This window comes from Betta splendens, chromosome 1, assembly GCF_900634795.4.
Source record: "Betta splendens chromosome 1, fBetSpl5.4, whole genome shotgun sequence".
Taxonomy (NCBI): Eukaryota; Metazoa; Chordata; class Actinopteri; order Anabantiformes; family Osphronemidae; genus Betta; species Betta splendens.
This window is the reverse complement of record NC_040881.3, coordinates 12,542,481-12,606,841: the sequence shown is the minus strand read 5'-3', so window position 1 is coordinate 12,606,841 and position 64,361 is coordinate 12,542,481. Positions and strand designations below refer to the sequence as shown.

Genomic DNA, 64,361 nt, shown 5'->3' with positions numbered 1-64,361 from the left:
AGGTGACGTGACCACAAACTAAGACCGGAACAAATTGTTCATCATTCTTTCAGACGTGACGGTTTTTCATTTTTACCAGTAAATCACGTCAATGGAGCCGAGCCTGTTTATTACAGGTGGTCCAGTTCCACTAACATCTTCAGTTATGATGAAAAATGCCAAAAGTATAAACATTTTATAAGAATAAAACCAGATCAACTGCACAATGTCTGTCTGTCTGTCTGTCTGTCTGTCTGTCTGTCTGTCTGTCTGTCTGTCTGTCTGTCTGTCTGTGGGTCTAATCCGTCCTATTTTCACCGATGCTTCATAAAAGGCACGTGGAGGGAGGGCTGTTGTTGTGAAGTGATGTTTTGTTCGGAGACTCTGGCAGCTCCTCAGCCTGACCGCTGTCTACACCTCTCCCAGCTGAGAACACAGTGACACAGGCGCATCCACCCAGGGCCTTTGAGAAAAGGTGCAATAAAACTTCCCTGTCAGTCTTTCATGTGTTCGGCTTAAGAGCTGTCAGACTAACAGGAGGAAACCACCATGCTTTGATAGGCCCTCCATTTGCACGCAGCATGCATGGGCGTGTGTGTGTGTGTGTGTGTGTGTGTGTGTGTGTGTGTGTGTGTGTGTGTGTGTGTGTGTGTGTGTGTGTGTGTGTGTGTGAGAGAGACAGTGACTGGGTGCCAGATTTACTCTAATTTCACTGCTCAATAAGGCCACTATTTAATATGTATCAAATAAAGGTAAAACTAAACAGCACTATCTGCATCAGCCCTTTTCATTTTACACTTTCATCTTATAGTTATAATAGATGGATGAAGTTATGGGTTTAAGAATGCATGAATGCAAACTCCCCGTGGATCACAAAATCAGATATCAGAAAATGTTTCCCAGAGCTGGAGCATTCATTTTGGTAAGATTTAGTCACATCATTTACCTTTTGACATATATAAATAAAACAACAGTACATTGATGTGCGACTACAGCAAGCACAAGGAGTGGAGGAGGAGAAGGTTCAGACAAGCAGAAGCTTAGGCACGTTGTGACTGCACCAGTGACGAACCTACTTAGAATTGATCACTTATACGAGATAATCAATTCAACTCCAGCTGAATTCATATTAAGCAAAGAGGAAAAGGACTTTCAGCAGAGCAGCAGAAGTATCCTGTACTCCAGATTGTGCTCGACACATACTGGTCATGTTCCTCACTGTTTATGGAAAATGCCCCGCTATGATTTTATTTTCTTCTCATTTAATACTTGTGAGGTTTTGTCCTGTGTGAAGTCACGGGGGTACTAGCTATTTATGATGACTGTACAGTCCTTGTGGACAGAGCACATACACACACACACGCACGCACGCACGCACGCACGCACGCACGCACGCACGCACGCACGCACGCACACACACACACACACACACACACACACACACAATGCGTGCTGCTTCATTGATCCAATAATCTAGTGGGGAGGGGAAGTGCAAGACTCTCATTTAGTTAAAATCATTAGCCCTTCTGCAAGATAGATAGAGATAAAAAGATTTAGAGGTGAAACCAGGGAGGAGGAGGGAGGGGGACACACCAGGTGACAGGGAAGTGAGAATCAGACAATAATGGAGGAAAAACTGGAAGTTGGGGGAAAATCCCTGTCGCGTGAAAGGTGTATCTAACGTGTTCTTTCAAACTTTTTCTGTCCGTGCGTCTCTGTCCCTTCTGCCGATCCACGTCACCGCTGAGACGCACCGACTCTGCAGAGAGATGTTTTCTGGAAGGGAGAAGTCTTTGCAGCGCGGCGGTCGATAGCGCCTGGCGAGTGATCTATCGACAGATCGGCAGCGAGTGAGAGATGAGTTCAATATACTTCAATTTAGCTCCACTTGCTTTAATTACTTTGTGCGTGTGTTTGTGTGTTTGTGTGTTTGTTCCCCCCGGAGGCCGAGTGGTGTTAGACTACACGTGAAATACACGTTTGGTCATTACTGAATTCAGGGTCTGCTGAGTATTTAGCAGGGTCCTGAGGCTCGTGCCCCTGTAATGTGTGAATTTAGCATAACAGTCAATTATTTAAACAAACTATATTTGCAGAAATACTTTGCTCTGGCTCTTATTATTAGAGCTCCAGCCAACCCAGGTGAACCCAGATGTTTATGAGGGCGCAGTGCTGCTTATGACTTATTTGAGGACCTTTCATGCCATTGGTTTCTGTTGGGGACCTGTTTTTTAGCTTCTTTCTTTCATGCGTGGTGCTCATACACAGTTTAACCGTGCAACTGTAGGTTTAATTCACAACCTCTTTTCTTTCTCACCTTCTGTGTCGTCCACATTATTATTCCCTCTCTCTGTCTGTCGCCCTCCCTCTCCTCATTCTCCCTCTATGTCTCCTGTTAATGGATGTTTCCTCTCCTATTAAGAATTTAGGACTGAATTAGTTTGGGATCTATAGCATTGAGCAGACGTGTCCGTTGTATGAATGATTTGAGACCAGCAGGGGAATACGTGTCTGTCCTCTGATCCCTCCTTCCCTCGTCAGCGTAGTTCCTGCATATAAACACCCTCATTTTGCCACACTTATGTAAAGTTGCCTCTTGACTTCTGTTAATGGCACATTTTGCTGGTTTAGTGGCATATTGTACTTCAGTCACCTACAAAGATCTTATTTCATAAATAACTCCATCTCATTAATGTGGGAAAATGAATGGCCTGTGTTTCATTCTGTATTTTTCCGTGTCTGACCTCACCACCTCTTCTGATGCTCTCAGCTCTGAGCCATGAGCTCATGCAAAACATGAAAAGAAGCTTTAGCAGCTTAGCAGATATTTACGACGACAGCTAATTTGTGACTGGCCTCGCGCCCGACAGGTCAAGTCCATTGATCTTCTTTATGATATTGTCCACATTGTCCAGTCTACATAAAGTTACATACCACACTGGACACTGGGCAAATGTTTAGGCTGCAGTTTGTTTAATTTGATTGGATGTTTGCATGATAACACGCACAGCATAGTGTGCATGGTGGGAGAACGGCACCGCGAGCACCATCAGTCAGCTACATTAATTAAAGTGAGAAGGTGGAAACAGCTCGCAGTTACAGACAACATGCTGCTCCGCCAGTTACGGCCTGTTTATATGTTTACATTACTTAAGAGGGAATCATTTTTATGTGCTGTCACTGTTTTGTGATTTCACAGCCAATGAAAACCGTAATGACAGCACCCACTGTAAACTAAGTGCGCCGTGATTGTCATCATCATCTAAGAAGCGGTGTTAGACAGTTAGATCTGACAGATACAGTTTTCATTTGCTTTCTGTAATTTGTGGTTTTAAGGTTTGTGGATATGAGCTGAAAACAGTGGTTAGATGGGTATTTGACATGGAATCTGCTCTCTGCCCAACAACATGTTCAACGGCTGCTTCAGAGCTGTCGGTGATAACAGGGTTGAAAGTATGCGCACCGGCGCGGATCTTTCATCTGCAATACGTCAGGTAACACTCTTTCATTGAAACCGACCGAGGGAAAACAGCAGCGGGGTGTGGAGGTGCGATTGGTTCACTTCAGACTTGTGATGTGGTTTGACTCTGTGTTGTTTTGTCTTCTAGGATCCTGCTCAAATACATTTATGTTAAAGTGAGACTGTGCAGGATTTTGATGTAATGCCCTTTGGCCACTTGGGGGCAGCGCAAGAAACGTATCATGGATTTATTTTGACCTGTGTTTGCATTTGTTTTTTTGTTAATATAATAATAATTTGTTATCTTTAGCTCTGTTATCTCTGGGTCATGTCTAACTTCATTAATACTAAGCTATCTATTAATACAAATAATTCTCTTTGGCTGAGAGCTTCCTGGTGCATGAGATCCATGTAAGTTGTTGGCTGTATAATCAAACCAATGAGCTGAAAGTGTCATATTACATATTTTTAATGTACAGTAATGAAGTTTGTGTTAGGTGCAGCTTTCATTTTTTTGTGTAGCAGAGGTGTGAGAGGAGCCGGAGTGGTTAGACGTATAAAACTATTAACACCAGACCAGTTGCTTCATGTCCTGCCAACAGTCAACAACAGTTTCTTTTAAGGTGATCTCCTCCTTCAGCCTCTTGTCTTCAATCATAACTATGAGCTTTCCTAAAACGTGGGACCATTTGAGGATCACTCCATTCACATGCCTTCTTTGGAACAAACACGTTTTAAACACATTTTCAGTTTAAATTGTTTGTATTTGCGTCTGTTTGTTAAATGATGCCCTCACTAGGTCGTTAGGTCGTATAAAGCTGGATGACTTCATGATTGTCTAATATGTCTAAGAATTTGGGAAGGACACATTTTTTTGTCTGAATTCACCTCAGCTGAGTCACTCTCTTAGCAACATTAATCTCATGCACAGAGAAGCGGTGACAAACTGCACACACGTCTTCAGCGTGTGTTGACAACTGCAGGAAGAACATCTGTGTGGACTCCAGATCAGTAGCAGAGATCACTGACGCCTGCACCTGCCTGTGTGGAAAACCACACACACACACACACACACACACACACACACACACACACACACACACACACACACACACACACACACAGCAACCTAATCAAATGGCTGAATAAGTAGCCTAGAGGCCTAAAGGTTATTAATGAAACTGCTGAGAAAAAACACAAAATACGGTGCAAATACGGTACGGGTTCTTTAGCATCAGTGCTTCTTTATTTTCCTCTGGTTCTCTGCATGGACCATTACCTGCTGGAGCTCTCACTGCTCAGTGGAAACCCCCACAGAGGACAGACAGGGATTGAAGAGAGTAGGTGGAGGCAGGGCACTGCATGCGCACAAACACACAAATACACCCATGGGCCTTCACACATCAGTCAGACAGCCCTCTAGTCAGGAGAACCCCTGGCTCACCTTCACACAGATTCACAGATCACACACACAAACACACACACAGAGGTTGTGCTGACATGAATCTATGCAGTTACTTTGACTCACATAAACATGCCTCCTCCTCCCTGCAAACACACACACACACACACACACACACACACACACACACACACACACACACACACACACACACACACACACACACACACACACACACACTTCAAAGGGAGATTGTAACCTGACAGGCCGGCTACACTGAGAACCCACATACATTTTTTTTCTAATTCTTCTAACCAGACACCCACCTGTTTCTTACAAACTCATACTTCTCTTTTTCTCTCCAGTGGTTTCAAGCCGCTGCTCTCTCCGTGTCTGTGCTACGCTCAGAGTCTGTGTAGGTATGCTGGTACTCAGCTTCTCGCTATCAGATGTTTCCTCTGTCTCATCCGACACTGTATACCCCTATCAGAGAATCGGGACCCATGTCTTCACCAGACACAATGTATCCATGTTCTGTACAAATGAGCAGGGCTCTGTAACCTTATCTGAAACATGCAATGAGCCTGTATGCTGGCATCGACCTGTACATATATCACTTTAAGGTGGACTGCAGCTGGTGACAGAAAATTATTGTAGAAAAAAAAAACAGATGTGTTTTCCCAGTCTTGGAGAAACGTACGCCAGATGTTGCTACGTATACGCAGAAGCATGTTCAGCTGCAGTCAGTCAGTCCTTTTACTTATTCCCATCCACAGAGTGCTGGAATCAAAAGTCAAGGATCCAACCCTTTTTTAAATTAGTGTATATACACTCTATAGAGCATTAATATACGCTCTACAACACAGACCGATCTAGATCAAGATCTTATATTAGACCCATCCTCAGCAACATTTTCTTCTGCTTGTCCACCTACAGACAGCAAAGAGTCCTGCACATCAGTTACAGTTTGAATGATGACCAAAGTGTCTGTTCTTCTATCATAATGTAGCACATTTGTCTGATGTAATTTTTTGTAGATGTATAAAGTATAATTCTGAGCCCTTGGTCTGGCTGCATGGCGGTGTAGTGGTTAGAAGCAGGTCCGGACTAGAACCTGATAACATGAACTGTCTGAGGGGTTTTGTCCAGGTTCTGTGTATGTGATGGACTGTTAATCTGTACAACTATACTTTCCTGCTAACTATAACATTAGAGAGAAATATTGTCAGGGTTACTGTGTCATTTTCTAATCCCAGCATTCCTTGACCTTCTCACAGCTGCTGTACCTTAGTGAGCCAGTTCATACTGTACTGTGTAGGAACCAGCATGACTCACTCTAAGATAGAGGCAGGATGAAAGAGTGCAGCGATCACTTGTCCTGCCAGTCACCGTTATAATTACAGTGTCTGTCAGAGGACGCATGTGTTGTCATCACAGAGATGACTTCAAGCATAATGTCATGATTTATCTTACGTACATGCGAAGCTCAGTGTGGATGTTTTCAAAAGAGAAATACTTAGTAACACTGAAGTTTTACAAACATCAGGCCTCTCACTGAAAGACAAGTGTGAGTGTTTAATAGTTTATGAGATTTTAGAGACTATAGTCACACTTTCAGTTTTGTATTTACATTATGAATGTTGTATTACACATTATTTTCAATGGTATAAAATCAGGCCTTGATCCATGGTGACTCACACTTTGCAACAAGAATCAAGTCAAGGTCTCGTGAGAGATAACAGATATTGGTGCTTCTCTTAAATACGGGAACCATGACGTGTGTTGTTGAAACATCTAATGTCTACGTAGCATTAGCGCTGTCCCTGTCAGCTTACTGTTTTAGCATTAGCAATTGCTTTATTGCAACACTATCCTCACAGTATTGGGAAATCAAACAGATGCTCTCCAGCATTTGCTACGGCAGCTTAAACCCTGTCCAGTCCCTCTGCATGATGCCCTCTGTGGATGCATGAGCGCAATAACGCGAGGTTGCCTAAGGTTGTCTAAGCGCTGCATGATGTCAATCAGCAACTCCTGGGATGTGTAGCAGCCAGTGATACCACACAGCATGTCCTTGATTGTTTGCACTGTGTAAGGAAATTTCATAACGTGCATTTTAAATACACAAGATACACGAGCGCATGGTGATTTGTGCTGACTGTGCTCTTTTTGTTTTCACTGGTCCAGGCGATTTATTTGGCTTTTTGAAGGTATTACTTTGAAGGTATGAAGGCCAAAATGATATGAATGTCCAGCTGCACCATACGACTGGAAACCATGATCATGCAAGCTGAGGAGAACACAGTAAGAAGAATCTCTCATTGCTCTGAATATTCTTTTTTATTTTATCTCATACCTGTAAAAATAGATTCTCAAAATAAATTAATATATGAAATAAATATACTGTATGTCCCAGGAAATAAAAGCTCATAAATAGAAATAAAATCTGTCAGCATGTTTGTATAGGTGTCTCTGCCAGGTTCCGCATTCACGGTTGTCAGTGGGAGAACAACTGAATTCCTTCACAGGGTTCTAAAACGGGTCCCACCAGAACACACAGCGGGCGGCAAAGAAGGAGTCCTCATACACCTCTATTGGACTGTTTTTCATAATCCACATGCACTTTGTAGAAAAGTAACATCATTGGAGCAGCATCTGTCTTTAGAGCAGAGTCCAAAAGAATCCGTCCGTGCCGTCGGTCCGACGCAGGGGGCTCCGGTGGCTCTTGTTTCCAGAACAAACATGGCTGCTTTCCAGTGCACGACACTACCGTTTCGTGTAAACCAGCCACTGCGCAGTAGATGATGCATTTTGATCAAACGCTTACTTAGCAGCCACAGCAGTGTTTAGAATTAAATAAATCGCTCTACTGAAAACAGCGGATTTCTTAGGACTCACCCACAACAACAGGAAAATGCTATTAGCAGCCAGTTGTTAATCACAACTATTACTTCCCCACTCCTGTCCTCGTGAACATGCAGTTTGGACTAGTAGTTGGATTAAATGTATGGGAACTCAGTGAAAAATCCATGAATCATGTGTTTGGCCACCGAGGCCGCGGCACAAGCCAGTATGTGGGCAATATTCAGCTCCAATGTAGTCTTTGTTGGGGGGCTTTCACCTCCTCCAGAGGTTCCCTGGTGCTGTTCAGTCAAACTCCCTGTTCTACATGGCCTCTCTGCTCGTTCTCCATTCCAGCACAGGAGCATATGATTGGGTTCACTTCTTTCTCCCTCGGAAACAGGGCTGAAATTAGGCGCGCTTGGTTTGCGTTCCGGCTCAGAACCTCTGGTCTCAGCTCTGGGCCAGTATATCCCGGTACAGCTCTGGCACTCGGTCCGGGTCTACGGGCCTCGGTAGGAAGTGGGTGAACCTCTGATGCCGCCTTGACCTCGTTCCATCTCGAGACGTTCCATCTTTGTTCAAGGCGACGAAGTAGAACGCACCTTTTTCCCCGTGCCGGTAGATGTTGGAGGAATACGTGTTGTACCAGTTTTCCTCAAACTGCTCTCTGAAAACACATTCTGCCGACAGTTTCTCCTGCAGAAAGAGGAACAGAGAGTAAGAGGAAATATACAGGTTGTGCTGCAAAATGTGCCACCTGCTGGCAGGTGGATGCACATCAAACATTTGTAAGTATTTTTGACTCATTCAGTGTGTGTGTACTCACCGATCCATACAGCTCTCCCTTGCTGTTCATAGCCAGGTAGAGTCCACTGTCCACCCCCCTGATACTGACCAGTCCTACAGCCAGACTGATAAACTCCAGAATACCTGCACACACAACAAGATACATAAATTTGGAAAATGCTTTTATCCAATACAACATACAATATTTGCCTTAGATCACATTTTAAACAGCAGCTGGGTACAATAGTAGTTTGGTTAGTTCATTGCTAATACATTTTTTTATCTGAACCCAGTACAAACAAGTGCAGCCAAGCTCTGTACTGAGCGTCCCTGCTCCACCAACTCCGCCAGGCGAGGCTGAGTGTGTGGAATGGCCTCTGGTGTGAACTTACATCCAAGTCTCAAATGGAACGAATCAAGTGCCAGACGTGCTACAGCCTCGCGACACTAAAAGCGCTCTCTAAAAGGTCTACTCGATCTGCCTCAGCTGCAGCCGCTCGCGTTGATAACCGGAGATAAGCGAGCGAGAGAGTCAAGAAAAGGCATTCAGGCTAATCTCCAAAAGGAAGCGTGGCATGAATGTGCAAACATAAAATAGCTCCAACTCTTCCACCTGGAAAACTTATTTATCTTCAAATGGGTGATGGATCACTTGGAGGCACTGGACCGTCCCCTGGGAGCACCACACATTGAAGATTTAGTGTAAAGGCAGCAGCTGGTTACTACTGGATTAGAGTTACCTGTGTGAGGGCTATTATCATGTGATATTGACAGTTTTCATGGTTATATAAAGTGGACGATCCAGTGGGTGGGAGTGGTGCAGCTATGTTTCCGTAACGGGTTGTGACTTAGAAACACTACCACATAGTCAAATCAGATTTGATCATTTTTTGCTATATAATAAAGATAAAAAAAACAAAAACATATATAGTGAAACCTCACAATAAATGCTCTCCTGTGATTAATGTGTGCGCGCGCATGGACGCCCGTGAGCTGCACGAGCACCCAGGAGAAATTTCGCAATAAACCGCTGCTACAGTAAGAGTGATGTTTGTACCGAATCTGCTGTGGTCCTTCCTGGTGCCCTGCACCGTGCCATCGGGATGGATCTCCAGGTGGAAGCCGGTCCTGCAGTAGAGCTGCCGCCGCCTCAGGATCCCCTTCAGGTGGCTGAAGTCCGCCAGGCTCCGGGACAGCCGCTCCGCGGACACGAGGTGCTCCTGCTGCTGCCCCTGTCCCCCCATCACGAGTCCGCTCACCGAGCTGTAGTCCACCGCCCCGGCGGGCGTGAGAACCAAATGAGAACCAATGGGGGCCGGAGCGGCGCCCGCGGGACCGAAGCTCTCCAGGAATACGTTGGTGAAGCTCCCAACGTCAGCCGCTGCCCCCATCACAGATGAACCACCCGATCCGGTTTGCGGCACGGCAGCAGAGTCCCGGTAGGAGCGGAAAGCGGCCCGGAGGAAGAAAAGTTGGATGGGGAATATCCTCAATGGGTGCGCTGTCACCGGCAGCACTCAGACTGTCATCTAAATGAGATTAAAGTCCCGCTGTGTCTTAGCGCGCGCGCGTGCAGGTATCCCCGGCGGCAGCTGCCCGTGTCCCTTCTCCTCCTCTCCTCTGCTATTTATCCCTTTCGCCTCCTCACAGTACTCTCCCCTCTCTCTCCTCTTCACCCCAGGATACTCCCCTTTGCTCCGGTGCGCACCAGGGTTTTCTCTCTCTCTCTTTCTCTCTCTCTCTCGCTCGAACATAGGATAATAAGCAGCTACTCTCGATATAAGACGATCAGAGATAGGATAAGATGTAGCGAAGAAGATGAGAGAGAGAGAGAAAGAGACTAAGATAGCGAGAGAGATAAGAGAAGATGAGGAGGACGCTAGAAGAGGAGAGAGTAGATAGAGAGAGATGATTCTTAGAGCGAGAGCGAGCTGTCGCGAGACGCGGACTCGAGAGGAGATCTATGAGACTCCCGACTCGCGCGCGCTTCGATTCTCTCTCTCTCTCTCTCTCTCTCTCTCTCTCTCTCTCTCTCTCCTCTCTCTCTCTCTCTCTCTCTCTCTCTCTCTCTCTCTCTCTCTCTCCGTGTCTTACCCTCTATAATTAAATCACCCCATGCAGCCTTTTATTTCTGCAGTACCCTCTGGTTCCCCAGCTCCTCCAAGCTGCAGACTGGAGCGCGGTGGCCAACTACACCAGTGCGTTTCTCCGGATAGATAATCACCCGAGTTGCCTTTTTTTTATTATAAAAATGAGCCCATCTTTCCAGGGGTCATTTGAAACGGAGTTCCTCCCTCCATTTGCTTAACGCTGCCTCACCTTTGATGTTCACTTTAAATGCAGCCTCTACAGGGACCTGCCGAAGAAAAATGCTGATAAAACTGAGTCTGTTTGAGGGCTTATTTTACCTATCCTCCCCTCCAGCTACGCAACTGCTAGACACATTGTCACGGGCACTTCGCCAGTGCTGTTCAAACTGTGGGAGCGTTAGTGAGGGTCGCAGGAAAGTGCGTAACGACACCAAGTTGTGTGTGAAATAAACATAGAGAGAAGGAGCGAATGTCTGTCAAACATGAAAGTGGTGTTGCCATTAGCGTAAACGTTTAACAGCCCCGCTGCACGCCCCCCTATTCAGTGACTCAGGTGCGGATGGAGAGAGGGAGGAAAGCCCCCGTTTGCGTAATTTTCGCACTCGCGTGTTGATTTATAGCCCCCTGTTTTATGTAACCCAGCCGCAGCTTTACAGCGCCCGCACAGGCACAAACACACACAGCCTATAGACAGTCGCACCACACGCACCCACACACACCTGTGCAAACGACATCACTTGACTGTCCCTTCATTGATCTTTCCACGACGCTTTGAACAGCACAAGAGCCCATATAGCCTATCCTTAATTGTGGTCTTAAAAGACGAATCAAAGACAGATGCTTCAAAGTGCAGGGATCTTGTAAGAGGATCAGGCAATAACAACCAGAAGAGTGGAGTATACCTGTTTGAACTGCAGCTTAGAAAATACCCCGACACTCGACACTTGGAGGACTTCAGAAATATATCGGGGCAGCAAATACATGGATTTCGTTACGCATGCACGTTGTTATTGATCCTAACTTTGAACACATCCCACTGACTCAATATTTCTGTAAGAATAATGTAATCTATCGATCTCACTGCGGAGCAATGATTTTCTATTAAAGGGACATTTTTCGCGTTGATCCCCATTTGAAAGAGATCAGAATGTGAAATGTCAAAGCCATTATGTCTGATCGTTATCGTGACGTGATCTCACGCATTTGAAAGGATTTAGTTAATGTAGTTTATGGCTATTTGTTGATACAGCATTTATTTCAATGCATGGGTTTCCCTTTTAAACTGGCGATGCCAGGGCCCGTGCTCCCGTCTATATTGCATTGATTTTAAACGCGCTCACGCACATACCCGCAAACCCACAGCTGCCCCCTCTCCTGGGACCGGCGTTGATAAATGAGTTGATGGCGCAAAGCTGTTTGTTTTTGTGTGGACGCTAAAGGCAGATGATGTGTCAGCAGCACCAGGACAGTGATTTTCCTCTCGTCTCTTTCGGCTACGTATTTGCTCTGACGTAGTGCGCGCACTGGATGTGTGCGTGTGTGAAAGGCAGATTGAGAGGCGTGCGTAGCCTCTGTCCCTCGGTTCATTAGTATTTATGGCCAGCGAAAAAGGAGGATTTTTTTACAAAGCAGTTGGATCGATCAGAATCGCCTTCAGGCTGATCACATGTTGAAGTATTGAATATTGATCTGGCCAAGATGAGGACGTCAACGACAATGCCACATTTCCAGCACACTTGGTGCAAGTGATCAGTTCCCAGGGTCACATGGTTTGCTTTTAACTCCTTTTTTCATAGTGTTTATGGTAGAAGACTGAAGCCAGCTTCTAGGTTGAAGGAAAGTGAAGTGAGGCCCCCAGGGTTCCACCCACGCACCCACAGACACACATTACAACTTAATCGAATGGCTGCATAAAGGAATAACTGAATAAATAGCCTAGAGGTTATTATGCAAATTGAGATCTGGGGAATTCCAAGGGTCCTTTAAAGTAGGTTTCAGAAGACCCCCTTATGTGAAAATGTAGACTTAACCTAATCTGATTTATGCCAGTTAAACAAAGCAAAATTATCTGATGTTTCATTATCACCACGTTCATATGGAGCTATAATCATATAACGACCTTGTCAATGTTTCAATGAAGGTAAAAATATAGACATTCAATATTAAAATTTCTTTTTCATGTAATTTGTGATTTTGCATTGATTCTTTGTCCAAAAGTCAATCGAGAAACAGTAATCTATTGCTTTGATCGTCATAAATAAATAAGATCAATAAGATAATGTAATGTGGGTCAAATTAACAGATTAAAACTCAAAGGAATTGAAAAAGGGTTTGATAGCTGTACTCAAAATTTTGAAGTGGTGATTTCTAGGGTTTTGATCTGGTTTCGACTTTGGGCTAAATGAAGCTATACCTATACGTTGAGTCACCATGTTTCAAGTGTGAACGAATGGCAGCTTCATCTATTAGACTCCTGCCCTTTATTCTCCTAGCATCAAAGTCATAAGAAAAGCCCCATCAGTCCTACAAGTAAAAACTTAAATCAAGAGCTCATCTTTGATATTTTCCCTTTGTTGACTGCTTTGATCTGTCACTTTCCACTGGAAATTTGATACCACACTGACCCTCCATAAGTAAGTGAAAACTGACAAGTCTTGATACTGTTGGTCACTTATGATTGTCACTATGTGCTTCCGGTTTAGGATTCGCTTATTGTCAGCTATTCAGTGCAAAACACTTACACCTGTGGCCGTGGTGTGGTTTTCTGTGTAGCTTGCTGGATGTTACAGGTGTTGCATAACATCATATAGTAAATGTGTGCATTTAATACACATCCGTACAGTTGCATTTGAAAATATTCAAGCCCCACTACTTAGATTTTGTCAAATATACACTTAGTGTGTTAAAGCAATAAACTAATCAAAAAACAAAAGTCATTTAAATAACTAATGCTATTACAGAATTATATACACTGAGAGACTTTAATAGACCTGAAACAAAACTTGATACAGTAGATACAGGACAGATAGTGAGTTTTCACAGTAAGGCGCCTACTTGTTCAACTTATAATAGTTTTAGATAAAGGTAAAGGTGTGACGTCTACTCCACTGCTTAAGCTAATATCAGCGGGGTGACTTTTATAAACTACGTTGCTGCCTGAATAAATGTGCCTGTTATGTCATCATAGGTATTTTTATGTAACATATTAACTGATCTTATCTCCTTGTCTTATTGCAGCCCGTTCATGTCAGCCCGCTGCTGTGTTTTAACACTCGACCGGCCTCTGCCTCAGCGCCTTACGCACATCTCGCGATGAGAGCGGGGACACGCGATAGTTTTGTGCCGCGAGCCAACTTCCAGCCACAGCAGCACAGCGGCAACAGAAGAAGCAGCCACAGCAGCAATGGCCGCCCTCCGCAGACTGGCAGCGATGGCCGGCAGGCTAAACCTCTGGCCGGCGGCTGGAAGCGAGCTCGTCGGCGGCCGCGCGGCTGGTGGAGGCGGAACGGGACGCCGGAAGGCTGCGGTCGGCGTGTGTCTCGCTGCGGGAGGCGCGGTGGCGTTTTACGTGTGCGGCGGCGCGGCGGCGAGCGGCGGGAAGAGGATGGAGAGACGCAGCATCAGCGGCTGGCTGCCCTCCATCCCGGCGGTGGAGGCCAAGGAGAAGGTAGGAGGCTGACTGGAAGCGACGCGGCCCTTTAGTGACACGTAGCGGCTCGGTGGGTCCGTGGGAACATGTTGCTACCGAGTGTTGACATAGGGGCCTCAGTCACTGCGGACAGGAACTGGCAGAACAAACAGAAGCCACGGATAGCGCGGAGAAAGTCGACATTTCCTCCCTGTAGAATCGGGCCCGGTCAGACGAGCCTGCTAGTGTTCTGGCAGCTCAGACTACATTTCTTCCTCCCTGACGCATAGTCTGTGGCTGTGTCATCCATTCCCCGCACGCCCAGTGGAAACATTTGGTTCCCTGCTTGGCCGCAGGACGAGGTGCGCGCGCAGACGCGTAGACGGCGCTCTCCGCTCGAGCTGGTGCTGAAACGACAAGACGTCACTCATCCGGCGCAGCTGTGCGAACAGCGACAGCTGACGAGCAGTGACGGCGAGGAGGATCCGCGTGAGGCCTGCGTTCAAAATGCTACTACTGTCAAACTGTCATCATCACAATGCATTTAATAAAGTAACCACGTTGAGAGTACTCCTAATGTACAGGGGTCTGTACAGTACTTTGTGAAGGTTTGAGTCACTGAAAGTAAAAGTAAAGTTGTTTTAGGTTGTTTATTTATTGTATTATTGTTTATTACAACGTGCCAAAAATATGTCTTATGGGGTACAAAAAAGTACCTCATAAGGTACAGAAATGGCCCGTAGTGGACCTATTTGTACAAAATGCCTGCTGACAGTCAGCAAAGGTACAGTAGTTGGACCCTGCTAGGCTACTCCTGTGGGGGCGACAGGTTTGCATACCTTTTTAAGTACATTCCTGTACTTTGATTTCCTAGGGTGTTATACTGAGACCAGCTCTGTGTTACATTTTAGAGTGCACTTATTGATTTACTTGTGTTGCTTATATACAGTAGTCCAAAGTGGCTTAATAAAATATAATCTAAGCATCATTAATATTTGATTGCATTTTGAATTAACAGTCTCAAGTACACTGATCTATTACATGATTTAAGCTGCAGTAGCTCATAAGAAACCACTTTTACTTAATCTTCTGACTGAAAAACTCCTACATTTCATAGTCTATTGCAAAAAATAATCAGCAAGTGCATTAGTGAGTACAAATTTCCATATAGGCACACTAACTGTATGTATGCAGCTGCATTACCATATTGTTTGTACTTTGTACTGTTTTGTACTATATAAACATTAGGTTGCATTTGTTGATTGGTCAACTCAATTATAGTTTTTAGAATTTTCTAGCGGAGTAGAGCTACAGTAGACATATGAAGTGTAACAGTAATTTCCAGCTGAACCTGAAACAGGGATGTTGCATGTGCACATATGACTATAAGAGTATGCTTCAGAAGCCAGTGGTTATGTTTTGTAGGCCTACAGAAATGAACTGACTGTTCCCTGGAAGATACTAAGTTATTGCTTTCCAATAAAACGTGCGAGTTGTAGATTTCAAAGCAGTAAACTGGTGTCTCTTGGGCCACGGACCAGTTCTGAAACACAAGACCTTGCCTGTATCAAAACAGACTATGAGAGACTACTGTATGTGGTTAGGCAGCACATTTGACAGATTTTCACCTTTCTAGGGCACCTCATCAGGGAGAGAGAGAAACAGGCTGTTACTCAGTAATGGTAGCCTATAGGGATTCTAAAGAATACCAGGGAGGAACACAAAGCTGCAAAGAAACATACTGTATGCTTCAACAGAAAGAAACAGCAGAGACTCTAGAAATTTGTATTTGTGAGACTAGTTTGCAACAACCAGGGTGAAACAGGCCTAAACAGACAAATAGCAGACAGTTGACAGTGACACTTGTATCAGATGCCTTTATTGGCTCTTAACGCCAATTAATTTGACCTTCAGCCTCACACTGAAGGGAGTTGACTGTCTGTCCTCAGATTACAGAGCTGGTTTATATCTGCGTCTGTGCTGGATTCTTGCGCGAACCTGTAATTTAAGTGAACGGGAACAAGTGAAGTTGATGTCAGGATGAACACAGTGAGGGTCGGGACAGTTTAGCTATGAGCACACTCTGGAGATGGACTAAAGAGCCACAGCTGTGAACGCTGGACTGCCTGAGGGGAAAACACCTGGAGCATCTGCATTGCAGGCTGAACAACAAGACCAGGCAACAGGAACAGGTTTAGTTGTGGTTACATGACATTATAAGTCTGCAGGAACACAGTGTACTGCACTATAATTTCAAATCACTGCCTTTTATTTATTTTTTCCCTGTAGCTAACTGACTTTTACCTTATGTCATGTTGTGTGCTATTGCGACATTCCACGTGGACCTTCTTTGCACACCTTCGCAAGCTTCATTGATTTGTCGTCTATGCTTTTGCACATGATTATAACGGATCACTATGAAGCTCGGCACACATTTGTTCATGCCTTCAAAAGCTCCTTAATGAAAGCGTCATCAAAGCTTTATGAATGAATGTGCGCCTTCGTTAGCACGTTATCTGAACCTGGTGGGCTAGATAGGCCCCGCATCCAAAAGGATTTAAATTTGGAAACCTCTCTGTTGATTACACAGCTTCTCACGGCACAGTCTGTTGGTGTAGCAGCTCATCTGCACTGGAGCTAATCAACTTTAAGCCCCGACTCCTCACAGAGAGAGGGATGCTAATCAAGAAGAAAGCAGTGACGAAGTGTTTATGTGTATTCCTGTGGGTCCCTGTTATTGCACTGCGCCATAGGTGCCTGATCTATTTATAATCTCAGAGAGCTATTGCCAAGACTAGTTGGATCTTCTCATTAAGAAGGTTGAAAAGCAGTGAAGAGGCGAATGAAGTTGACATTCGGCTGTTTGCCTGAAAGTTTCTGTCTACGCAGGAAACTACAAAACCTGGAAATGTTACTTTGCAGCACTGGAGCAGTGAACTCTGTGTGAGCTTATAAACTCACTGGCCACTTTAATAAGCACACCTGTGCACACCAACAGAAACCAATTCAGCAACTCTGTCATTAATTCTGCTTGTGTAATTTTTAAAAGTATTTTTTTAATTTAAAATGGCCGGGGGAGCCAGGAATCAACCCACTGATTCTACGCTTGGTGGATGACTGTTCTACTGTACCTCTTGAGTCACTGCCTCCCTTCTCAGTGTTCCTTGTTTTTATATTTGCAGGCACGCCCATTTGACTTTGAAGATGGAGACGTGTACATGTCGTCCCATGAGTACCGCTTCCGCATGTTCAGCTCCGTGGAGTATGAAGGGCAGCTGTACATGACTCCACAAAACTTCATCGAGTCCGTCACCATGAGTGAACCACGAAGTATGTATCACAAGCGCCCAGTCAGTTTTCTTTTAAGACAGTATAAAACATATTTTTTATTATTTGTACATTGATATTTTAGTTTAAATGTAGCTTTTGAAAACAAAGTGCATTATGCTTTTGTTAACCAACAGCATTTGTTTTGTTTTTAGTACAATGGTACCTCGATCTCCGACCCAAATTTAATTCCTCAAAGTGAATTTTAGAGCAGTTTGTAAAATACATTTTTTTTAACTGAAAACACAGTTTCAGTTAAAAATGTAGTCCTGCATTTAAACACATTTTTGCCGTTACTGTCGGCCTGTTCCCAGTTTAGACAGGGCCAAGCAGCCTCAAAGCAGATGGCTTTACAGCTTTTGTTTAGTCTGAGGTTAATGCCAGTCAGACGCACACAGACACACAGACACACACACAGACACAGACACACACACACACACACACACACACACACACACACACACACACACACACACACACACACACACACACACACACACACACACACACACACACTCCTCAGTTTGACTGTATTCCACCTATGCACAGAAACCTTGTGAATATATTAGGTGGCCAATCAGCTTGATTTTCCCCTTCACAACATCTGGTTTAAAATTGGTCTTGAAAGTTGAGATTAGAACAAACATACATCTAAAAAAAAGCGTCCGTTCCTTTCTTTAGTCGTCATGCGATTGTGTTGCGTGCAAACCGTGCACCTGTATGTGTGTGTTTACATCGAGCCTGGCTCACTGACATACGATATGAGCGCTCATACCCTCTCAGCTGCCGGCATCCTCTAATGCCCCCTTTGAAGTTGAATTAGATGAATCTTGTTGTATAAAACAGAACAAAAGTAGTATGTGATTTTACGGGGACATTCCACGTACTACAAAGACGAGTGCGGGGCACTTTAGACAGTACAAATGGGCCTGTGATGATGACAGTGTATATACAGCCAGCATGTGTGCGTGTGTTTGTCTGTGTATGTGTGTGTTGGGACTGTACCCAGCACATTAAGACCCATTTCTAGATCATACAGATGCTATCTGACGGGGCCCACCCAAACTCTCTTCTCCTCTTTCCCTTCTTTCTCTCCTCTTTTGTCTCATTTTCCCTGGCAGACAAGAGGCCCTGGAGGTCCCTGACCAAACAGGTGGGAGACACACTCTAAATGCTTCTTTCTTCTGCTCCTCCATTTGGAGGCATCTTTTGTAATGTTACATCTGTTGCCGGCTTTGTAAAGCACAGCAGTTCCTCATGTAAATGTAGGGCCCCACTTTGAGTTTTAGTGCACTGCATGTAATGTACATCAGCTGCTGTAAGTGTACACATGATACTCTGGACTGGGTGTTGTGTCAGGCCTGAGATGTTCTAACTGGGCATAAAAGAAACGTTAGCCACCACAGGAACCCAAAAAAGACAACAAGGTCAAGGGCAAAGGTTAGGGTGTACAGTATCTTCCACATAACTTTAGTCACTCTGGCATTTAACAGTGCACAGTAGTAAAAATGTTTTTAGTGTGTTAGGTATAATAAATTATACTTAATAAAACAAAATGATTGAATACTGGAAACACGATCTATAAAGATAGTTTGTGGTGAGTCTTGTTTTTTTGCTCCCCGGTTCTTGCTTTGTGTCTCTGTTCATTCCTGAGTTGAAAGTTGAATGATCGAGTTTTTTTTTTGCAGTGTATCTCACTTGTGTGCTTTTGTCTATGTATCAGGAGCTGGAGAAGATTTTGTGTGAAACTCCACCTGTATGGAGAGGATCCTCAAAACTGTTTCGCAACCTGAGGGAACGAGGTCTGAGAGCACACACGCACACATGAACCAGGAGCAATAGGGGTTTTTAGCCATGACAATAAATGCAGCCTTATAATTGTTTCCAGTACTATACCACTGTAATCTATGGACAGTTAAACAGTTAAAACAATAAAATAACAACATGATATTTATAGCAATACATTCATGTGTGTGTGTGTGTCAGGGAACATTTTATGTGCATGTGTCACAGTAGGTGTCTTTAATCCGGGGATGGGTCCATACTGCCCTGTCTTAAAGCCAGACAACCTGCTGAACAAATCTAAAAATAGAACCGCACCGCTCCTCACCTCTCCTCTCCTCTCCTCTCTTCTCCTCTCCTCTCCTCTCCTCTCCCCCCCCTCCTAGGTAGTAAACCTATCCTAAGTCATTCATGGTAGGCAACAGACATTGTAGTGCATGTCTATTCAAATTGCTGATGGCATATTGCCAAGACCACACATAACCATACTGCAGAACTCAGCAGCACCTACAGTATACTGTATATACTCTCTATACTCACTCACTCGCTCTCTCCAGCAGTATTTTTTGTTATCTCAAAACTACTTATTTATTTAATTATTTATTATTTATTCTTTTCATGCATTTGTTCTACGCAGTGTGTGTGTGTGCGTGCGCGCACAGGACAGGCTGTTGTCTTCATGCCAGGATGAGCGAGGACAGTTAAAATGCTTGGAAAAGCTTTTTGACAGTGACAGAGATGTATGTCAGACAAAGGCGTGTGATGAGCTGCCTGAACATAGTTCACTGTGTGTGTGGTGGTCTAATGTACTTGTCTAAGCAATTAGGAGTAGGTGATAGCACTTACCATTGCAGCAGCTGGTTTTACATCATATAAGATGCTATACAAAAGGTAAATAAAACATCATGTTATAAACGGAATCATTTTAAACCTATATTTAATTGATAATAGTGCAAGAAAACATAAGTAAGATGTTGAAACTAGGATTTACATCTGTATTATTCTTCATCCTTTCTTCACAGCACTCAAGCATTTGGTAACTGACTGAGACTAATTGTTTTATACTTAAAAGCTGCTTTTACTCCACATAGGATTTCAGCCACTCGCCACTTCCTGAACTTTTTTGTCCATGTTTATGTTTCATAATGTGCCAAATAATTTCAACTGGCAACAAGTGTGTAATTCAGACAGGTCTGTTTTCCGGAGCGCTAATTATTTCCTTCTTCACCACTGCAGGTATGTGAGTGTAAACAAGCAGACTTGTATTCTAGAAACCTGAGAGAGTGTATCTCCTGGCCACAGTGAGCTCTCATTGCATTGAGAAAAGAGAATAAAGTTCCAAACCAGCTCCTTGACACAAAGCAGTTGAGCATCAAGAAAGCACAAGGATCACCCTGCTTCTGGCGGGTGTCATGTTCACCTACACACACACACACACACACACACACACACACACACACACACACACACACACACACACACACACACACACACACACACACACACACACACACACACACAAAGAGGGGAAAGCAGTCTCCCGTAACACTCAAGCGAGTCACCCTGAACTATCTGAACGATCACACAGAAAGTGTAAAAGAGGAACAGAGGGATGAGATGGAGCTGCAGATTCCTAAATGGGCCTGAGGCAAGAAAGGCTCAACTCCTAAAACATTTTTCACTTGCTTATCCAAACACAGACACATACACATGAACACAGCGCTGCCAGCCCGAGTCTTTACTTTGGACACTCGAGGTGAAGAAAAAGAAGCGGTGTGTGGCCAAATGGCTGTTGGCAGCTCAGCTTCAAGAAGACACATTTCGAGATGCTATCTTTGTGAAAGGAAGGATTATGTGCGTTAGTGTGTCTGCATGTGTGATGGGAGGCCCACAGCCTTTGAACATCTGTAAACATTGTGTTTGAGTGTGTTGAAGCTGACCTTTTATTTAACTCTCTCTGTCTTGGTCTTATTACTAGGGATCATCTCATACACAGAGTACCTGTTCCTGCTCTGCATCCTGACAAGTGAGCCTGTTCAGTCTTTCACTCCACACAGCGTCCATTTCCTTCACCTTGGCTTTGAATTACTTTATTATATCCTGCTGCGACTTTCACTTAGCACTATTTTAAGTCATACAAATGATATGAATTAGACACAAGGCCACCCAGAACTTAACGAGAGGCAGTTCCTGTGTGTCACACATGTGATGGGTTTCCCCTTTCCCCTAGGGGTAACAGAAATTCAAAGAGACACAAAGAGAACAAGAAGAAGAAAACTACTTGTAACCTGTCAAAACATAAGTATAGGCAGGAATGTTTGGCTTGTTACTAGAAACGACCCTCTACACATTGTGTACTCATCCAATAAACAGCTTTCTTTATGACTCCCTGACTTGTTTTATATATACTAAATTATATCCCCATTACAGCTTTAAAATTGTTGACAATTGTTAGTTCCTCTTAGAGATTCTGTATTTATAGTAGTAGCACAAAAAATCTTAAACTTAACATTTATTGTCTATAAACTTGAACCCATCTTGTGTCTGTCCTAGATGCTACTTCTTCACTTGCTATTTCTGGATGATATATTGCCTTTAACATACGCGCGCACTCACCTTATGCGCTCCTCTCTGTTTTCCAGAGCCCCACGCTGGCTTTAAGATTGCTTTCAATATGTTTGATGCAGACGGTAACCAGATGGTGGACAAGAGGGAGTTCTTGGTGGTGAGTCGCCGGGAGAAAATGCATCCTCGATTGAAATCCCATGTTAAAGTTAACGGCACATTTTTCTGGGTTTACAGCAGAGAAGCATTGTTTAGGTTTTTATTAAACTATAAACTGGGCATTGCCACAATATCAGTGTTTTCAAAGAGACATGTGACAAAAGGGTCGGGCTGGCATCACATAGGAAGACATTTCAAAATAAAAATAAATAAAAGATAAAGTCTTGGCAACTACAGTATAAGTAGGTAATGGGGAAAGGCAAGTGTGGGACATAAGACGATTTTCTTTCTCATTTGCATGTCCACACTGCCAGCATGTAGAATTTGTAGTCAAATGAGGGGAGTGTCTGATTCAAATAAGCGTCTAACACACAGCATCAGCCTCTTTAATAGATTTGAGGCTTTTTGTCTTTAATATTTGTTATTATTTGAGCTAGGGGTGACTTCATTCCCACAATATCTACAACTTGCCTAAGGGTTCATGTAGCTGCAGCTAATCCCAGCTGTCACTGGATACAGACAGGCTGCACCTTTGACAGGTCACCAGTGTCTGTGTAAAAGGTGGATAGATCGATTTTTGTAAAATCCACCATCTCGCACATTCTTCTAAACACAACAGATCCAGCTGTGAATTTTCAGCAGGGCCTTAACTCTTTGTCACGTTGCAGCTTCAGGAGATTTTCCGAAAGAAGAATGAGAAGAAAGGGAGGAAAGGAGACGCTGAGAAGTCAGCACAGTTGGTAAGGTGCACAGTTGGGATGGTGGATACGGAACCACAGTGTGCGTGAGGATGAAAACATTTGTATTGAATGAATTTCAAGACTTTTACTGTGAATCTGCTGTCATCAGTAGAGTGAGCTCAAAGTCGATGCCCTTCTGCTATTGAAGCTATCATAACTCAATCATAATTCATTGTCATAATTATCATAATTAACGCATTAATGCAATGCCAATTATCTCTGATAAACTATTGTTTGCATTCATCAGTGTAATAGCGCAACATGAGTTCTTTGTAAAGTTTCAAATGGCATTATCAATTATGTCATTATCAATGCATCCGTGTTTTGCACACAGATGCATTGATAATAACACATCCTCATGCATTTAAAGCCATTTGTGTTTTAACTGACATTAGACTAGTTAAACCCTGTGTGTGACAGTGGAGAATCCCCTTTTACTGTACTTTCTCAGTGACAGTCAAGTTGGAAGCAAGGTGGTAAGTACACGCAAAGGAAAGTCTGTTACCATCGTGTGCGTCACACCTGCGACTGACACTCACCACCTTGCTTCGACCCTACACGTTTACATGAATGCAGGCCTGATGGCTAATTGGGTTTACACGTGTATCATTCAAGTTATTTTTACAGTTCCTGTAAATGTAAAAATCAGTGGTACTCAATGACCATAAGCAGCCACCACAATTCTCTCTGGAAACGCAACACCATATTGTGATTCACAGCGTGTTTTGGCTGAACATGTAAACATAGACGTGTTGGTGATGACACCACCTCTGCAGAGTGAATCCACTGCCTCTTTCCTTGCATGTACTAACATGTCGTCTACCTTTTGTCCTTCTCCTCCTTCTCTCTGACTGCATGCTCTCTCCTCCTCTCTCTCTTCCTCATGTCTCTCTGTGTGTTAGAGTATGCAGCTGTATGGATATCAGATTGCCCCAGTCAACAGCGTAGGTATCCTAAACCGCGAACCGCCGTACTGCTCGCCTCTACCTTTTATAAAAATGGATGAACTGATGGATAGGCAACTAGATGTTTGCATCGGCTGAGTTTACTACAAGCCAAACATTTTTATAATTTGAAAAAAAAACTGTTGAATGGCAGAGAAATGAAAGGGACATTAGGACAAAGGAGATAGAGGATGAGGATATTTGCCGTTATCATAGCTTTATAAATTAGACAGATCTCACTGCACCCACATTCTCCATGATTAATACTATAATATTACTGTATGTTATATTACAGTTAGTGCTGGTGATTTTCTACTGGTGACTCTGGCAACTAACTTGTCTCTGCTTCCGGAGCCTCTTATGTACCTTGACCTGGTGTTTAAAAATCCCTTATCCTGAATCGGTAAACACCTAATCGTCATGGTTCCTAGAATCAAAATAATAAAGGTTGAATGGACATAAAGAGAGAGTGATAGACAAAGACTCAAGACAGAGGGTCCATCTGTCAGGTCAGCTGATGTCAGCGATTGATCGAGGGACAATAACAGAGGCTGAGATGAATAGAGAGAGGGTTGGCAGAACACGAGTAATAGATTTAAAGGGTCAAAAGAGATGAGCTCTTAGAAAAGCAGAGTGATGTGATTTGAAATGACTTGAGGCCTCTGCAGCTCTAATCACAATCAGTGTCTATCTGGTTTAAAGCACTTTTGGACTGTGTTTCTGCCCGCGGAACGTTAACACTAATACAAGGAGAGAACAGGAGCAACAGAAGATGTAAACATTTATAATAAAGCAGATTACTATATTTATATCAAAGACTTATTGGGATTTCAGAATGTGTCCATCACCCACTCCCGAAATCCTGCTTACTGTAATAATCATAGTTAAAGGTCATTTTAATCATCTGACCTTCACTTTTACACACATGGACTATGGTTTAGAAAGAGTTCAGCACTGTCAGAACAGCTATGAGCTCTCTCTCTCGCTCTCTCTCTCACGCACACAGACGCTCCTGGTTCTGTCAGTGTTGTGATTGATAGATGTTTTGTCACTGTGAACTCGGTAAATCAGTGCAGGGTCATGTTAAAATGGCTGCTGCTGCGTTCTCCCTTGGGACAAGGTGGGTGGTCAGGAGCTCGGTGTCATGGTTCGACAGCTCTTTCACATCTTTTTTTTTGGTGACACTTGGTGTTACAGTATGTTGTGACCACCCTTAGTATTTCCTAATTGTAAAATATTAATTGTGTTTAATGTCATGCAACTAGCTTTTGTCTATAATCAGACATCGGTCACTCTCTTTTTTGATGCTATGCTCTGTGGTTTCTGAGTTTACTTTCTGAAGTTCTGAAGGTGGTGGTGAACTGACCGTAGCCTTGCTTAACCACTCCTACAGGTGCTAAAAAAAGAAAGTCAGGAGTTTGTGGCGAGAAGTTACTGGGACGTTCTGAGGCGAAGCGCCAGTCAAGTCCTCTTTTCTGACCTGGCGGAGGTACACAGACCTAACTGTCCTCTGTCCCACCATCCCTCCATTCTTCATCCTTCTTCCTCTAGTTAATATAGATCCTCCAACCATCCCTGTAGCCTCAGTTAAGCTGCATGAAGCTTGGCCAGACTTAGATGACAAACATTTGTCTTCAAGTAATACCATTATTTTACATTTTACAAAAGAAATAGTGAAAAACCTTTAAAATATCACCTTAACCTTTTAATTTAGCTTTAGCTTGATCTTAAAAGTCACATTCCTGCTAACCTTTCCCAGCATCCCCCATTTTGGTCCCACATGATATTGTCTTGCTAAGGTGTCTTCTTCCCTATGTTAACTTATATTAACTCCTTAATAAGTAAGTAGTAGATTATGTGGTGCCCGTATTAGTTTTTATTATGGGACAACATTGTGATTCTTTCAGTGTGACTCTTCTATGTCTTCATTTCACATCTGTACTGTATGTGTCTCTGTGCCTTTGTTATCTGTACAGTGTTATGACTAATGTTGTAGCTTTTGGTGTGAAATCATTCTCAGTTTGCACAACGACATGTACATTGGTGCTGTACACAGCAGTGATAAGAAGGCTAAAAGCAGAGCACCTGCGGTCCCTAATCATTATATAGCACAATGCAATGCCAATTAATTGGAATTAGTTAAGAGCAGAGTAGTCATTAGGAAAAGTGCTGTTTAGAAGCAAACTAAGAAAAAAGACGTGCTATGAGTATTTACACACGTACATTTAACAATAGTCAGTTAACGTCACTGACGTCTTCAGCAACCCTTTAAAAACCCTTTACGAACCAATGTCATTAATAGAAAAGGCCCCAGATGTGGTTCCTCCAAATGTTTGAATGCAGACACTTAGATCAACACAAAGTCAACTTCATGCCTTGTTGGATATTCATGTGTTGCCAGAACTCCAAACATAGTTCAGGCCAGGTACTCAAATGACAACACCTCGCTCAGATGACATGGATGACAAGTTGCATCTGAGCATTGTCATTAGGAAGCAGTATTAATAAAATCATAACAGTAATAAAATAAAATATATAAAGAAAGCAAGACTTACATTTAAAAATGTGATCAGTCTCAAAATATCCTATTAAGGAGATTTGTTTGAGTTTTTATGGGCTTACTCATGTGCAACTCAAATTGGCTTTCCGATATGTCTAGCACACAGTGAAGATGCTGGTAATGATTAATAACAGCCAACACAGTGTGAGCAGGTTTGCTGACTAATGACAGGCTGCACGCTGTGGTGACAGCGGAAGCTGAGGTGAAGTTAATGACAGTGGAGCATAATAGGGCTGACCTTGTATTTACACTGAGCAGCCTTTCATCTGCCAGGATGTCAGACGGACAACACAGACAAATCAGACAGAAGGGAGGGAGGGGGGAGCACAACATGGACAGTAAAATGTTAAATTTAACAAAATGATAATAATAAAATAGGAAGAGTGGAAAGAAGTACAGGGTTTAATAAAGAGATTAAAGGAAAAGAGAGGAATTAATAAAATCAGGAAACAAGGAGGTGAGAGAGCTCCAAAGGAGATGGCACAGGTCAGCAAAGAGAACTAAAGTGGGGAACAAAGTGGGCGGGGACAAAAGAGGTGCGAGAAGAACATTTAGGGGAAAAGAGGCACAGGGTGTATTTAAAAGAAGACGTGTGTACTCAACAGATTAGTCATCATTATACTTCTCTGCTTTTGTCTGGGTAAGGAGGGACTGACTGACAGGAAAGAGAGAATCACCTCTGTTTGCCAGGTGAAGGAGGTACTGACAGGTAGCAGGAGGAGAAAGCACGAGAGGAAAGGAGGACGACAGGGGCAGGATACGAGGTGATAAGGGGTGGATAGAAGAATAAAGAGACAGAGGGTGGGAGATTAGGGAAGGAGGGACAACCGAGTTCACGGGAGGGGAAGCGAGGCTGGGCTGTTTTTACCCTGGAAGGTGTGACTGACTGACAGTCTGACTGACTTGACTAAAGACCTACAATGACCTCTTCCTCCAAGGCATTACTCACAGATAAGGAGGGTGAGGAGCACCGTTTAGTCTTTGCATCAGTGCTTTGTGATCACAGTCTGGTTAAACCAGCGCACACATACAGTACAGCAGACACATGTGTACACCAGGTGTTGACTCGTGCCTTGTGGGTGTGATAAACATTACGTCTTCATGAGGATGTTGAGCTCATGCTGATGCTGCCACATGTCCAGGAATGATGAACTTGTTGTGAACAGTTTGGAATTACTCCAGGTTAGACAGACATTGATTCGTAAAGACTGACTACACTGACAATGGTAGTGATTGAGGTGACCTTTTAGTGTCTAGGTACTGAATATTTAGCTATAATTAGGCTAAAGAGACAGATTTCAAGGCCTAATAACCATTCTAATCAATTTGCTGACCAATTGTAATAAAACTTAGTTTGTAACATAACGGTATTTGGATAGTGGACAATGGTCCAATCCCGTCTTCATGGAAATACAAACAAATGTGATCACCCTCAAAACTATATATATATATATAAAACCAATTGGGATTGGGCACACCACCTGGAAGTTGTCTGAATGTATGAACAGCTCATAAAGAGTCATAAAGAGTTAGGTTATGAGTCAGTAGCAAAATAAAAGTTAGCCCTCCTGTTTGTCACATGTAATCAGAGGTCTAATGAAAATAACCCTCTATTAAGTGAGAGAATCAAAAGAAGACACTAGAATGATAAGTCTGTAATTGTTTCAGTTGGCCTGTGTTTATATGAAGAGGAGGCTTCTTTGCTTTTAATCAAGGCCTGAAAGGCTAGGGGGCAATAAATCAGGAAGGGTTGAGTTGCGCTGATGTTGAAGGTCCTAAAACAGGCTTTTAATATGTTGACATTTTCAGTCTGTGAGTTGCCAATTTGCATCCATTACAACAAACTCTAATAGGGTCTAGTGTTTATCATTTGCTCAGTGCCTTCATCTTCAGTACATGCAATAATCACATATCTATACCAGATGCCCCTCTACAGATCATCCTACCGTTTATTCTTCCTTAATGACAGATTATTTGTTTACAATCTGTTAAATGACACTGTGTTACATCAAACAGGAAAAACAACCTTAAACGTCTGTACGTCAACAGACACCTTGTTTTTCTTTCATAAACTTGTGTCATTTTCTTTGGCATTTTCTTCTTGTCCCACAACGGATTTTAGGATTTTACTCTTGAGGTAGAACCACGAATGGCATCATGATGATGAAGATGATGATGGAAATGACATAAAAGCTTTTCCTCCTTAGAGGGGCATGAGATTCTTCTACTCTGCATATTGTTTAGCATGGCGGTGAACTTGAGGGCAGGGCGATAGAGAAATGACAGGTTTCAAAGACCTCTCTCTCTCTGTGCCCTAATGCTGGGCAAAGTTTTTATTTTCTGCAAGAGCACCTTTTTCTGAAATAGACGTTGATGTGTTAGCGAGTATGAACAAAGCCAAGTCACCAAAGGTGTAAGCACAATTTTCTGTGAGGCTTATGAGAAGAACTCTTGTCACAATGTTGCTGTAAGGGATCAGGAAAGCGTTATCCTGCAGATTAAAGCATGTGTAAAACACTGTAAACAGCAGAAACCGTGCTCAATGAGTTGCAAATGACCGGTCAAATTAGATGCCAACAAACAAAAGTAGACAGGTGGACATGCTAACTCAGACGGTCACTGCACAGTAGTAACGTTGCACCCATATTTGTCATCCGGTGACAGAAAAAGGTGGAGTTGGCTCACACTCTCTGCATTTGTGCTTATGTGGCTTTTTGTTGCTGCTGTTTGTGACTTGACGTTCTATCCAGGTGTGTCCTTGTAGCATTAAAAGAGAAATGCATGGTATGTGGTGACTTGAGTCTGTGCGTTTACCCACTCAGCGCTTTGCATTTCTTGTTCTTCCACTCAGCCGTCTGTGGTTTTGTTCCTCTCACCGTCTGTGTGGCTCCGTTCAACACGCTTTATGTCCAACGCTTCGTCAGTCGCGCTCCTCAGAGAACAAAGGCATGACTCCGCTGATTATTGTGCCTCTGTATCTGTGCGCTGCTGAACACTCCTGGTGTCTACACGTGTCTGTGTGTTGCTCTGCTTCATTCCGCTGCAGCCACTCTTCCTACCAGTCTGAGCTGCATGGACAAATTATCTCCTCACCTCCAATTTTATTGTCTCTACTTTGCACTAAAAAGCAGATGTGCACAACTGTTTGCCTCCTTTCTTCATAGGCTTACAGTAAAGGTGACTGCTGCCTGGACTGGTATATTGATGTTGTGATGGCCGCTGACTGTTTGTCCGAGTCCATTTGTTTGATTGACACTTTGTTGTTGCTCATCCTGCACACATTCTGCACACGGTCAGCCAGAAACCTGCTTCCTGCTAAGCCTGGCACCAGGATCTCCATGTTGGACCGGTCCCACCCACTGCTCCTCTTCCAAACACATTTGCTTGATGTTTATCAGTTTATCACACACTAATACGTTGTCTTCTTCTTCTTCCTCTCTGATAATTCATAGCGATCAGATGAAAGCATTACGATTGACACCACACTGCTTGTCCATTTCTTTGGAAAGAAAGGGAAGGCAGAACTTACCTTTGATGATTTTTACAGGTACTAAAAATAGACAACCTAAAATGCACAATCCTAAAATAGTCCCACGCTTATTTTTATAAACCTTTGATCACAATTTTTTCCCTTTTTCTGTTGCTCAGGTTTATGGATAACTTGCAGACTGAGGTGTTGGAAATTGAATTTTTGACCTACTCTAAAGGAATGACCACCATCAGTGAAGAAGACTTTGCCAGAATTCTGCTGCGCTTCACCAACGTGGACAATATCAGCGCCTACCTGGAGAATGTTCGACAATGTATACCTGATGAGAAGGTGTAGTAACCACAGCGATTAACACCCAGAAACAAGCGTTTGAACCAGGAACAGCTAAATTATTAGAATTGTAATACTTATTTAAATACCTTAGAAAAGTTACCCAGTCATGAATAGCTGTGTGTAGCAAAAGAATGAATCTGTGTCTTCAGTAAATGCTATGACCACCTTTCCAGTGTTGACAACTTTTCAAGTGCCACATGAAAGAAATGCAAAGGTCCTGCAGAAAGCCAAAAAGTGATGAAAAGATTAGGCAACGGTTATCTTTCCTGGTCTTTTATCCCTCTGTTTCACTTCTTCTTCCTGCTGTAAAGGTGCTTGTCTTTCTAGCATGTAATTTCCCACCAGTGTTTGTGCTTGAGGCTGTTGTGGCTCTCCACACTTGAGCGCTCTGCTGCTTCAGCTCACTACATACAAACACTCACACACACTTGACTGCACTTCCAGCTACATGTGAATATCTGTCAGAACGAAGATGAAAGATATTTCTTTCTTCTTAATTAATGACACTACTGAGTTAGTCTATGTAAAACAATTTATCACATTTAACACAGAGAATGCACTGAATTAAATAAAAATCAATCTACAGTACTATATATCAGTTTTCCACCAAGAAGCATTGAGGAACAGAGAACATACAGTATGACCTGAATCATTATTCTCTATCCGCTTCATGCTCAGAAAGGAATATCATGACTCTTCATCGTGGGTAGCGAGACCATACACTTTAGAAACACATTTCTCAAGTCAGAAACTATAGAAATGATCCCTGAAAGCATAGTCTTAGTCTTGCAGATGGGATGCCATCCACACCTCAGTCATTCTAGATCAGGGACCCCCTTGTGCTGCTGAGCACCAAACTGAAATATGTACAGTATCTATGTGGACGGTGAGTTGTGTGATCAGGACATCTTTCTTTTCAGGTCAAGCAGTTTCAGTATTCATCAGAATTAACATCTACAATGACTTGTCATTCTTATGCAACTCTACTCTTTTTTCCTTTGTCTTCTTTCGCTTTCATGCTGTGGAAGAAGCAGGAGGTTGGTCTTTGTTTCACACAATACACAACATGAAGTTACAGTTAGTCTATTCTTAACTGCAAGATGTTTTCTTTCATCTGTGACAGTTATGTTTGATCTAGTCTCTGGAATAAAAGGTCATATTTTAGGATCTTAGGTCTGATGTATCTTAAACATTGTTACATAAGTATTTGTTTAAGAGGGATGTGCACACATTATTGTAATTCTCAGTTTGTTTCTTCCTGTGATTTTGCATTGGTTATATTTATTTTCCACGTCCCTTTTTCTGGTTTACTAGGGAATCACCTTTGATGAGTTCAGATCCTTCTTCCAGTTCTTAAATAATCTCGAGGACTTTGCCATTGCCATGCAGATGTACAATTTTGCTGCCCGCTCCATTGGACAAGGTAGGAAGTGAGATGTGGAAGCTGGAGCTACCCACTCTTACCCACACTAGTGTTAGCTTAGTGTCCAAAAAGAAGCCTAACCTTACTGAAAGATTTAACTTTCTCTCCGATTAGATGAGTTTGCAAGAGCAGTGTATGTAGCCACTGGACTGAAGCTGACACGTCACCTGGTGAACACCATCTTCAAGATCTTCGACGTAGATCACGACGACCAGCTCTCCTATAAGGAATTTATTGGCATAATGAAGGACCGGCTTCACAGGGGAACCAGGGTAATCAACACCGGAGTTTTTCTACATTTCATACATTACAACAATTAACCTTTGCCTTGAAAAAACACCCTCCTTCACTTGTCCTGGAATCTTTAGCTTTATGTTAAGCTATAAGCTATAGCTATATGTTGTTCTTAAGTTAACAGAATCATCTGCCGCTTTCTTATTGCAGCTATTATGTAAGAGTGTTTTGTTGAGCTGGACAACTAGACAAGGTTATTCTTGTTCCAATGTCACTGCAGGTAATGTAGCTGAAATATGCAATTAGAGTCTATGCATTTAATTTACAAGCACCGAAGTAACCATACTGAATGGCCTTTTCAATTTTAAATGTTTTCCTTCTTACAGAGTGGTACAGCAACTTAATTAAATTCTGTAAAGTAATGCAAATCTCATCTCACCTGAGATGAGATCAGAGCACCATGTTCTTTTCAAAGAGGGATATTGCCCTCTAGAGGTATATATAGAGGTATATATATTGTCAGGTATAGGTCTTTAATTGCATGAATTTTCATTTATTTGCTGCAAACATCACTAACAACAAGAAACAGTACACACATAGGTTGTTTTAGTCATTTTTGATCATGTGTCAGCTGTTGTGTTTTCTCACAGACTTGTCTTCTTAAAAATGTACTATGTTTCTTTCTTTTTTGCTCGCTTTTGCGTTCCACTGTTTCTGCAACTTCCATCACCACAAACCCACGACTCCATTTTCATTCCAATCTTTTATTCTTTTGTCCGTTTTTCTCTCTATTTATTACCTCTTCATCCTTCATGCCTCCTGCCTCTCATTGTTTTTGACTGTCTACTGACTTCTCAGGGCTACAAATCTATGGAGCGGGCCACCTCATTTAGATCCTGCCTGAAGAAGGAGCTGGCAAGCAGATAAGTATTACTGCCATTTAACAATGGTGATACTGTTTTGAACTACTAAGAAGCTTTTTAAACTCAAAACACGAAGAAAGAAAATTCAAACATAAAGAAAATACCACACACCTCTAAGCTACTGTAGCTCTAAGCATAACTGGCTCTGTTGCTGTGTGGTTACCAGGTGAAGGGCCTACACCACACCTTCTACTCTGAAGCCAGACAACAAGTGGACCATCTCTGGAAAACATACAAAGAGAAACTGCAATGAAGAACATGAATAAAAGATGAAGGAAAGAAGGTTAAACATTCAAGTCTGGTAATGGAAAAAATGGAGAGAGCTAAGTTTTAAGATAAACACTGGCCCACTGGTGATTTAAAACAAATCCACTGGTGATTTAAAACAAGTCACCGGTGGACTTTCAAAGCAGAAAATAACACAAGCATAGACACAATCACATACAGCTGCTTCTGATCCTGAGCAATAATCACAATTTTCTAGCACCTTTTTCAGTCATCTTGTTCTGTTGACCTGTCTTCAACAGATACATTTAAAGATTTGATTTGAGGAAACTATCCATGGTTAAACTAATTTCAGCTGACCTCATGCACTACAAACTTTACCAAATAAAAGAGCACAACTATTATTAAGTACTACATGAGATAATGCTAAATTTATACAAATAAGAATAATAACCATTACAAGATAATAGTAAAATAAAATGTTACCTACTACATAAAACAAATTATGCATTACATTAAATTAAGATATTATTGTGCTAACATATTATTGTGTTTTACTCATATTAGTCTTATTGTTTTACTTTGTTTAATCTCATCTATTTATTATTTTTATTTTAATGTATTTTGTCTATTTCTACATTTAGGAACCATACATAATCCTATGGCTTTTGGCGATAACAACATTTTTTTCCAATATGCCTGAATCATTTTTGTCTTGACCTGTTGACTGTTAGTTGCATGTATGATATGTATGTCCAAACAGGTGCCTTCTATTCATTCCATTTGTATTTAAAACATTTACATAGTAAGCAATTTTTTTCACAGCAATTATTTCAGCACTGTGTAGCTTTTAAATAGCAGAACTCGATAGATGGACACAGAACTGCAAAAAGGTGTGCAATGATTTTGCTAATTTTCAATTAATCTCTAATGTTGTATCTGTTATATAATAATTATAATGTATTGTTTTTATGGTTGATGGCGCATTTCTGTAAAGTTATTATTCTCAATGTCTCCAAATTCATTTGTCACATCCCTCTGTTGACTGAATTTTACGCATGAGTAAATTTGTATCGTGCGATTTACAGTACTGCGCATGTTCAATGAACACCTTACGCAACCGCAAATCATTTAAGAAAGTAAGTAATACATAATAAAGTAATGTCTTGTGGATTATAGATTCGCATATGTAGTTTAGGTAGTCAGCCTGGTACAGACATGCTCGTGTAAGTTGACTTTGGTAGATTTCTGATATAAATCACGAGTTTGTTGACCCATAGTTACAAAAATCTGGTCAATGTGGGTGAATACGTCAGCTGCCAAGGGTTTATGCCGTACTGGAGTCCTATTTATTCTATTTGATCTTAAGTTGCATATTTACCTATTTATTTCTGTGCTTCGTGGGTGTTTTTAATCACTATGAGGCAAAATCTAGATTTCTCACTTGTCCTAGTTAGTTGGAGTGGGACATCTACAAAGGAACTGCCACGGCTGTCATTAGCGTTAAATATAATTTAAATAAGAATAGCATACTTTTATCAACTGTAGTGTTGTTTATAGTTACCACGGATCCAAAGCGTCTTAAAGCTGTTTTGGGGATATGGTTTAATAGTAATACGTAGAATTGCACAGTTTGAATTCCTGAAGAAAAACGTTATTATGCTAACGCTAATGAAATACTGCCATCTTGTGCCTCGCCAAACAACTGCTGGTAAGACAACGTCAGTGAAGACAGTGTTAAAGTATAAAGATAATGTCGGGACAAACATAGTACATATATGTGTGGATTTTTATTTTTTCCTATACCAGCTGTCATTCTCTGAAAACTAAGAAAAGTGTGGTTGTAACGGAATTAACGGAACTGTTCGTCTGTCCAAGCTTTCCGTCCGGAACTTTACAAACGATGGACTGTTTTTCATCGATTGTAAACCTCATTGTAAAGTAAAAAACATTAACATTTTCTATGTGGTGTTAACCCTATCTTATCGTATATTATCTGTCGTTGAATAATTTACTAGTAATTTTCTATTTACGACGTAGAGCGCATTTAAAAAATACTTTTAAACGAAAGGAAAACGTCACACGCAAAGCATTGTGGGTGTTGTATAACCAGATTGTAATATAAATAAATAAAAGCTTTTTCAGCAGTTTGTACAACCACTGATTTTAAAAACAGATAGTACGGGTTTAGAGCAGTTATTTACTTGTTTTGATGTTCAGCAATACAAACAAACCCTTACTGAGACTGACTGAGCTGTGGATGGCATCCCATTTTCACAAATCGAAGTGTTAAGACTATACTTTCAGGGATCATTTCTATAGTTCTTATCTTGAGAAATGTGTTTCTAAAGTGCATGGTCTCGCTACCCACGATGAAGAGTCATGATATTCCTTTCTGGGCGTGAAGTGGATAGAGAATAATGATTCAGGTCATATGTTCTCTGTCATTGATGACCATTCTTTGCTTCCTGGTGGAGCATTGAGGAAAGGAATATGGTCAGAGTGGCAGTAAAGCTGTTAAAATCAAATAATGGTTTTTGGGACTGATTGTCTGTTACTTTATAAGCAGTCTTATCTTGTAAAGATTTTACAAATTTCTCTTTGTATGTTCTTTGTGTTCTCTGATAAAGTGCTAGTGTAATTTTAATCAAAATGACCCTTTATATCCTGAAGTTTGTGTTGTGTGTATCAAACTATTTAGGTCTACCTTAATTTAACAATAATAACTAGATAAAAGCTTTTATCCAAGCCAATTGCAATCAGGTAGTTGTTTGCATTTTATAAACAATTTCTCTCTTGTCTTCATTATTTCTTTAAACAAGAGCCTTCATAAGGTTTCCCTCAAAAAGTAGAACTTAAAATTTTCATTGTTCTTTGACTTTCATTTATGAGAGAAATCTCTGTTTTGTGAACGTCAGAAGGAACAATAATGAGTGGTTACATAGATAGATAGATAGATAGATAGATAGATAGATAGATAGATAGATAGATAGATAGATAGATAGATAGATAGATAGATAGATAGATAGAGTAATGCCTTGCATAGCATTGGGGGTGCAAAGCAGACTGTAATTCACATAAACATGGCTTCAGTTGCAGTTTAAAGAACCTCAGATATTGTCACAGGTAATGTACTTTACAGCTATTATAGATTTGATTTGATGATCTGCAGCACAAATGGCCCCTGATCTAGAACGACTGAGCTGTGGATGGTATCCCATCTTCACAGACTGCAAGACTAAGACTATACTTTCAGGGATCATTTCTATAGTTTCTGACTTGAGAAATGTGTTTCTAAAGTGCATGGTCTCGCTACCCACGATGAAGAGTCATGATATTCCTTTCTGGGCGTGAAGTGGATAGAGAATAATGATTCAGGTCATATGTTCTCTGTCATTGATGACCATTCTTTGCTTCCTGGTGGAGCATTGAGGAAAGGAATATGGTCAGAGTGGCAGTAAAGCTGTTAAAATCAAATAATGGTTTTTGGGACTGATTGTCTGTTACTTTATAAGCAGTCTTATCTTGTAAAGATTTTACAAATTTCTGTTTGTATGTTCTTTGTGTTCTCTGATAAAGTGCTAGTGTAATTTTAATCAAAATGACCCTTTATATCCTGAAGTTTGTGTTGTGTGTATCAAACTATTTAGGTCTACCTTAATTTAACAATAATAACTAGATAAAAGCTTTTATCCAAGCCAATTGCAATCAGGTAGTTGTTTGCATTTTATAAACAATTTCTCTCTTGTCTTCATTATTTCTTTAAACAAGAGCCTTCATAAGGTTTCCCTCAAAAAGTAGAACTTAAAATTTTCATTGTTCTTTGACTTTCATTTATGAGAGAAATCTCTGTTTTGTGAACGTCAGAAGGAACAATAATGAGTGGTTACATAGATAGATAGATAGATAGATAGATAGATAGATAGATAGATAGATAGATAGATAGATAGATAGATAGATAGATAGAGTAATGCCTTGCATAGCATTGGGGGTGCAAAGCAGACTGTAATTCACATAAACATGGCTTCAGTTGCAGTTTAAAGAACCTCAGATATTGTCACAGGTAATGTACTTTACAGCTATTATAGATTTGATTTGATGATCTGCAGCACAAATGGCCCCTGATCTAGAACGACTGAGCTGTGGATGGTATCCCATCTTCACAGACTGCAAGACTAAGACTATACTTTCAGGGATCATTTCTATAGTTTCTGACTTGAGAAATGTGTTTTTAAAGTGCATGGTCTCGCTACCCACGATGAAGAGTCATGATATTCCTTTCTGGGCGTGAAGTGGATAGAGAATAATGATTCAGGTCATATGTTCTCTGTCATTGATGACCATTCTTTGCTTCCTGGTGGAGCATTGAGGAAAGGAATATGGTCAGAGTGGCAGTAAAGCTGTTAAAATCAAATAACGGTTTTTGGGACTGATTGTCTGTTACTTTATAAGCAGTCTTATCTTGTAAAGATTTTACAAATTTCTGTTTGTATGTTCTTTGTGTTCTCTGATAAAGTGCTAGTGTAATTTTAATCAAAATGACCCTTTATATCCTGAAGTTTGTGTTGTGTGTATCAAACTATTTAGGTCTACCTTAATTTAACAATAATAACTAGATAAAAGCTTTTATCCAAGCCAATTGCAATCAGGTAGTTGTTTGCATTTTATAAACAATTTCTCTCTTGTCTTCATTATTTCTTTAAACAAGAGCCTTCATAAGGTTTCCCTCAAAAAGTAGAACTTAAAATTTTCATTGTTCTTTGACTTTCATTTATGAGAGAAATCTCTGTTTTGTGAACGTCAGAAGGAACAATAATGAGTGGTTACATAGATAGATAGATAGATAGATAGATAGATAGATAGATAGATAGATAGATAGATAGATAGATAGATAGATAGATAGATAGATAGATAGAGTAATGCCTTGCATAGCATTGGGGGTGCAAAGCAGACTGTAATTCACATAAACATGGCTTCAGTTGCAGTTTAAAGAACCTCAGATATTGTCACAGGTAATGTACTTTACAGCTATTATAGATTTGATTTGATGATCTGCAGCACAAATGGCCCCTGATCTAGAACGACTGAGCTGTGGATGGTATCCCATCTTCACAGACTGCAAGACTAAGACTATACTTTCAGGGATCATTTCTATAGTTTCTGACTTGAGAAATGTGTTTCTAAAGTGCATGGTCTCGCTACCCACGATGAAGAGTCATGATATTCCTTTCTGGGCGTGAAGTGGATAGAGAATAATGATTCAGGTCATATGTTCTCTGTCATTGATGACCATTCTTTGCTTCCTGGTGGAGCATTGAGGAAAGGAATATGGTCAGAGTGGCAGTAAAGCTGTTAAAATCAAATATTGGTTTTTGGGACTGATTGTCTGTTACTTTATAAGCAGTCTTATCTTGTAAAGATTTTACAAATTTCTGTTTGTATGTTCTTTGTGTTCTCTGATAAAGTGCTAGTGTAATTTTAATCAAAATGACCCTTTATATCCTGAAGTTTGTGTTGTGTGTATCAAACTATTTAGGTCTACCTTAATTTAACAATAATAACTAGATAAAAGCTTTTATCCAAGCCAATTGCAATCAGGTAGTTGTTTGCATTTTATAAACAATTTCTCTCTTGTCTTCATTATTTCTTTAAACAAGAGCCTTCATAAGGTTTCCCTCAAAAAGTAGAACTTAAAATTTTCATTGTTCTTTGACTTTCATTTATGAGAGAAATCTCTGTTTTGTGAACGTCAGAAGGAACAATAATGAGTGGTTACATAGATAGATAGATAGATAGATAGATAGATAGATAGATAGATAGATAGATAGATAGATAGATAGATAGATAGATAGATAGATAGAGTAATGCCTTGCATAGCATTGGGGGTGCAAAGCAGACTGTAATTCACATAAACATGGCTTCAGTTGCAGTTTAAAGAACCTCAGATATTGTCACAGGTAATGTACTTTACAGCTATTATAGATTTGATTTGATGATCTGCAGCACAAATGGCCCCTGATCTAGAACGACTGAGCTGTGGATGGTATCCCATCTTCACAGACTGCAAGACTAAGACTATACTTTCAGGGATCATTTCTATAGTTTCTGACTTGAGAAATGTGTTTCTAAAGTGCATGGTCTCGCTACCCACGATGAAGAGTCATGATATTCCTTTCTGGGCGTGAAGTGGATAGAGAATAATGATTCAGGTCATATGTTCTCTGTCATTGATGACCATTCTTTGCTTCCTGGTGGAGCATTGAGGAAAGGAATATGGTCAGAGTGGCAGTAAAGCTGTTAAAATCAAATAATGGTTTTTGGGACTGATTGTCTGTTACTTTATAAGCAGTCTTATCTTGTAAAGATTTTACAAGTTTCTGTTTGTATGTTCTTTGTGTTCTCTGATAAAGTGCTAGTGTAATTTTAATCAAAAGCCAATTGCTTCCTGGTGGAGCATTGAGGAAGGGAGTATAGTCAGAGTGGCAGCAAAGCTGTTAAAAGCGCCGTTTATCATTATGTAGGTAAGAGACAATGACACTCCTGATGGAACAGATGAAGTAACTTTTAACACAGTTGCACTAAATGAGGAGTCTTCATGTGATGGATAAACAGCATTTGCTACTGCTGTGACATCTGGGACACCAGTGTTTCATTCTCAAGTTGTCCTGTGTCGCTGTAGTATTTACAAATCACAAGTTGAAGTTTGTATGAATTGCAGGTTAACGTTGTCTTTGTTTAATATTTAATGGTCATATGAAGAAATTAGGGCGCAGCATTTGGTATGTTTTTTTACAGCATTTCAGCCAGCAGCTGCGTTTTTTTTGCCACTGGGTTTTGCCATAAATTGAGCGGCCCGAGTGATTGATAACAGCAAACCATAATCAATCAATTTTGGTCACTGATTTTTAACATTTGTCGAACGTTGTTGCAGACCTAAAAATTTGTAGTCTGTTTTTTTGTCATTTTATCCTGTACACCATACTGTCCGGTACGTGTGAGTTGCAGATCTATTATGTATCTAAATGGTCGCCAGGTCATGGGTGACCAAGCCTGGGCAAATGAGTTAAATCAGTTCTTCAACAGATTTGACTCTGCCCAGCCCCCAGTCTCAATCTACACGGCTCCCCCTTGACACCTCTACAGTCCAGGAGTCTCCTCCCAGCTGCAACTGTTCACACCTCAGCACCACGCAGCTCACTCTGCCCTTCCTCCGACCACAATAATGTGACCCCCCCAACAACCCACAGCTCCAGACCAGCCACTGCCCACCGCCAGGTCAGAAGGGAGTTAAGGGGAGCAAAGGCCAGAAAAGCCACAGGCCCTGATAACATCAGCTGCAGGGTCTCCTATAGTGATGGGAAGTCTCTTTTCACAGATTTGGCACAGCATTTGTTTATTCCACATTGTCATAATATTTAAAGCAGTTTATTTTAAAGCAGTTTTCTATTCAAAAAAATACCAAGTCACTTCATTTCAATCACACTTAAAAACTCCACCCTCTCCTTTGGTTTGTGCAGACAGCTGCTAAGGACTTTCTATGACACTGTGGTATCCTCAGTAGTCCTGTATGGAGTTGTGTGCTGGGCCAGGGGCAGTACAGGCAGAGACAGGAAGAGACTCAACAAACTAGTTAAAAAGCCGGCTCTGTGCTGGGCTGCACACTGGAGTCCATAGAGGAGGTGGCGGACAGAGGAATGTTGACTAAACTAACATCCATCATAGAGAACCCCTCAACCCCCTGCACCACACTGTAGAGGCTCTGAGCAGCTCCATCAGCACCAGACTGTTACACCCACAGTGCAGGAAGGAGCTTATTCCTCCCCTCAGCCATAAGACTCTACAATATAGCAATGCAGTGACACAATTGTCTTTTCCTTGCACTAATATTACCGTTATTTCCTTTTACACAACTTTTCTACTGCTGGTGTTTACTTTTACTTTTTTGTCCGTCGTGCTGCTGCTGTAAACACAAAAATTTCCCCTATGTAAGATTAATAAAGTTGTATCCTATCCTGTTATTAATCATGGACTTAGCAAGTTAGTCTTATATTTAATGTTATGTTGTATATTTACCTAATCGTTCATGTGCGTTTACATGAATATTTAATCAGTACAACACAAAATCTAGATTTCTCTCTTGTTCTAGTTAGTTGGAGCGAGACAACTACAAATCAACTGTCATTGCTGTCATTAGCGTTAAACATAACGTAGATAAGAATAGCAAGTTTTTGTGAGGTAATATAATCAATTGTAAATTTTGTTTTTACTCACCAACTGGCCAACACGTCTGCAAAGTTCTTCTGGTGATATGTTTAACAGGAATATGTAGAATTGCAGTTAAAACTCCAAAAAAATGCAGCTAATGCTAATGAAATGCTGCCATCTTGTGTCGCGCCAAACCAACTGCTAGTAAGTTACCGTCGTTCAAGACATATTAAGGTAATATTAGAACAAACATAACATGTATAAAATATATAGTTTTTACCAATATGTAGTTTTTCATTTGGCCAGTTGCCATACCTTAAAAGCGGAGACAAGTGTGATTATAACGGAACTAGCGGTATTGTTCTTCTGTACCAGATTTCCGTCCGGAATGTTATGAACTACGCACTGTTTTTCCATCGTTAAATAATTCAAATGTTACAGTTTATATATCCTTACACGTTGTTCGTGTAGTGTTCAAGTGTTTTCAAATCAGTGAATAATTTACAGTTTACTTCGTCTTCAAGTCATAGACTGAAAAGCAATACACTTATATAATGCAAGATAAAAACCGAAGTGCATTGTGGGTGAAAACAAATTGTAATTCCAAATTAATAAATAGCCTTTTCGACAGTTTAGAGTTCTAAAGATATTAAAATCAGTTAGTACTGGCCTACAGCTACTATGTACTTTTTTTGGTGCGCGGCAGTAAAACAACACCCTAAGCTAGAACGACTGCGCTGGAGGTAGGGTGACATCTTCGCAGGCTTCAACGTTAAGACTATACTTTCAGGGATCATTTCTATAGTTCCTAACTTGAGAAATGTGTTTCTAAAGTGATCGGTCTCGCTACCCACGATGATGAGTCACGATATCCCCTTCTGAGCGCGAAGCGGGCAAAGAATAATGATTCAGTTCATACGTTCTTTGCCATTGATGACCGTTCTTTGCTTCTCTGCGGAGCATTGAGGAAGGGGATATGATCAGAGTGGTAGCCTCATATCTAATAAAATTAAGCCATATGTGGAACTGTATAATTAACAACACCGTATTCTCAATATAACTAAACACTTAATTTGAAAGTGACTCTTAGAACGGGAGTGTAGTTCAGGGAACCATTTCTCGTATATCTCAGGAGTGTTAATTCTATTTCTAGTTCACTCTTGAAGCGTCTCTGAATCATACACTAAATGTGTAAGTGTGTGTAAGAATGTCCGTCAGAGACCGTATCAAATATAATTTCAAATTTGAGTTTATAATATTAGTGATAAATACTATAGAAAAAAAAACGTCATTAATTCAATGGATGCAGCGCTCTATAATCTTTGATGTAAACTCAAGGCTTAAGTTTATATCAAAATCTAGGGGTTCGAAAGTCGTTAAATGTCAGGTTTGATAAATACTTTTTTATTATTTGAGTTGAAAACAGGAAGTTGCGTTGGACGTAGACGTTAGCGTGTGACGCAGTACGTAAATAAGTTGATCAGCCTTTCGCTCGTGAGGTTGTTTTCCTTTAGCTTAAACATTTCAGTAATATTAATCGCAGGACTGAAACTACACACAGATATATTCAGCTAATTGTTACTGAATTGCGATTTAAACCGACACTTGACGACATGCCATCTGACTTTGTGGTGTAAGGATAACTACAAAGTGCGGATCAGACGGAGTCGTTGCTCAAACAGCTAACCGGGGTTAGCAGCGCACGTCTCCACCCCGTGTGCGCCAAATGATCACTGTGCCTTCTGTTTCGTCTGGAGTCGGCCTTTAGTTTCACCGAGTTCACACCGTGGTTTCGCCAGGAGAGGATGAACTGGCTTTTCCCTTCGTCCAAAGGTTCCGGACCGCTCCCTCCTCTGAACAGCCTACAGCAACAAAGACAGCGGCAGATCGAGTCACTCAAAGCAGCTCACCCCAGGTGCGGTAACGCAACAACGGTAAAGATGTTCCGGTTCTGTTCCGTGGTTTTGTTACGTTACTATCAGTCCAGATTGTAGCCTTGGAACTTGTTGACTTACTTCATATTCATTTAGAATAGCTGGCCACCGTCTGACACTTTAGTCTGAAATAATTGATGCTAACACCGACCATTACCTCGTTGTTAGTTCACGTTTACCAAAACGTTGTTGTTAACACATTTTAACATGAATACTGGATAATGATGGCTAACACGTCTTAGCTAGCTGGCGTCCTAGCTCTTTAGCTAATCAAGTGATTTAGGGACAGTTACAGTCTATTTTTAGGGTTGGTGACATAAATTGTAGCCGGGTGACCATGTCCTGTGACCATCCCAGTATGTGTCAAGCTCACTGGCCACGCAAATCGTTTCAGAAGCAGATAGCTAATTAGACGTGGCGATTAAAGTATTAGCTTTGTTTACTGAGGAAGCCTTGTCATCTCGAAGGCTGTGTATTGTCTTTACAAATAATTAGACTGACATCGTAATCTGACCCCTGTTGGGACGTCTCTTGTAGTCAGAGGCATTTATTAAGTCGTGTGTTTTTCAATGTAAATAGATGTGAAAGAGAAATTTCCTGCAAAAGTAGTTCGTTATTAGTTATTGTAGAGGCCACAAAGGCTCAGATTGTAATAACTCCAAGACAAATGTCAATAAAATCAGATTTGAAAGGCTTATGCAACATCAGTGTTTCTTGTTTACTCAGATGTAAGTACTTTAGTCCTGTGGAGTCGCTGATCCTAATAGTGAAATGTATCAGATTTACTCAACAGTGAGTTGAGTAAATCAGTTAAATTGCACAAACAGTGCAATTTAACTCACCAAAACATTTTTGAGCAAGGCACAAACTAAATAGTACATTTCTATTAACTGGCACTAGATTTGCTTGTTTTCAGGTTTCAGGTAAAGAATAAATGTATCAGAACAAAGCTGAATAGGGAGAAGGCAGATTGGATGGATCAAGCTACTGTCAGATATTATGAGTATCATGCTTGTGCAATCTTAAGATACATATTACACCCAAAGACATGTAATTACGACCAGATGCAAGATCACATATAAGGAAATGCTGTTTTTTAAAAATTTCAACAGCCTTGCAGAGATCCAGAAGGATGTGGAATACAGAATACCATTCACAATCAACAACTCCACCATTAATGTTAACATGTGAGTACATCTCCACATGCATTCACATTGTTGCTACTGAGAATCCTGAATGTTTAAGTCTACATTTCTTTCTTATTTTTTTTTATCTCGCAGTTTACTACCTCCTCAGTTCCCTCAGGAAAAGCCAGTAGTCAGTGTCTACCCCCCTGTTGGTCATCATTTAGTTGACAGCAATAATGGCACCATTGTCACAAGCTCCCTCATCACTAATGTAAGTACTATATACTATATGGTAAAATATAGCAGTGTGGGTCTGCAGGAACATTAACACTTTCTGATTACTTACTGGAAAGGATTAAGTGAAATTCGGTAAATAAAACACACCCACATTCCTGCAGTTAAAGCAGTATGGACAGATTAAAGAAAAGGTATTACTCATAATGTTAGTCATAAAGTATCAAATTGTTACAGCTCATGTCTGAATAAAAATGATGTGTCATGAAATGAATGTGTGTCAGGTGATTTCACAGGCAAATTGTGTTTTTTCAGTAGAGACCTTTTCTTAATGCGGTGTCATTCGTTATGTTCACACTATTTGGCCAAACAATAAAGGCACACAGCATATTGTGATTACATTCTACAGTTTGTTGAGGTTTTGTTTGACCACATACATAATCTTTAACGTGCTTTTGGTTAAGCGATGTTTAATCTTTCTTTACTTTATTTCTTCCCCCATCTTTAGGAAATCATCTTTTCCCTTGAGCACATTTCAGTTTATTCCATGCATTCCCTTTTATCTAAGACCGTATTCTCACTTACTTGTTGGTGTTTATTCTATTGTTGTAGTTTGGGATGCACTCTGACCTGGGTAAGGTCATTCAAAGTTTGTTGGATGAGTTCTGGAAAAGTCCCCCAGCCTTGGTAACTACTGGATCTGGCTTTCCATAGTAAGCGTTCTCTTAAGCCTTTGGATACTTTAATGCACTTGTGTTCTGCATTGTTGGTCTTAAAGTGTTTATTCAATATGCTTATTCGTGCCCAAAATGCATTTGTATATTCCAATAAATATAATGATTGCTATATTCAGAACTTTATGTAATTTGATTTTGTAGTTTTAGTTGTAATTTACCTAAGCTCAACAACTTGTAAAACAGAAACCTATATATTATGATTCAGGTTATATGCTTATGGTAATATGTTTGTCATGCTTTAGTGAAATAATCCCTGTTTTCTCTGCCCAATATTGCAGCAGTATGTACAAACCACCAGGCATCGCTCCTTTCCCTAATCAGCCTTTCCACTACGGTGCTCGACATGTTGGTTCCAGTCAGACGCCACCCTCTGGTCCAGGCCCAGCTCCCACGCCTCACCAGGTGGCTGAGAGTGCTCATGGACCCTCTCGAGCTCCAGCACCATATGGACTCATTTCTGACCTGCCCCTGCCTGTACCCACTGGAGACGCTCAGGTACAAGCATACTGTACAAGAGTCTTCTAGTTTTACAATACAGTTAAAAACTAGTTGTCATCACTCTGTTAATATCGCTGCCTCGCTTTTAACATTTTCAGAGTATTAGCCTTAATGAATCAAATGATGAAAATAATGAGAGTAGGAACTTTCTTGTTGTTTAGACCAGATAAAAGGTCATTCACAGTTTTTTATAAACTTCATATATAATAAGGAATCTCTGTCATTTCAGGGTTGCATAGTAATTAATTGTTTTCTTAAAAGCATTTGTGTCCACATAGTTATTATCATAGTTATTTCTACTGTATAATAGTTTACCTGTCTCCTTTAGGCTGGACTCAATGGACACATGTACAAGATGCCAGAGATTCCTGAGTCTTTTCCTGAACTCTGTGACATGAGGTATTTCAGTCTATATCTGTATGGACACTGTTTTTGGTGTGTTCTGGTTTATAATCTCCCCTTTGCTCCCCTTCTCTTCACTGCAGCCTGACCAAGTTGTCAGACATGTCTGAAAATGAGGATGTGTTACTTGAATTCTTTGTGAGTTTGCCACAGCTCAAACAGGTTGCTAGTGATAAAGAAGAGCTTGTCAACAGCATAGTGGAAATGGCTAGTAAGTTTTTCCTTCTTTTTCTCCTGTTTAAAATGTCAGTTTAAGAAAAAGGTTTTGTTAAGTTGGGCTTTACGTTGGCCTTCTCTTTTGTTATAGAGAAAAACCTTCAGATGGAGCCACAGCTGGAAGGGAAAAGACAAGAAATGTTCTATAAGGTTAGTTACTACATATCATCTGCTGCCAGTGCACACAGACACACCAAACCCATTCATGCTATTGTGGTTTACCTCTGGTGTGTTGACAGTACGAACAGTTAACTCAAATGAAAGCAGCCTTTGAGACAAAGATGCAGAGACAGCATGAACTCAGTGAGGTAAGAAGCTGCACTAATCACCCCATGGAAGTGTTAAGTTATAGATTTATAGACCACTGGTTTTTATTACTGCTTTGGATTTGTCATGTTAGTTACTCAAAACTTGTCATGTTTGGTCAAATAAAATTGTATGAGTTCTAACAGAAAGTAGTCGTAGTTCTTGACAGACTGATTGGTTTCAAGTAAAAGGCTGTGTAAGAAACTGAAAATACATCTCTTTTGTTTCCTCAACTAGAGTTGCAGTTTAAGTACTTTACAGGCTCGGCTAAAAGTAGCAGCCCACCAGGCAGAAGAGGAGTCAGAGGTGACGGCTGAAAACTTTCTTGAAGGACGAACAGATATAGATGAATTCTTGACCAGCTTCATGGACAAAAGAACGGTAAAAAAGCTAAAATGCAGAGATTGTGAGAAGAGTTTGTAATTTAGTATTTTTATTAGGCTGTGATCTTCTATAACAATGATTTATTTAATTTCACAGCTTTGCCACAGCAGAAGGGCAAAGGAGGAAAAGTTGCAACAGTCCATAAACACACAGGGACCGTTTCCTACAAGCCACTAAAACCCAAGGTACAACATACAATTTAGAACAGTCATTTTCAGACAGTCCTTTCTTCTCTCAAAGACCAGCCACACAGACCCATTTGTTTGCATTTACATTTGTCTCCGATTCTATCAGTAAAAAACTGTTGTTCATTAATCACCATCTTACATTCATTCCATAGGTTTGGACTTTCTCAGCCAACTGCTGCCAGCTCAAAAGATACACACATTAGAATGGATGAAAAGCACACAGAGTCAACGATGGGCACTGGAGAAATAGCCAGATGCTGATGGCAGTGGTGAGCTGAAAGATAAAACGAACCCGTTTTGCTCAAATCTGAGCCAAACAAACTGTTGAATCGTGCAAAAGCATGATTTACAAACTTTTAAGTCACCATAGGAGGCCAAAACTGGATAAATTGCTGACAAATGTCTCTCCACCTAAGATTTGCTCACGCTGTGGATATGTTATATTCAGGTCAGTTTGTCCAGTTTTGACTTTGAGGTAGTGACTAAGAGTTGTGGTGTATCCAAGATTTAAGTCACAGCACCTGATGTGAGTGGTTAATGTTGAGGAAATACATTTGAAGGAAATTACAAATAGCTTTGGAGAATACAGGTTTACATTCTCCCCTGCAGACAAGTGTATGTTGCTGTAAATTAAGAGTTAAAATGCTAACATTGGTTCTTTGTGTACAAAGATGAGTCCTGCTCCTTTGAAAGCTTGATCTGAAACACTTAAAGTACATAAATCTAATTAGGGGAATACAAAGGGATTCCTGGTCAGAGAGGCAATTTCAGGAGACCTGTAATTTGGCCTGATAAAATTTAAATTTGATTTTTTTAATGTTTAAAAAAGTTTCTTTAACAAAGCCTAAGCCAGTGTGTTTTCACCAACATGAATAATTTGATTAAGCACGTTAAGGTGGTACACCGATAACACTGTTATTATTAATTTACTGTATGTGGCTACAATTTTTTTTTTTTTTTTTTTTCAAAAATAGGATGGACAAGTCTTTGTCGTTTTAAGTGGCTGTTATCCCTCCAGTGATGTCACTTTCTTTTTTTTTCTGTGGTTCACTGGTAAAACATATAATTATTTTTTCAGATATTTGGTCCATTTAACAAACAAATTTAGAAAAGTCAGTTTCTGGCTTTCTGACTCCTGTAAACAGAGTAAACGGTTTGATCGTGGTGTTACCTTAATACTGCGCTGTGAATAATTGACTTATTTGTGTGGCTGTAAATACACTAGTGTCCCTGAAGAACAGAATAACTAAAGTAATGATGAGGACCCTCAAACTATTTGGGTTATTGTGGTGGAATATTAGATGCTGCAGTAAAATGCGATGACATTGGATACTGTATTTAAATGTTTATAATAGGCTATATTGTAATCAAAGACTCAAGACACCTTGTATTATATGTTCTTATTTAATTTGTTAGATTAATAAAGGCTTTAGAATAAATCTGTTTGTTTTGTGAGTGTTTTGACTCTTACCTTTTAATTAAATCATAATCATACTTGACCTTAACTACATTTAGCAGAGAGAGAGAGAGAGAGAGAAAGTATATTGCTCATGAGCTTGTGACTTGGAGTGAATCTTTAGCCACTTAATCTTTTGACAGCTTTTTAATCAACTCAACTACAATGTTTTTACTAATCTACAAAACTAAACAAGTAAACGTGAAGTAAACGTAATGAAACGTCAAACCTTTCTTCTGCGTTGTAATGGATTAATAGCCCCTCAGCGCAGGTGAGTAGAAGTACCGGGTAGCGGTGTCACGCAGTTTCCCTCCACGGCAGCAGGCGGCGCTCAGTCACCATCAACGACCGGAAGCGACTAGAGGCGAAGTAGGAGCTTCAAGAGGAAAGCGCGTACATGAGTGGAGCGGCACGAAAAGCTGGTAAAAACACTATTCTCTTTTTTTAGGACGTCTGTGAACAATAATCAAAGACCAACACTCAAACACACATTGAGAAGGTTCAGATTCAGATGTTGGGGAACGTTGGCATCGTTAAACGCTTGAATCGGTTACAGTTGAAACGCAGTCAACACAAAACAGCCGTTTTAATTTCAACACCTGCTTTCTAGTGTGTGTAAACACACTGTTCATCGCGGACCTCCAGCTTTAACCGTTGTCTCTGCAAGCTGCTTGCTGGAGTCATGAACTGCTTAGCCGACGAAGCGGTGCGTCGATCAACAGAGAACAATCAGCAGCTGCTGTGGGAGGAAAACAGTCATGACGTCCGTCCAGCTCGCAGTAGCTTCAGGTCCTGCTAAAATTATTTAATTACACCATGATCCCACGCCGTTATAAAATAGTATAGTAGTACTAAAAATGACAGTATAGCAGTATAAAAATGACATTTCGATGCCTCTCCTCAAATTCACATCTTCATACAGTATGTACCTTTGTATGATCAAGTGTTTGAGGGAAAATTGGTCAAATTACTATGATGTTACAACATCTTGACATCTGTAGAAATAAATGTTGACTACAATACATTGATCTATGACTTAACTGTGCTAATCAAGGTCAGTCTGGACAAATGTCACGACAGATGGGAGACAACCACAGGCGCTTTCTACAAACCATGATGTCCATTGGCATTGTTGATGATCATGGAGCAAAGGCACTTTATCAGCATTGTTGCGAAACACACAACGGTGAGTCAGTTCTCGTTCATATGGTATAAGGCAGTCACCGATGAGCTCAATCCATAATTCAAAGCGTGCCTCTGTATAAAAGGCTCGATGTCAGAACAGGTACTAACTTCAGAACGATGTCGTTAAATTACACTTCTCTAAAAGGTCAGCGAACTTTACTTTAATATTTCCTAAGATATGTGCCCATTTTAATATGCAGTTCCTCCAAAAAGTATTTGTTGCTCATTGTTGCTTGTGTTTATTGGGACAAGTAAAGTGGAAATACCAAAGCTACGCACAAGAAAAGTCACAAACGTGGTCTGTTGCAGTACAATGTCCCCCGGACAGGCTGGATGATTTCATTGAGACCATCAACTCAAAGCTGCAACCACTGTTCATGCAGATCCGAAAAGGGATGTCTGAAGACAATGGTCAAGAGCACTATGCATTGGTTCGTTACTTCCATTTCTGCAGTGTACTTGTGTGGTCCAGACTTTCCTAAATTAGTCACTATATAAAAGCATTCCTCTTAGATTGTGCCTATAGTATCACAGGACAGCTGCCCATTGGAAATTCTGAAGGCTACGTGGGCAGCATTATGAATTACAGTGAGACTTTAATCCTGTACAGGTAAACATGGCTCAGACTGATGTCACCAGAATGTCATCAGATTATGCTGATAATGAGCTGGAACTGTTCAAGAAAACGGTGAGTTCAATTTGTAAGGTCTGTCAGTTTTCCTGTATGTTTGTTTTCCTGTTTCATGGTTATCTTGCTCAAAGCTTTAGTGCACTGAGGTCCCTTCATGTTAAATGGCACATGAACATGATTAGTTGAGTTGTTGTGCTTTATTAAAATCTTGTACTACTGTGACCCATTCTTACTCAGTTGGAGCTGATTGTGGGCTCTGAGAATGGAACAGTATCTTCCACTGACATTCTCAACAGCACCGACAGCATGACCACTAAGAAGCTGAAGAAGAGCGAAACGGAGCATCTCTTGAGTCGACTTGTTCATGACAAATGGCTCAATGAGGTAACGCCCAGAAATCTGTACATTTCTAAGTTGGGTTTGTCAATCTGAATTTTATTTACGAACAGAGTCATGATTTTTGGAGCTCTGGTCTCAAAGCATCATTATAATTTAAGCGTGACAATATTTAGCATTTGTATCCGAAGGTTTTTGGCAGAAACAAACAACATCAATTTCAGCTTGTTACAACTTCACTTTACATTTCACCGCTTTCTGATGATTAATATAGACGAAGGGTGAATACACCTTGTCCACCAGATGTATTATAGAGATGGAGCCCTACATCCGTACAATGTACCAGGACCAGGTCAGTGTGTGTCATATCTGTCACACCATCGTCTTCCAGGTAAGTGGAACCTGTTTCTCTCTTTTGTCATTTAACTCTGTGCAACCTTCTGATTAATAAACACAATAAAGTAGAACCGGCTTTGTCATTTATTTACATATATACGTATAATATTCTTCTTTTTTTAGTGTCTTAATCTGTTCCCCCTATAAAAGCAACTGTCATATTTGATAGTACCTAAGTAGTTTTCTGATGGCATTGTGTTGATTTATTGATTGTTGCTTTTCCTCAGTGCCAAATCTGTGAGAATCCTATTTGTGGCATAAAGATACACAACCCATGTGTGGCCAGATACTTCAAAGGCAGAGCAGAGCCGCGATGTCCCGCCTGTAATGACTTCTGGCCACATGAAATCCCTGGTATTTCTGGGTTTCCTTTTGGACATTTTACTAACATTCATTCGTATACTGTACATCTGCTTTATGAATGAATGCAAATACTTGGTATTGATCGATTTTTAAAATGTTGATCCACCAACCAAATTATTTAACACAAATACAATCTCGTTTTCTGTTTATTGCAGAAATCAGACGACCTCGATCACAGTCCAGAAGATGAAAACATCATCAAATTTGTTTCTTACTATTGTTGCTGTTTTGTTGTTTAAAATTTTTACAAGAGCCTGTAACTTATTTTTTTATGTTACCTTTACCACTGAGAAAATAAAGCTGCATTATCCCTGAATAACACACATGCCTCTTTATTAAATTATACAGTGATCAACATTCTTTCTCACTTGAAGCTACATGTTCAGTTTATAATATTTGAGCCCGACTTGAGTCTTTCTCTAGTATCTTTAGGGTCACAATGAACTTAATAGTATTTCTGAACCATGGGTAGAAAAAAGCATACATGAGTGGGTTCAGACATGAATTTAAATACAACAGCCAGGTTACAATCACCCAAGATGAGGCACTGTTTGAAATGTTTTGTCCTGCAAGAGAGGGGGCATAATATGGACAGAACCCCATCAGGAATACTAATATGACAACACCCAAAGTCCTGGCAGCTTTTCTCTCTGATTTCTTTGCAGTCACCTTTCCTCGTCCTCCTCCTACTGTTGCGATGTGCGTCTGGATTGCACGAGCCTGCGACACCACCACTGCAAACACCCTGGTGTACAACACTACGATGACTGAGCAGGGGCCAATGAACGTGACCATGAGGTCAACGGCTCCAGGGATGAAGTTGATCACCACTAAGCACTCTCCAAAGCAGGAGTTGTATCTGTTGGGCTGACTGAGGTGCTCCTTTAAGATCAGCGCATTGTACAGAAGTGAACTTGCCCACAGCAAACAAACAGACACCTCAATTCTGCTGCAAGTGATTGTTCTGGGGTAATGCAGAGGGTAACAGATTGCTACATAGCGATCGACTGAGATGAGCACCATGTTTCCCACAGAGGCCGATGTGAGAGTGAAGCCGACGATGTAGGACACGGCACACATGAGGTCACCCAGCAGCCAGCAGGTCTCCACGAAACGCACCGTTTCCACCGGCATCACCAGCAGCCCCACGAGGAGGTCAGAGACGGCCAGCGACAGCAGCAGCAGGTTGGTGGGGGTGTGGAGCTGGCTGAAGTGGGAGACGGAGATGATGACGAGCAGGTTCAGGGCTACGGTGACCACAGTGATGGAGGCGAACAGCGCGTAGAGGCGGACGGCCTCGGAGCGAGGGCGCATTACGCCGCTGCAGGATGAGTTCAGCAGGTGGGGGAAACACAGCTCAGGCTGCAGACCGTCCATCGTCCAGCACCGTAAAACAGAGCAGTTGGAGCAGCTGCGTGGTCGTAACACGTAGCAGAGCTCCTCTATGTGTGGCAGAGCTCCTGACTCCTCCTGAACTCCCCACCCTCGCCTGCTCTGCTCATTCCCCGGCTGTCTCCTATCTGCTCTCCCTCTCTCCTCTCTACTTACTCTGCCTCTCATTCAGACCCCCCCCCTCCACTTTCCTCCTCCTCCCCCTTCATCCACAGGTTAATGATGTGGGTTTCATGTAGCTTCTCAGAGCTTTAAACTTTAAAACATAATCATCCATGAACCAGTGACTTCTCCATCTGTGAAAAGCAGATGGGGAACTTAATCACAGGCAGTAAGGATCACGATATTATTAAACGCTAAAACATAAACAAAACCAAATATATCCATGTTTTTAAATTTGATTAACAATATTGTTTTTTATTCTAACACTTGGTTGAGGCCTCTAAAGTGATTAGGAGGTGATGCATTTCATTGTAATTAATACAAACTGCTCGAAACACAAGTGTTTTTCAGTTTTAACTGTATTTCTGCAAACTGCAACAAAAGTGTTAAACGCCGACAACTCCTAAAAGAGGATGTGGTACAGACAAACCTGCTGTTCCTACCATCAGTACGCTGATGCGGTGGGCCCTGGGTTCCTCCTGGTGGCCAGAGTGTGAAGGAAGTTCCTGACGAAGACTTTGGTTTTGAATGTGATTTTGAATTAACTAAACACCAGTTTAATTGCATATTGTTCCAATTTTCAGTTTATTGAAACAAATCATTTCATCTGAATTCCAAGGCCGTGTGTGTAGAGCATGGACAGGAGGATGGTTAATGAATCCTAGCCTGTATAATGACCCAATGTGCGAAGACCAGACTGTTTATACATTGTATAATTATTTATTGGATGTGAAGCATCTGCCTCTGATATATTTCTGTCTCTCAGTGGTTCTGTAAGGCTTTGGCTGGGCCACTCACAGATGGTCCAGCTTAGTGCTGGGGTTCTTGTTCACCACCATCTGGTCAGATAGTCCTGTTCAGGTTGAACCCTAGAAAGAATTGTGGGAAGATTTGTGGTAGTTTAAATGTCTTTATTCAATACAACGTACAATTTACCACCACTTATTTTAACAAGAAGTCAACAGTCCATCTCTGGTTGTGTCAGTTGTCGTGTGTCATCCCTTCACAGTTAATTCTTTTCATTTGCCACCATTTGTATCACTTCTGCCTTGTTAGTTACTTTGTGAATGTCAGCCATGTTTTCTGAACCAGCTTGAGTGTAAAGGGATCATGGTTGCATCATGTGTTGATGTGAAAATGTGTTTGTTAACACCTTAGACTGAAATCCACCTGTGGCTTAATGTGTATTAGACATTATTTCAAGGTGTGAACGTGTCCCTGTGGTACAGAGCACAACTTGTTTGTTCAACAAACCTGAATCTAAGGTGTCCTCAGAGGAGAGTGCTTCTGAAAATAAGCTACACAAAACATTTATTTACAATATCATCAAGTTTAAATCAAACTTATTAGAATCTTTATGTTTATCCTTTCTGTGTGTATGGTTCTGCTGGGGCATCTTTACGGGGCTCCGCATCACACACTATTTTTAACATAACACACGGACTTGTTCTTTGCTGCTCTTATGTTGCCTTATATATTCTTAATACACAATCGTTATAACTCATGCCAACATCAACTCGAGTTTCAACTTAGATACGTCATGAGGTCTAAGACAGTGTCGTTGCCCCGATCTACTGCCCTCCTTTGACCCATTGCTTCCTACCTATAAAGATTCAAGATTCAAAAACCTTTATTAGTCCCAGAGGGAAATTATTTTACACACATTGATCGCTGTCACAGTTGGAGGTACACGCAAGATGGTAGGGAGATTAAAAAAAAGAATAAGTATCCAAATAAAAAATATTAAGAGAATAATAAGGAAATAAGGAAAGCTCCAGAGCCAGATGGATTCCCAGCTGAATTTTATAAGGAGTTCTGGTCCATGCTGGCACCCAGCTTTTACAAAATGGTACTTGAAGTTAAACAACAGCATTCCATACCCACAAATATGAATCCTGCCTTCATAAGCCTGCTCCAAAAACCAGGAAAAGACCCTACACTTCCATCAAGTTACAGACCAATTTCACTAATCAATGTAGATTTAAAAATTGTATGTAAAACACTTGCTAGTGCTTGCTGCAATCTGATCAAACAGGCAACATTAAAGGTAGACAGTCAACAAACAATTTGAACAGATTATTCAATTTAATGGATTATGTCACCACCCATAAACTAGCCTTTGTCTCCTTAGATGCAGAAAAAGTTTATTGGGAACTCATTCGTATACTGGATTCAAATATTATACAGCTCAGCAAACGTCGCAGTCAGAACAAACAACCAGACCTCGCCAAGGTTTAATCTGCATAGAGGGACAGGACAGGGCTGCCCACTTTCTCCATCACTATTTGCAGTATTTGATGAACCTCTAGCCGCAGCAATAAGACAGCATGAAGGAATTACTGGAATATCGACCAAATCAGTAAATAATACATTTATATGCTGACGATGTGTTGCTGTTCCTCCTGGAGCCACAGACGTCTCTTCCTACAACTATCAGCCTCATAGATGAATTCTCAGCACTTTTAGAATACTCTAATGACTGGACAAAATCTATAGTGCTACCACTTAACTTTAAAGCGAATAACATATTTTCTACCACACTCCACTCAGGGAACATTTAAATACTTAGGCATTGAATTGTCGTCTAGGCTGTCAGAGCTTATTATCTAGAAGCCAACCTCAAAAGATGGCAGTCCTTACCCATTTCACTTATGGGAAGAATTGCCACTATAAAAATGATGATCCTGCCAAAAATTAATGACATATTCTCCATGATTCTGACTCAGCCAGGCCAGGTGTGGTTTAAGACATTAGACTCCTACATCTCTCAGTTTTTGTGGAAAACCAAGCTATAAGGTAGCCAAAGTAGCCAAAGGAATACAGAAAGATGCAGAATAGAGATAAATGTGCAAAATAATTACAAGGAGCATAAGATATATTTACGAATTTACAGCTCAGACACAGACACAGTCAGTGTTGCACTTAAATTTGTGCAGAATTAGAACAAACATGTGGCATGTAAGAGAACATCAGATCTACAACTCACATATACAGTACAGTACTTCAGGTGTTCGGGCTAAAGTGACAAAGAAAAAACAGTTCTTATTTGTAATTATACACTTTTCATACCTATCTGTTTTTGAACCCTATCTAATCAGTTTCATAGAGTTGTTTTCTGTGTGAATCAATGAAGCTCTGTCTGTGAGTGGGCAGGAGCACAGTCCTGCTGCTGTCCTCCTACTGGCTCAGGCAGTGAGTGGGAAGCAGCTGGAATGAGACCTCAGCCAATCAGAGACAGCACTACAGTGTGTAGGAGACAGAGTCTGTCCACATGTAGAACATGTTTCCAACTTGTTTCGTTTAATGTCCATGGGGACAGACCGAACAGGACTGAGACTGGACCATGTCTCAGAATCATCGTTATAGACTGCTACCCTAATTTCTGTTGAGAACGGATCTGACACTGGTTCATAACATCAATCCTTAAGAACTTGACGTGTGGATCTTAACGAGGAACCTTAAAGTGGGACAGAAGAGACAACGGACAGACCTCAAAGTGAACCTTGAGATCTTCAGAGACATGGATGGTCCAAGATGTGAATCGGTTCTTACCAAAGGAACTAAGTGGCTGTGTGCGTTTGCCCTCAATCACTTGCTAACTGGATTTCCTGGGTTGTGATTGGTTATCATGATGATGATGATGGTTATGCTGTGGAGTTGATTGGATGACTGTTCCAGACAGAGGACTGTGATTGGACAAAGATGTTTGGTACAAAGACCATGAGCTTAGGGGGACAGGTCTCTCAACCGTCTTCCCCTCCTCGTTCTCAACGGCGTCCCCCATCGACCCCACCCCTACCCCTCAGACGTCTGCAGCTTATGGCTAAGCAGCCGGAGACACTTGTTGTGTTACGGGGAGGAAAGAAGGTGAAAGGTCATAGGTCAGGTGTAAGGGACTCCTGGCCCTGCACAGGGCTGAAAAATCCAAACGCAGAGGCCTGTCTCAGAACCACACGACAATCACAGCCTCATTTACCACAGTCACTCCCTGTTAGAGCTCTGCCACCTGGGCGGGGCTCAGACGCCACGATGATGTCACTGCTGATGTTCTGTCACAGGTAACGGGGTGTAGGAGATATAGAAGCTAGTTACTGACAGGACTCCTTGATGAATGTCTCACCTGTCTCATGCTGTCATACTCTTACCGTCTGTCTCCATGGTTTTTCCAGTAACAGTCTGAATCCCATCGACAACAAGATTGAGCAGGCTATGGTGAGTGAGTCCATCACAGCCAGGCAAATGTTAGAAACTCTCCTTCAGTGACACATCTTCCCTCAGAGTTTTGACTCAACTTGTGATGGTGGAGTTTTTGGTCAAAGCAGCAGGCTGATGTGTGTGACTCCCCTACTGTCCATCAGTCACAGTGACACAGGTTGGTGTGTTTGTGTGCTGCTGTTGTAGGACCTGGTGAAGAGTCACCTGTTGCTGGCTGTCAGGGAGCAGGTGGAACTGCTAAGGGAACGGATCCGAGACCTGCAGGAGAAGAACCAGCAGCTGGAGAGAGAGAACCGCATCCTCAGAGCTCTGACGCACTCTGCACACAGTGCAATTTAACACAGTCTGAGGAGCCAAGACCCCAAGACCAAGTCTCAACCTGGCCACTAAACACCTCCGATGGTCTTTGTAGGATCTGGTACCAGGACCTAAACAATAGATGGATTTAATGTGCATTAGACATTACCCACCACTGTTTACAGTTTTCATTGGTTCATGAACAGATCTACTGCTACTGGCATGGAGCCGCTCTTCAGGATTTAGCTACGCATGAAGACCCAGGCCAGGATTTCCTACCAACCAGTTTCCTATCAAGTGTAAAAAGGGATTTAGCCTAACACTGTTTTCCACAACTTGAGATTCAATGTCTGATTGGTGGTTGGGGGGTGTGGCTTCGCCCCTGGATCGGTGGATCTATAGTAATATAGTGTAGCTTGTTACGACGAGGGACTAACAAATTAATTAGGTTGATATACGCAGAAATAAGGAACAATGTCATAAACATAGAAGTTAACAAACTGTCAAACATACGGATGAAGCAGCAAGAGCTAACAAGGCTTCGATGGACAGAGTGGTAGTGAACTCAAGATGAAGCAGGAAAATAATGACCACGATGAGAAGCATCATAGGAAAAACAGGAAGTGGACATTGGACTGAGATAATTTGCCAAGAAGGATTTTCACAGAGGCAGCTGTATAGTTCAGACAAATATTTGTAAATAATCTAATAAGTGGGTAAAAGTATTGGAAGGCAGAGATACAGAGGATGGGAAATAGTGTGCTGCAATTTATGTTAATAACAAATAAATATGTAAATAATTCATTTTCATGCCACAACAGGGAACAAAAACAGAGTCAGACCACATCTAATATCTTGGTTGACTTGTACTAACTTGGCAAATAAAGCTGAATCAGATTCAGATTCTTCATGTGATGTAACGAAGGCTTTCTTAAAATGCTATGCTGGCTGCTGAAATGCTATTGATTGCGATACAGATCAGAACCGCTAAAGTAACAAATGCCTTTGCTTAAAAAAATAAAACTGCTGAAAACTTAAAATGCTGTTCTAGCCTTCCCTGGTGCAACAAACAGCAAGTAACACCACTTTTGACCAAATACAAAATCAAAAAATGTTCTGTTGTTCCATCTGATGGTTCTGATATGTAACTATGTTACTGTGCTGTGATTGGTTGACTCAGACTGAAGTTCCTGGTTGAACACACACATCCATGGATAGATGGATTGATGGATGCAGATTAATTAAATCTTGGAGATCATCTGACCGAACCAGGGTGTGGACCTGCAGTGAGTTCAGCTTCACTCATGGACTGATTGGATCTGAGGTCTGCTGCTGCCTTGATGCTGCTCCTGGTCCAGTTCAGCGTTTACCTGGTTTAAGGAACCCACTGCTCCCCATCAGGGGAAAGTTCAAAATACAGAGATTAATTTCCTCAATGTGGGATCAATAAAGTTTCAATTAATTAATTAATTATGTATGAGTCATCAAATATTCACATGTAAAAAAACTTTTCTCATCTGTCAACACATTGAAACTCAGCTGCTGTCCATCCAATTTCTTTATAAAGCACCAAGTCACAGCAGAACTTAAAAAAAAGCCCAAGTTTAATGATTCTGTTCCCAACTGGTGCTGACAGATGGCCGTCACCCTGAGCCTGGCTCTGCTAGACTGCTTTCTCTGGCCTCCTCTGTAGAGGTTTTCTCTTCAGCACATTCAACTATGAGAACAACATGGTATTTAATAGGAGTATTTAATTCATTCAGATATAGGGTGTGTTATTTTAGTGTTCCCGTTATTGTCCGAGCAGTGTATAATGTCTTTGCACAAGCTGAGTTCTGTAGCAATGTGTAGCTGTTACAGTAACTGCCCTGACTTCTTCTGTAATTGCTATGTTGGAGCTTGAATAATAACCGTGTGATTGTTAGTTTTATCATGACCCGCCATTGACCTGTTCTCCAGGTCGTGTTCCTGCGTCACCAACTTCATCGTAGGGATCGAAGACAGGCACGACTTCAACATCCTGATGAGGAAGAACAAGACAGGTAAATCATTTCTCTTATGATCCGCTTCCTGAGTTACAAGAAGAAGATGTTTGTGTACAAGAAAGAATGGGTTCCTTCGATTCTGACTCAGGACTTTCTCATAGTCATCAGTAAAGGAGTCCCCCTCTGCTAATGCAGACACAGCACGCACAGGCCCTCCTCCTCATCTCTGGTGACTTCAACCACGCATCTCCCTCATCTGTCCTACCAACATACACACAGTGTGTTACCTGTCGCACCAGAGACAGCAAACGACTGGACTTGTTTTATGCTAACACTAAGGAAGCACAATCATCATCCCCCCTCCCTCCCCTGGGTAGAGCTGACCACAACATCATCCATCTGAAGCCTGTGTATGAACCTATTTTGCACATGAAGCCTGTGGTGCCACAGGTTGTGTAGAGGTGGTCTCCTGAGTGTGAGTCTGCCTTGAGAGACTGTTTCAACACCACCGTGTGGACTGGGCTCTGTGATCTCCGTGGGGAGGACATCAATGCAATCACAGACTGCATCACGGACCACATTAAGTCCTGCGCAGATGAACTGTGTGGTGTTATGCAGCATGTCTTCAACCAGAGCCTCAAGCTGAGGGTGATACCTTTGCTCTGGAAGACTTCCTGTGTGGTACCAGTACCCAAGACGTCAGCAGCTTCAGGCCGGCGACTCAGGGGTTGGGGTTAGAGACTGGTTCTGCATCAACTGTGACCCATGGTGAGCTCAGCAATGGATCTGCTGCAGTTTGTCAGACTTTATGATGAACAATTGTAACATGGTGCACATTTCACACACACACACACACACACACACACACACACACACACACACACACACACAACGTTACCAAGGCAATTACACCAGACTGTCACTTTATCTACGGTTTCTACTTGCCTTTCTTTTAACAATTGTGTATCTATTGTTTTCTGTATTATTTGTCTTTTGTGCTGTTGCAACATGGCAATTTCTCCATTGTGGGACAATAAAGGGTTTTCCATTCCATTCTATTGTGCTTGCTGCTCGTGTCAAGGTTTGTCCAGTCCACGTGTATTTGTCCATCTGTTTGTCACGTGTTTCCAGGTTTTGGTTTATTAATCAGTTTTCCCTGCAGTGGTTTCTAGTTTCGTTATCGATGTGTCTTAGTTTGTGTTCCCAGTTATTTGTGATCCTTCTTTCAAGCAGCACCTTTAGTTTGTATTTCCCTTTGTGTTTATTTATTTATTAAAATCAGCTTGGACAGTTTGTACTTTTTTTACGTACAATGGACATTTGGTCTCTAAGGACATATCTGTACATAAATCCATCTAAAATCAGCGCATTATTTGTGTTTTCATACAAGTAAAGGTATAAGACAATTTTTGTGGTAAATAAATTGTGGTCAGTAAGACCTGTATTCTTACTGACCATGTGTTAAACTTGTTAATCTTAAGCACATAAAATGCATTTGTACATTTTATCTAAGATATTGCAGCAGACCCGCTCTTAGCTGCTGAGGCTCATGGGAAAAATGATGGTTCCTGTGTTCTTAACGTTATCGTTAAAGATACTGTAGTTGACTGAGTTGATTTCTGTTATAAGTTTGGTGGAAATTAATTAGTGAAGTCTTCATGTGTGTTAATAGTGTGTTCTTTGTTGTTCTGTAGGCTGCACCATGAGGGAGAAGAGTACGTATGTAACTGACCCTCAGGGGACAGTGATGCAATGTATTGAGGTAAAATTGAATGTGGTTGTGCCCTTGGCTTGCAGAGCTGCCATAGAAATACTGATACTTTCTGTTCTTTGCACTGTTCCTCCCCCGACTCAGGGGAATTGAACTGCAATCCGTGCGTCAGCAGCAAAATGCACTAATCACTGCACCAATCAGCTGTGACCATTTATTAACATTAATATATAAGTAAACACAAAAAGGTATTGTTACAAATACATACTTAGTAAAAAATACTAAGGTAGAACACATTCAATTCAGTACATATTTTGTAACAATAAGAAAATGAATTAAACATTACAGAAATATAACTTACATAAATATATCATAGTAAGTATTCATGCAAATGCATTTAGAATAAAATTTAAAAGAAGGAGTGAGTAAAATCTAGTGATTTGGATAAATAACAAAAAGAATAAAGTTTAGTGAGTACTTGAAAGAAAATTATTAAATATAGTGTACGAGGAAATTATTACCTAGGATTTTTTAAGTAAATTTCACTCTTTTTCAATGTGGTTCAGCCTAAACTGGGACTGTTTTTTTTTTCAGTTCTGCGTATTAAACGCTATTAGATTCTTCACTGACCATAAGATAGACGTCAGGATCTTCTGGAGTCTTGAAGTGAAGTACATAAATACTAATAATAGAAAACCTTTGAACATTATAAAGGTTACAGAGAGTTATGGCAATCACCTTTGAGCTTGTTCTAATATTCTCTTGCCAACAACTCCTTGGTCTCATGATCATTGTCTCGTGATAATAGTCTGTCTGTGGCCAAATAAAACTTGCTCTTGCACTCGTGTTCTCCAAACCCTGAAAAGTATCTACATCTTCTCCTTACATTTATTCATGTTAAATTGTTATAACTGATTATCTTAACATGGCTTCAAGATACATATATTATAGGGATAGGATATTGACCTGATGAAAATCTTCTCTAAGAAACAAGACTTTTTTAATCCAAAGAATGATGGGGATGATGAGACAGTCCATGTTTCCAAATAAGAAAAGCTACTAACGTTCTGTGGAGTCATTCTTGTCACTGATGTGATGGTGCCATCTGCTGTTGATGACCAGAGCCCCTGTCTCCACCACATGGTGCACTGTGGAGGCTGAACTGACAGCTTGCAGTGCAGTCTGCTGCACTTCAATTTCTCTAGTTTATGATTCAAACCAACTTGCTGGCAGTTCGCCTCAGTTGGTGACTAATCTGGCACTAGGTGGCCCTGTTGGTAAAGCGACATACAACCATGTGTTACCCAGTGTTATAGTTATTGTTTGTTAGTCAGTGGGTAATTTGTTATTTCTTTCTGTAAATAAAGTCAATAAGGAAAAAAGAAAATATTAGGCAACTTAAAAGAAAGTCCCTTTAATATTATCTAAAATATCCATAAACAAAAAGATAATGTATGCACACTTACTGGGAATTTAAAATAACTCAGGACCAGCTGAGCTCTACTATTTGTTTTCCAGAAATATTAATGCTCTGAGCCCCCTTTTTGTACTCAAATCAACCATCCTGAGACAAGCAGTGCAGTGCATGTCTTTACTGTGAATAACCAGTAGAAGCAGAGGACAGAGGTGGATGGGAAATATTGAAAAGCAAGCCGATGGTAAATAGCTTTGTAGGAAGAGGGCAGTGTTGTTCAGAAGATGAGTTTTTATTCAAAGCTGGATCTGCTGATGCCTCAGAGGCATCTTCTGTGTCCCAGCTTCAATAGAAACTACATTAAGTTACTTGCACTCAACTATGACTCACTGGCTGATGAATTTTACCCAAACCAACTTACAGTGAGGTCCAAAGTAAGGAAACCGGTTTGAATCAGAAGACACTTCTGCCTCCACCAAACCAAAGCACTGTGACCCTACAGTGAATAAGCCAAAACTCAACTTCAGCCGGGATATTTTTATGTAGGTCTTATACTATATGAACATTTTTTTGTTGTTTTACTGACACCAACTGTGAGAAAACACTGAGGTCATACTGTTTATGTTGAACACCAGCATTTGCTTTCACTTGCGATTTGCAATGCTACAAAATGTCTTGTTTTAAAAAATCTATTTAAATGTTGTGATTAGTGACTACCAATAATTGATAAAGTGATAAAAATTAAGAGACGTTGTCTCCTACAGATTTTAATTTAAAAAATTTAAACTTTTTAAGAAAATAATAAACATACTTTTTAATCTAAAGTTTTATCACACATCAGCAGTTTAGCACACAAACACACGAGTGCTCACACAAAGTGTCCCATACTGGTTTCCTGCATCTAATACAGTCGAATGGCTTCTCACTTTAATTATGTTGATGCAGACTCTGTCTCTTTGCAGTCTGCCCTTCACACTGTGAGAATGACACCTCCATCGACTTACAGAGGAATGAGTTCAGGATAGGCTTTGATGTCAGGCAATCCCCTGCAAAGAAAAGGTCAAAATAATAAATGTAGGTCCAATTGATGAGTTGGCAGGGTGTGCGAGGGGGGTTCAGTGCTGATTTTTGGACGAGTGCTCCCCTAAAGACATAATGAATTCATACAGTCAAGCATGGCCAAAGAGGAAAACAGCAGGACTCCTCTTTCCATGAAAAGGTTGATCTAAATCTGTAGACAAGCCTGGCTCCTGCTTCTTTCTTGTTGTCCAGCTCTGCTCGCTCCTCTTTTTCATCAGTAGGCTTGTCTCACACATGTTTACAGAAATGCCCCAAAACACAGCTGAGCATATGTGTCGCCTTCGCTAAGAGGGATGAAGTGGATCAACACGCAGCTGAAACCTCTCAGAAAGTCACCTATAAGTCCTCCTCACAGCAAGACGCCTTTGATTCAAGCGTAAACAACCCAGAAAGAAGCAACATTCCTCAGGAAGTCTGGGCCAAATCTCAGATGCACGATTATTATTAACAGCTGATGGTTTTATTGTTATTTTTATTGCTATTAAAGATGAATGTGGAAAAGAAACAACTTAAACATCCAGAATATTTAGTTTTGCATGTCTTTGTTTTATGCAGAATAGATTTGCATGACATTACAAAGTATTAAGAGTGACAATGTCTGCTGAACGTTTAT

General features: G+C 41.1%; 5 protein-coding genes and 7 non-coding genes across 25 annotated transcripts; 10 read left to right on the top strand and 2 right to left on the bottom strand.

The window, feature by feature from the left end:
* Window positions 1-7,162: 7,162 nt before the first annotated feature.
* Window positions 7,163-10,185, bottom strand: LOC114862875 (fibroblast growth factor 9-like). Its single transcript, XM_029163626.3, has 3 exons — window positions 9,529-10,185; window positions 8,512-8,615; window positions 7,163-8,381 (listed from the first exon to the last, which is right to left on the bottom strand). The coding sequence occupies exons 1-3, from the start codon at window positions 9,860-9,862 to the stop codon at window positions 8,136-8,138; spliced, it is 684 nt and encodes a 227-aa protein (XP_029019459.1). The 5' UTR covers window positions 9,863-10,185; the 3' UTR covers window positions 7,163-8,135.
* Window positions 10,186-13,798: 3,613 nt separating this feature from the next.
* micu3a (mitochondrial calcium uptake family, member 3a) lies at window positions 13,799-42,090 on the top strand. 11 transcript variants are annotated; one of them, XM_029143247.3, is made up of 16 exons: window positions 13,801-14,228; window positions 17,372-17,519; window positions 18,638-18,669; window positions 19,240-19,318; window positions 21,277-21,324; window positions 21,941-22,023; window positions 22,691-22,762; window positions 23,665-23,706; window positions 25,100-25,195; window positions 28,389-28,403; window positions 29,719-29,813; window positions 29,915-30,086; window positions 31,404-31,512; window positions 31,627-31,784; window positions 32,605-32,669; window positions 32,833-42,090. In XM_029143247.3, the coding sequence occupies exons 1-16, from the start codon at window positions 13,965-13,967 to the stop codon at window positions 32,837-32,839; spliced, it is 1,485 nt and encodes a 494-aa protein (XP_028999080.1). In that variant the 5' UTR covers window positions 13,801-13,964; the 3' UTR covers window positions 32,840-42,090. The 11 variants fall into 11 exon arrangements, with proteins under 11 accessions (XP_055364070.1, XP_055364076.1, XP_040926139.1 ...); XM_055508095.1 differs by lacking the exon at window positions 23,665-23,706 and having other exon boundaries at window positions 13,799-14,228; window positions 29,915-30,087; window positions 31,402-31,512; XM_029143352.3 differs by lacking the exon at window positions 28,389-28,403 and having other exon boundaries at window positions 13,803-14,228.
* LOC114864451 (small nucleolar RNA U3) lies at window positions 30,674-30,871 on the bottom strand. The gene has a single exon (XR_003787312.1). It is a non-coding gene; the product is annotated as a small nucleolar RNA U3 (small nucleolar RNA).
* Window positions 35,186-35,401, top strand: LOC114864445 (small nucleolar RNA U3). The gene has a single exon (XR_003787310.1). It is a non-coding gene; the product is annotated as a small nucleolar RNA U3 (small nucleolar RNA).
* On the top strand, window positions 36,135-36,350 carry LOC114864432 (small nucleolar RNA U3). The gene has a single exon (XR_003787307.1). It is a non-coding gene; the product is annotated as a small nucleolar RNA U3 (small nucleolar RNA).
* On the top strand, window positions 37,072-37,287 carry LOC114864440 (small nucleolar RNA U3). Its single transcript, XR_003787309.1, has one exon. It is a non-coding gene; the product is annotated as a small nucleolar RNA U3 (small nucleolar RNA).
* Window positions 38,021-38,236, top strand: LOC114864425 (small nucleolar RNA U3). Its single transcript, XR_003787305.1, has one exon. It is a non-coding gene; the product is annotated as a small nucleolar RNA U3 (small nucleolar RNA).
* Window positions 38,966-39,181, top strand: LOC114864419 (small nucleolar RNA U3). Its single transcript, XR_003787304.1, has one exon. It is a non-coding gene; the product is annotated as a small nucleolar RNA U3 (small nucleolar RNA).
* Window positions 41,874-42,089, top strand: LOC114864414 (small nucleolar RNA U3). The gene has a single exon (XR_003787303.1). It is a non-coding gene; the product is annotated as a small nucleolar RNA U3 (small nucleolar RNA).
* A 153-nt stretch (window positions 42,091-42,243) lies between the features above and the next one.
* On the top strand, window positions 42,244-48,564 carry vps37a (VPS37A subunit of ESCRT-I). Of its 2 annotated transcripts, none has more exons than XM_029143756.3 (12): window positions 42,244-43,014; window positions 44,146-44,220; window positions 44,314-44,431; window positions 45,007-45,107; window positions 45,413-45,626; window positions 45,958-46,028; window positions 46,115-46,242; window positions 46,339-46,397; window positions 46,487-46,555; window positions 46,791-46,934; window positions 47,034-47,122; window positions 47,278-48,564. In XM_029143756.3, the coding sequence occupies exons 1-11, from the start codon at window positions 42,905-42,907 to the stop codon at window positions 47,112-47,114; spliced, it is 1,170 nt and encodes a 389-aa protein (XP_028999589.1). In that variant the 5' UTR covers window positions 42,244-42,904; the 3' UTR covers window positions 47,115-47,122; window positions 47,278-48,564. The 2 variants fall into 2 exon arrangements, with proteins under 2 accessions (XP_028999589.1, XP_028999506.1); XM_029143673.3 differs by having other exon boundaries at window positions 45,410-45,626.
* Window positions 48,565-48,845: 281 nt separating this feature from the next.
* nsmce1 (NSE1 homolog, SMC5-SMC6 complex component) lies at window positions 48,846-51,813 on the top strand. Of its 2 annotated transcripts, none has more exons than XM_029144089.3 (8): window positions 48,846-49,003; window positions 49,636-49,767; window positions 50,076-50,197; window positions 50,377-50,454; window positions 50,635-50,781; window positions 51,008-51,124; window positions 51,357-51,483; window positions 51,648-51,813. In XM_029144089.3, exons 1-8 carry the CDS (start codon window positions 48,979-48,981, stop codon window positions 51,680-51,682), a joined length of 783 nt encoding a protein of 260 aa, XP_028999922.1. In that variant the 5' UTR covers window positions 48,846-48,978; the 3' UTR covers window positions 51,683-51,813. The 2 variants fall into 2 exon arrangements, with proteins under 2 accessions (XP_028999922.1, XP_028999836.1); XM_029144003.3 differs by lacking the exon at window positions 48,846-49,003 and adding an exon at window positions 49,082-49,370.
* A 117-nt stretch (window positions 51,814-51,930) lies between these two features.
* LOC121202159 (TSC22 domain family protein 1-like) lies at window positions 51,931-59,028 on the top strand. 2 transcript variants are annotated; one of them, XM_041070334.2, is made up of 4 exons: window positions 51,931-52,368; window positions 52,527-52,677; window positions 57,216-57,258; window positions 57,448-59,028. In XM_041070334.2, exons 2-4 carry the CDS (start codon window positions 52,571-52,573, stop codon window positions 57,598-57,600), a joined length of 303 nt encoding a protein of 100 aa, XP_040926268.1. In that variant the 5' UTR covers window positions 51,931-52,368; window positions 52,527-52,570; the 3' UTR covers window positions 57,601-59,028. The 2 variants fall into 2 exon arrangements, with proteins under 2 accessions (XP_040926268.1, XP_040926263.1); XM_041070329.2 differs by lacking the exons at window positions 51,931-52,368; window positions 52,527-52,677 and adding an exon at window positions 52,686-57,104.
* The last annotated feature ends 5,333 nt before the right edge of the window (window positions 59,029-64,361 follow it).

Excerpts from the sequence above, each read along its gene's own strand:
- LOC114862875 (XM_029163626.3), bottom strand. The coding sequence starts at position 9,862 with ATGGGGGCAGCGGCTGACGTTGGGAGCTTCACCAACGTATTCCTGGAG. Across the intron at positions 8,616-9,528 it reads GAAGGACCACAGCAGATTCG|GTATTCTGGAGTTTATCAGT; the intron begins GTACAAACATCA and ends TTGTGTGTGCAG. Across the intron at positions 8,382-8,511 it reads AGGGAGAGCTGTATGGATCG|GAGAAACTGTCGGCAGAATG; the intron begins GTGAGTACACAC and ends CTCTTTCTGCAG.
- LOC121202159 (XM_041070329.2), top strand. The coding sequence starts at position 56,749 with ATGTTTGGTACAAAGACCATGAGCTTAGGGGGACAGGTCTCTCAACCG. Across the intron at positions 57,105-57,215 it reads CTGCTGATGTTCTGTCACAG|TAACAGTCTGAATCCCATCG; the intron begins GTAACGGGGTGT and ends TGGTTTTTCCAG. Across the intron at positions 57,259-57,447 it reads ACAAGATTGAGCAGGCTATG|GACCTGGTGAAGAGTCACCT; the intron begins GTGAGTGAGTCC and ends CTGCTGTTGTAG.
- micu3a (XM_029143247.3), top strand. The coding sequence starts at position 13,965 with ATGGCCGCCCTCCGCAGACTGGCAGCGATGGCCGGCAGGCTAAACCTC. Across the intron at positions 22,763-23,664 it reads CTGAGAAGTCAGCACAGTTG|AGTATGCAGCTGTATGGATA; the intron begins GTAAGGTGCACA and ends TCTGTGTGTTAG. Across the intron at positions 31,785-32,604 it reads GGCTTCACAGGGGAACCAGG|GGCTACAAATCTATGGAGCG; the intron begins GTAATCAACACC and ends CTGACTTCTCAG.
- vps37a (XM_029143673.3), top strand. The coding sequence starts at position 42,905 with ATGAACTGGCTTTTCCCTTCGTCCAAAGGTTCCGGACCGCTCCCTCCT. Across the intron at positions 45,627-45,957 it reads TACCCACTGGAGACGCTCAG|GCTGGACTCAATGGACACAT; the intron begins GTACAAGCATAC and ends TGTCTCCTTTAG. Across the intron at positions 46,556-46,790 it reads GACAGCATGAACTCAGTGAG|AGTTGCAGTTTAAGTACTTT; the intron begins GTAAGAAGCTGC and ends TTCCTCAACTAG.
- nsmce1 (XM_029144003.3), top strand. The coding sequence starts at position 49,340 with ATGACGTCCGTCCAGCTCGCAGTAGCTTCAG. Across the intron at positions 49,768-50,075 it reads TTGTTGCGAAACACACAACG|TACAATGTCCCCCGGACAGG; the intron begins GTGAGTCAGTTC and ends GGTCTGTTGCAG. Across the intron at positions 50,782-51,007 it reads ATGACAAATGGCTCAATGAG|ACGAAGGGTGAATACACCTT; the intron begins GTAACGCCCAGA and ends TGATTAATATAG.